Consider the following 72,089-nt stretch of genomic DNA (forward strand, 5'->3'; position numbering starts at 1 on the left):
TCTTTGAGTTCTGCTTTTGTGGAGCCTTTCTTCCCTTGCGGTTTGGACAATCTTTGGTGAAATGTCCAATCTCACCGCACACAAAGCAAGACAATTTTGTTGTGTTCATCTTCTTCTTCTTGAAGGTGGTAGTTTTGTTTAACTTATTATCTTTCCCTTTGTTCTTATTGTGGAATTGCTTTTGCACCATATTGGCGATAGTCTGTCTCTCGCCTCCTTTTAGACTCACATCCTTATTCTGAGCTTTCTCTTTAATATCAAGAGACGTGATCAAACTTTCAATAGTAATCTCTTGTCTCTTGTGCTTTAGAACAGTGGCAAAGTTTCTCCACGAAGGAGGTAACTTGGCAACGATGCCTCCAGCCATAAACTTGTGGTGTATATTGATCTTGAGGAGTTCGAGTTCCTTCACGATGCACTGAACCTCATGAGTCTGCTCGACTCCAAAGCAATTTTCAACCATCTTGTAGTTATGATACCACTCCATGATATATAGTTCACTTCCTGCATCTGATGCATCGAATTTAGCATTCAGTATATCCCACAACTCCTTCGCGCTTTGTATGTGCATCTACACATCACACAGATGGTCACCAAGAACGCTAAGAATGCATCATACAAAGAGTGTATTGGCATCCATGAACACCTTTTCCTGCTCAGCAGTAAGGATTCCTTCTGGCTTGCCATTAGCCACCCAGTAGATATTCACAGTTATCAGCCACAGAGTGACCTTGACTTGCCATCTCTTAAAGTGCACACAAGAAAACTTGTATGGAATCAGTGCGTCGACAAATCCAACCATTGATAAACCTAAGTGCCTACAATAAGGTTTTTGGATTGTTGGAACATAAAGAACATTTAGGTTTAATTTAATCTACAAATAATTAATGAGCAGAAACTGATAAATTGATATGATCATATCATCAGAGTATAATCTAGATATTGTGTACAAAAGCACAACATATGACTAGATCTACTATACTCAAAATTAGGAATCGCAAGAATAACATGGTTTTTACTTATTGGTCTTGCATTGTGGAGGTTACTGAAGATACTGGTTGCACCGTGTTGACGGCACAATCGATCCTGCTAATGACGCGCCGAATTTGTTGACGATGACAGCGGGCAATACCCAAGCGACTGGGAAGACGAGCCGTGGTGAAGAACTTGAGAAATCGCGCGGAGTACTTCCCAAAAACCTTATTCGCCCTCTTCCGGTGCAAGATCTCAAGAGCGAGGGTTTTGAAGACCTGCTCTCCCGGTTGCCGATGCACGTCGACGTCGGGATGGAGTAGCCTATAGTAGCAGCGCAACAAAGAGAAAAAGAGACAAAACCATAACTCTTATATCGACTCACATAATGAGAGCATTCCCAATTTTTATGCTACTCTCAATTAGTAGTCTATATTGTACGTATACCTAATGAGGTAGGGGTCATTGCATATATATAGGGGGAAACCCTCCACACCCACCTCTATTAGCAATATAGTACTAATAGAGAGTGGATCTCATCATGGGTCTCCTCTCAATAATATGGACCTTTAAAATTTATTGAGAATTATTTTATGACCAACCCTAACAATTGTAACAATAGTTTTTCTCTTTTATTAAAAAATAATTGCCTATCTTCCATTATTTGCAGCTGTGTTTTGTTGTCATCGATGCTCAGCAACCCCGTCAGCTTGCATCAGCAGGCTTGTGTTTCTTTGGCAGCACGCGTCCATTTAGATGTACCATGCCTTGTCGACATGGTAGCTTTGAGTCCTACAATGGACTTAGTTCGATGAATGTTTACAGTAGGACATAAATCTTTTTAGTCTTAATGTGATGTTGTTTTGTTACATTAGCATTAAAAGAATGTCACTTCAAATTATTGTATCAATTGTACCAAATGAAATGTGAAAGCACCAATACTGTTGGGTCAATTAAAATCGGTGATCTAAACTGGCTTTAATTATGTAAAACTATCTTTTTAAACCTGGTGTAGAGAACATTGGCAAATGTATTAATCACATCAAACTATATGTTGGAATACCATTATAAGTCAGGAAAGGTTTTCTATCGAAAAAAACATGTCTGTCAGGGAAAAGTTATATGTTAGCAAAGTTTGAACTAACACCTATTGATGCACAAATAATATGCCCGCCCACAACTCAATCTTGTGGTGTAGTGATTGCAGCACATGTATTGTAAGATAATATTCATTTGAGAACAGAGCGAGTATTTAAGAAAAAGCTAGTGGATTCGTTTAGCATGTTTGCTGATGAAAATAAAGTCCGTTTTGATCCCACAATTTTGTTGGGAGTCTATGATAGTCTCTAAGTTTCCAAGCTGTTTAAAACATGTCCTTCAACTTATCAAACAAGCTAAGTCGTAGCTGAATTGGATCTACCATCTGTTAAGCTTAATTGATAGGATTGTAATCTATTAGAATCAGGAGATTGATTATACATCATTGTGTAGACACAAAGCAATCAATCATATCTGTAACAACCATATTTGTAACAAATCTATTACCGATCGGATATTGTTCTTGTCCGGCAACATACTACTATATATGAACCTGGCCGCCCAAGTTCATAGTGTGCCGATCCAATTCCCAAATCACCTCTTATTATTTTACATGGTACCAGAGCCATTGCTCTTCTCAAGAGATGACACCACATTCTGCTGCCACAAATTCATCTACAGTCACCTCCCTGCAACCAAACACCATCGGCTCCTCAATGTCAATCACTCCTCCTGCTCCGGCATTTAATCACTTGATCAATGTCAAGTTGACTGGCTCCAATTACCCTATATGGAAGGCACATATCATGTTGTATTTGCACGACCACCAGCTTCTCGGCTTCATCGATGGAACTGTGCATAAACCGACAAAAATAGTCACGCAGGTTGTTACTGATGGAGAGATGTCCCTGGTGCCAAATCCGGAGTAACAGGATTGTCTTTACAAAAACCAGATGGTTATTAGTGTGTTGCTCTCATCCCTCTCCAAAGAAGTTCTTGCTCAACTCCAATTCCTTACATCGGCACATGAGGTCTGGACCACACTGGAGCAGATATTCTCCACTCGCTCCAAAGCTCTTGTCATGCAGATTTAGGTACAGATGGCTACTCTTCGAAAGGATATGTCAGTGGCGGCATACTACAACAAGATGAAGATGCACGCCGACACCCTCGCTGCAATTGGTCATCCAATGCAGGATGAGGAAATCGTCACATACATGCTCACCTGGCTTGATGATGATTGTGACTACCTGGTGATGTTCATGACCACAAGACCGGAGCCTATCTCTCTCGTTGACTTCTATGCCTACCTCATCAGCTTCGAGATGTGCAAAGAGCACAACAATGCAATGCTCCAGATGGGTGATGCTTTAGCAAACTTCACGGCACACCAAGGAGGTAGCCGTGGCACTGCCAACAAGCCAAGCCGTGGCCGTGGTTGTGGCCATAGGAATCATCAATGCAGCAACCACAATGACAACACCAGCAGCACTAGGGATAAGAAGGATGTTTGTGAGTTGTGTGAAAAGCCTAGCACGTCATTGCTAGATGATGGCATCGCTTCAACCATGCATTCCTAGGGGAGGATTCACGTGTTCAAGCAATGGCGACATTGACAAAACATTCCTATGGTGTAGACCCCAATTGGTGCACTAATACCAGGGCTACTGACCACATCGCTGGCGGGCTAGAAAAACTCACATTCCATGAGCGCTACACTGGCAAGGAGCAAGTTCACACTGCAAATGTGTTAGGTTTGTCCAATTCTCATTGTGGTCATGCCATTCTTGCTTCTTCATCAAAGAGTATAAGCCTTAAGAATGTTCTTCATGTTCCCAGTGCTACTAAAAACCTTGTTTCTGTCCGTCAACTAGCTTCTGACAACAATGGTTTTTTTAATTCCACCCAAATTTCTTTCTTGTGAAGGATCTTGCAACGAAAAATTTTATTCTTCGAGGCCAATGTGAGAAGGGTCTCTATCTAATTCCATCATCATAAAAAAAAGTCTTTTCAAGTATCAAATTATCTTCTAAAAATTGGCAATATCGCCTCGATCATCCTTCATTATCAGTTGTCCAGCATGTTCTGAAGTCCAATAAGTTAGATTGTCATGCTAGTCATTCAAACAATTCGGTTTGTAATGCCTGTCAATGAGGCAAGAGTCATCATCAGCTACCTTTCCCAAAGTCTTTAGTGTCTCCTCTGCACCTTTGGAACTTGTTTTTTCAGGTGTATGGGGTCCTGCCCATAGATTATTAGCAGGATATAAATACTATATGAGTTTAATAGATGATTTCAGCAAGTTCACATGGGTGTATCTCCTCAAGAACAAATCTGATGTTTTTCATGTCTTTGTGAGATTTCAAAAGCATGTTGAAAGGATGCTAGATAGGAAAATCTTGTGCATGCAAACTGACTAGGGTGATGAGTATCACAAGCTCAATCCTTTCTTTAAAAGTGAGAATTGAACACCATGTTTCCTATCCCTACACTCATTGGCAGAACGGTTCTGCAGAAAGGAAACATAGACACATTGTAGATATGGGATTAACCTTGCTATCTCAAGCATCCATACCTCTGAGTTTCTAGGATGAGGCCTTTCTGATGGCTTGTTACCTTATAAACTGTCTCCCAAGTAGAGTCATCAATCAATTAACCCCTCTAGAAAATTTGTTGGGAGTTAAACCTGACTACAATATGCTCCACACCTTTTGTTGTGCATGTTGGACTCACCTTCGTCCCTATAAATAAAAAAAAAACTGCAATTTAGATCACAACAGTGTGTATTCTTGGGATATAGTGACATGCACAAGGGGTGCAAATGTCTACATATACCTACCTCTCGAGTCTACATATCTAGAGATGTAGTCTTTGAAGAACACCTTTTTCTTTTTTCCTATCACAAAACTTCACAATCCCATTCTGCCACTCTCACTAAATCCATGATCCTACTTCTTACACTTGTCCTTACTCAGCATGAACCTCGTGAGAATTGTGACAAATCTTCAACATGAACCTCATGAGAGTTGTGACAAATCTTCTGTTTCTGTGTCTACTAATGCATTGCTTTAGATGCATTGCAGCCAGGGGAGCAGCAACCAAGTACAAGCTTGCAACAGGCATCTTCAGGAGACACAACTGCTATTGTCAGACTTCCACAGTCATTGTTGTCATCGGTTTCATTAGGTGACATGGCTCTTGTAGTCAGGCAAACATTGCCAGCCTCATTTGGGGATTCAGCCATTGTTGTCGGACATACACATCCATTGTCAACTGATGGAGATGCCTTGCAAGCTCAATCTCAGCAACATCACATGAGGACTTGACTCAGAGATAATATAAGGCAACCGAAGTAGCTGACTGATAGGACCATCTTCTACTCAGCAAACATGTGTGCTTCACTCTGTACATCTGAGCCAGCTGATCATAGTGCAACACTACAAATACCTAAGTGGAAAGAAGTGATGGATCAGGAGTATTTGGCTTTGCTCAGAAACAAAACATGGCATCTTGTTCGTCCAAAGTGAGGTGTCAATGTTATTTATTCCAAGTGGGTTTACAAGGTTAATAGGAAGCCAGATGGGACCATTGATCGATATGAAGCCAAATTGGTAGCCAAAGGATTTAAGCAGCATTATGGTTTGGATTATGAAGACACATTTAGCCCAGTGGTAAAACCAGATACTATTCGTATGATTCTTTCTATTGTTGTGTCAAAAGGATGGACTTTGAGGCGGCTTGATGTGCAAAATGCTTTCTTACATGGCATTTTATAAGAAGAAATTTATATGCAACAACCACTAGGATATGTGAGGTCTGATTGTCCCGTTCATCTCTATAAACTGGACAATGCACTTTATGGGCTAAAAAAAGCTCCAAGAGCATGGTACTCTCGGCTCAGTTCAAAGCTACAAGAGATTGTATTCAAGTTCTCAGTTACACACTTCACTGTTTGTATATCAACACAATCGTGTTACCATGTACATGCTAGTTTATGTGGAGGACATCATTGTAGCAAGCTCATCTGAGAAAGCCACAAACTGGTTACTAGATCAGCTACAGAAGGAATTTGCTATCAAGTGTCTTGGAGAATTAAACTACTTCCTTGGCATCGAATTACAGAAGGCTCAGGATGGGATTTTGCGAGAGCAACATAAGTACATCCATGATCTACTGCAAAAACTAAACATGGGAGACTGCAAGCCAGCGAAAACACCTACGATGGTTTTAGAAAAATTATCTAAGTTTGAGGGTAATCCTCTTTCTCCAAGTGAAGCCACCAAATATCGAAGTATTGTTGGGGCCTTGCAATATCTCACTCTAACAAGGTCTGTCATTGCCTTCTCTGTGAACAAGGTATGTCGGTTCTTGCATCTTCCAACATCATATCATATGACGGCTGTCAAAAGGATACTAAGGTATCTGAAGTATACTATGCATGTGGTACTTGAGTTCAAGCATTCTTCATCTATCTTAGTCAATGCCTTCTCAGATGCGGATTGGGTTAGTTGTGTTGATGACAGACACTCTACTGGTGGGTTCATTATATACTTCGGCTCAAATATTGTGTCATGGAGCTCAAGAAATCAAGGCATAATATCAAGGTCAAGTACTGAATCTAAATACAAGGCATTGGTCAATGCAACTGCAGAAATGGTATGGATCCAGTCCTTACTCAGAGAGCTGGGTATTTATCAAAGTCGGTCACCGGTTCTTTGGTGTGATAATTTGGGAGCCACCTATTTATTTACCAATCCAATCTTTCATGCTGGTACAAAGCATACTGAAATCGACTTTCACTTTGTACATGAGCGTATTGCACAGAAGGCACTGGATATCAGGTTCATTTCCTCCAAAGATAAAGTTGCAGACATCCTGACGAAGCCTCTCCTTACTACAACATTCAATCGATTTCAGCACAATCTCAATCTGGCATCACCCGGTTTAGATTGAGGGAGGGTGTTAAGATTAATTGATAGGATTGTAATCTATTAGAATCAGGAGATTGATTATACATGGTTGCGTAGATGCAAAGCAATCAATCATATCTGTAACAAATTTGTTGCCGATCAGATACTGTTCTCGTTCGGTAACAAACTAAATATGAACCTGGCTGCCCGAGTTTGTGGTGTGCCAATCCAATTCCCAAATCACCTCTTGTTGTTTTACAGCATCAACAAGCTTTCTATGTAATCTGCCACATCAGTTTGCAGCTCTGGCATCTTGATCCCTGTCAAAGCTCTAACAACAGCCTACAATACCCTCGCCCAAGTGAAACTTATAAGTGTACGCGTTGCAGTCAATCATGTACCACAGGTTTCCCACAATGAGTGATCCGATCAATATGTGGACGATGCAAGTTTTATTTAGGGGGGACAATATGCAGAGAACCTACCCACACAACCCTGAACTTTGGATGGAACACCTAGCTTCTTGCATATTGAATTTGTCATTTTGAAAAAGGTAGAAGCCAGAAATTCCTGATTCAGGTTGTTCCGTCCAACAATAGGTGATAGGCAATTGGAATTTGTAACTACTGTTTTCCTCAACCGCCTAGGTTCAAACACCCTCAATTTCACCTACTGGATCCAGAGAACAGCTCGAGCATCAGGGTCAAAGAGATAGGTCTTGACAATTTATCAAAATCCCTGCCAGTCTTCAACCAAGAGGTCTAAAACCTTCTGTACAATCCTAGTTTACCGCCATCCTAGGATCTTCTCACATTGCTATCTCCCACTGTTTGATCAAAACTACAAACCAGTGCAATATGGATCTAATGCTACTAACGGGCCTCATGTTTTGACAATACCATTGGTTTATTAGCTATGTCCACACCCAAAATTAACTTTTCCACAACATTCCACATGCGCACTCAACGAAACATTATGCTAAAGGAATGAAAGCAAAATATCTATGTGCTTTGATAAAAAAAAAAAACTCCATCCAAAAACTCGGAACAAAAATGAGAAAAGATTAAAGTGCTCATAGCATTGCAGTTTCTCTGTTTGCACAAAGTTGCCTCATAGAGTTAAGAAAACGCATTGAGACAACTTAAATAAGGTAAAAGAGTACCACATCAATTTACGAGTTCACATGTTCCTCTGCATTTAGTTAAAAAATTGTTTTGGGGGTTATCAAAGTTTATGTGGAACTCAATTTCTAGAAATAGAATAAACTGATACAACATGCCTCATTTATCTATCATGATACAAGTAGCCCAAATAGAATTCCAGCAAATACCGAAGCTCCAAACCACTTATTTGACACAAACCTGCAACCGTTTGAATTCAACAAAAAAAGTTTGAGCACTTGAAAGTAGTAGCATGATATCAATCAAGAAACATATCACATGAACAATGAAGATTAAATGCAAGGACACGTACTTCCTGTTGCAATCTGAACGGTTAGATAAGTCGACAATTGAGATCTGCCATGCCAACTGTGCAGCTGCAGTTGTCAGAAAAAGATAGTAGGGCCATGCTGCCCAACAAGATTGAGGTTAGTCAATATAAAGTAAAATAATACTTTTGTTGAAGAAAACATAAAATTGTGCTGCTGAGTACCAACCAATGTCAGCATTGTAGCCACTGAGTGCTAAGCTGCCAATGCAAGCAGCAGCAAAGGCACTAATCCAGTACTTGGTCATATCTCCAAATCTTAAGGCCGTGGACTTGACTCCTACTTTGAGGTCATCTTCTTTATCCAGAGATGTATTCACAAAAGCAATTACAAAAATATGGTCTCACTGAGGACAAATATGAATCAAAAATATAAATATATAAGTACCTGATGTGCATAGATAGTGCCATATACCAGTGTCCAACAGATACTAGCAGTGTACAATGGAAGGATAATCGCATAATCTAAGCTTTCTTTGATAGCAGCCCATCCTAGCAAAGCTCCCAAATTGATGGTCAATCCAAGATAGGCTTGAGGCTGTTATTATTGAATTGAAAAGAAAGTAAGTGATACTGTACACAATAATATACTATTTCATCCTTGTTTGTGTTTAATACATACCCAACATGTGAACCTCCTAATCAAGGGATAAGTGAATACCAGAGGAAGTGAACAGGCTCCAAGAATACAGCTATAGAAATAAAATAAGACAAAATCATAGGCGAATATCGCTATACTAATATTGACAAAGAAAAAATTAATGCACACACAATGCAAGCTGTGCTCCAGATTTCATCAAAGTGCAATATTTGGAAAGAACTAAGACACACATATTAGGATTGTAAAGATTTTGCTTTATATTCCTAAGGAAATAAAACTTGGAAGTTCAAGATATATTGAACATATTAGAATCGCATAGATGTTTCGTTTGTCCCTTGCAAAAAAGGGAGAAGTATCACTCCTCTGTAAATAGCACACTAATACATGGGTGGTTCGTCCTGACCCTCTCATGATGGCAAATTGGTTTTCATGGGATATTTGCTAATAATATATTTTACCCCTACAAAGTGAGATATATCAAATTAGCTGGGAGAAGAATGATAAGAAGATTACATTGTTACGAGCTTGTGGAAATTGGGTGAGGAATAGGGTTCCCCAAGGTTGTCAACGGGTATAGGCAACCACGACGTGCAGGGAAGTGCATAGGAGGCACACATGAGAGAGAGAGAGATGGATGGATTGATTGATTACTTTCTTGATTTGGTAATGGTGAAGTTAGTCCCCTTATGTAGGATATGTCCCCTATCAAGAACCGACAGTGATAATCAAGTATCACTACCAATTCTAATCATACATCAGCAGTAATACTTACACTGTCGGTTTTTAATTACAACCGGCACTAAATCTGTGGCCGGACACGATATTTTTCTCCGGTCTAATTTTGGCTCAGTTAAAGTCTGTGGGCTTCAAATATTATACTTCAAGGACGGCTCCCTATCTCAATCTCTCTTGGCACTCTCGCTCATTCCCACCTCCTCTCTCTCTCACGCATCTCTCCCTCCCCTTCCTCCTCCCCCACCAGCCTCCTCCTCACCCTCACCCCTCCCCCACCGGCCGGCCTCGCCTCCCGTATGTAGCTCCGCCTCCTCATGGTTTGGGCGTCCGGATTTGGGAACGGATCAGCGCAGATCTAGAGGCCCATGAGGAGGCCACGGTGGAGGGGTAGCGGGAGTGATGCAGTGCTGCTGTGGTGGAAGAGGAGGAGGACGCACTGGCTCCGAAGGGGGAAGGCGGAGATGCGTAGGCGGTGGGGAGCAAGTGCTTGGTGGCTAGCGACTGCAACAGCATGGTGGGGGTTGGCATGAGCTTCTTCGGTGCGACAGCAGCTATGATGGCGTTTGAGGCCTCGGCTCACGCGGCTGCATGTGAGCGCGATGGCAGTGTGTTGCCGAGCTGCTGCAGGCAAGCGCGTGCGGGCAAGTGCGATGGTGGCATGCAGCCGAGCGGTTGAGGGCAAGCACGTGCGAGCGAGCGCGACTGCGGGTGTGCGACCGAGAGCTGTGGGCTAGCGCGGCGGTTGCTATGCCATCGGCGGCAGCGAAGCTCACACGGCGGGGACGGTTGAGCGGCCGCGCGTGGTGAGTCCAACTCGAGCCAGAGCTGGCTCGTTTCATTTTTTTCGGAGGACGCATCACTTCCCTGTTGAGAACCCGGCAGTGATAGCGCTTAGACTATTACTGTCACTTACCCACTACCGGTTCTAAAATCGGCAATGAAGTGAGCTGCCAGCTGGCAGTGATGTACTATTCTATAGTAGTGATAGCAAGAGATGTGGTAAGCATAAGACACATACAAAATTGTAGAAATCAGTTATTTGATAGCTATAAAGTACGAGCATCATTTGTACTGCAAAAAATTAAAAAAAATATCACACAAAGTATAAAAACAAAAATCACCTTCTTATCAATGTGTCGATCCAGAAGATCATTCACCGTGCAACCAGCACCCCTGAAGATGACAGCTCCATATGCAAGTAGTGCTAGTATTTTCAGGTCAGGGAGCTGGCCTTGCTTTGCTGCTATTTTGATTGACCTGTGAAGCAAATGTTTCAGCATCATCTTAACACAATGGTGCTTTCTCTCTCTCTTCTCTCTCGGTCGCTCGCTCTGTTCGCACGCGCTGTGACCAAGTACTGAACGTTGGGATTTTGGGATTTTTGTGGTGGTTCATTGTATTACAAGACTATACATCTTAAATTATTGGATCTTATATGGCATGTCTTGAATAATTGTTGGATGTTACACAAGTTCAACCATTGGTTATTTGCTATGAAGTTAGAACTATTTACTAACAAATTCAAGCTTTTTTATTCAAAATTTTAAAAAAATTACTCAAAGTTTAAATCTTTTAATAACAAATTCATTATTTATTCAAAGCTCTTACGGACATGCCTCCTCCCATATTGAGCCAAGCACACTTGGTTCCTTATTGTCACTCTCGACAATAAATAGTGTTTTTTCATCTGTAATTTACAATGTACTACTTAATAGCTTAGGTTTTTTACTCTTAATTAATAACAACTTTCAACTCAGTAGCCTAGAAGTCTTAACTCATTATTTTTTAACTTATTAGAACTCATTACAACCAAATCGGATATAGTTTTAACTCGATATTTTCAACTTACAACTCATTAGCCTTAGGCATTTCTAACTTACAGCTCAATGGCCTAGGGCATTTAAATCACATTCAAAATGTTTACTCAAATTTAAAGCATTTCATTTGAAGTTTTAATTAAACTTTTCGTTATTCTAAGCCCTGTGTTTTAAGCTTCTTACGACCAAATTCAAGATTATGATTTGAAATAAGCTTTTATTGTCAAAAGGAGGAAGAAAAAGAGAGATGCACAAGTAAGAGAGAGTTTTGCATTCTTTTGTGCTAAAGTGTTCACAAATTGAGGGAGAGCTTGTACTCATTTTGCACAGTTGCATTTATTTGTGAACTATTTTGAAAACCGGTGCTTTTTATGAGTTTTGAATTTTTATGGTTGCATTGATTTTTTACCCATCTATTTGGGGGCCATATAATTTCTCGGTCATGTTGAGCCGTTGCCCATTTCTTTGGAAACCGAGAAGTTCTTCTTTGCTTTTCTCCGGTTTTTCTTGTTTTCTCTTTTAAGTGACCTTTTGTTTGCTTTCTTGGCTTTTGGTCACTTGGGTGAATTTCTTTTCTTTTATTATAAAATCAGTATCTTTGTGTTTTAGTGTTATCAATGTACTCATTAAGGGGGAGATTGAGAACGCAAGGGAGAATCATGTTGTTGATGATGAGTGATTGATGGAATTGTTGATTTTGAGCTTTCAGTTATATATAGCATGTTTTAATTGTGTTTGATTATGTTTATGGCTAACCGAAGTGAAAATGGAGGATAGCAGAGAGATATGTTTCTTGACTCATGATGTGTAGGTGTATGGATATGACATGGTGGTCAATGACAAGGCGGTGAAGGGCAAGTGGAGGCTTGGTGCCAATGGACCATGCGAAGACAGGTGGAGCCATGGGCTATCCGTATCGCTCACATGGAGGGCGCAAGAAAACATGGTGGGAAGAAAAGGTGATGAAGATGGTGTTGACTAAGACAAGGCGGAAAGGCAATGGCAAGTCAAGAGACAGCCCGATGGGGGAGCGCAAAGACTTGAAGGCATCAAATATCATGGCGGAGGTCAGACACACGTCGACATCGAGAAGTCATGCTTGGATGAGCATGCAAGGCGGTTTTTTTGGTTTTTTCCTCAAAACTAGAGGTAGAGTCAGAGGATGTGTGGCATCATCATAAAACTTGAGTGGAGACGAACCAGAGTCATTAAGGCACCAGGTCCATCCGATGGACAACAGAAGAGTTGGACCATTTTGCCCTTCAAGGATAATATCTATGTATTAGTCTTTAGGGGTATTTTGGGAACTGTCTATTTGCCTATATATATGGGAGAGGGCTAGTGCAAACAGACCTTTCTAGGACGTATTTTTATTTGGATATTTCTTAGGCTTGGTTAGAGTTTCAAAAAGAGAAGTTATGGTTCATAGCTTTAAATTTAATCTCAACAAAAGTGGGAGGATGAAGGGCGGCTTCTAAGCCATGTATCTATAAATCTTGCTATGTTCTTATTTTTATTCATCAATTGTTTAGCAAATTTATGATGTTGTTGATCTCCATCCTTTTAATCTCTTGTTCTTGAAGATTTTGTTGATTTTTCACTCTTCACTTTTGGCAGCAATTTCAAGTGATTTTGTTGGAGCAAAAGGTTGCTAGGACATGTGTGAGAACATCTAGAGTGATTCCAAAACGTTTTCCTCACACAAGCACCTTTTAGTTATTTTTCTCTAAAATTTCCTCTTTGTGTGAGTTCGGTCAAATCCACATAATCGAGCGTGAATTCTTGATCTCTTTGAGGAGATCTTTTGAATAAAGATTCACCATGTACGTGAGAAAGTTTGGCTAAAATTTCACTGGATTTGGACCACGTTTTGTTGGTTTTCCAATTTAGATTTTAAGTTATGAGCTGCTGTTTTTCAGTTTCGCTCTCAGTTCGGAACTTGTGGTTCTTATCCTGAACATCCATAAACAGTGTTTTCAACAATCAGATCTTTTTCAAACTTTCCTGTAGATCGGTGCAGTAGTCGAGTATTATTCATCTGGTCAAAATTACTGTTTATCAGTACTGATCAGAATTATTGTTCATCTTTTCAGGGTTATTGGTACTGGTTGGAGTTGCTGTTTATCCGAACTGGTCAATATACTGTTCATCAGTACTGATCGAAGAATTGTTCATTAGTACTGGTCGGAGTACCGTTTATCAGTACTGATCAAAATACTATTCATCAGTACTAGTCGGAGTACTGTTCATCAGTACCGATCCAAGAACTTTCGCTATTCGTTGTGAGCGCACTTTCGGGTTGTTTCCGCTATGTATGATATTGCGCTTAAGTTATGATTCGATCTTGATGTGCATTAAGTTTGAATTGGATATAAGCCTTATTCTTATCAAAAAAAAATTAAGACTTCTATTCATCCTCTCTCTGGTCGTCATTCCAGTCTTTCAGCAACCGGCAGTCATCTCACTGTAAGTTCAATAGAAAATCCAAATTATTACGAAATAAATTTTCATATACTTGAGAGAAACTTCCGGTTTAGCATTTATTCAGGTTCTATGCATCCTCGTTTCATTACGTGTGAATGCATGCCTCATGATGCATTATTTTGAGGTGTTCTAACCATCATCTTTGCGCTATCTAGATGCGGAAATTGTGTGGTGTCAAGAGGAGCCCATGAACATGGGTGCATAGTTCCATCAAAAAAACATGGGTGCATATAGCTACATCTCTCCTCGGCTGCAAACTGCTATGAAGGCTCTTGGGCAGGGCTTGTTCGACGACATCGAGTACGTGGGCAGGGCTCCTTCAGCTTCTGCAGCCACAGGATTCCCGTCAGTTCATGCGCAGGGAACAGTTGGAGCTGGTGAAGAAAGCGTTGCAGCCAGAGCCGATCAAGTCCCCATGGTGTTCTTCCTTTAGGCGTTTATATTGTCGCAAAATCGCTAAGGATTGTAAACATGCCCGCTTGAATACACAATTAGTGGTTGTCTATTTCTTGTTTCAGTTTTGCTTCCTAAACTCTGTTCTATGTTGGTGTAAGACTTGGATGTACAAATTATATTCCGTTACTTTGTAATAGAAATGGGGTTTCCCAGCGTTCGATAAAAACAAGAATACACAATTTGTTTGGCATGGCCTGTGTACTCGTATTTGGGGGCATTTATTCTTTCAACTTTGTAAATAATTCACATCATGGATAAGGTTTCTTCCTGTTGGAGAGGTATGACAAATCTGTAATTCAACATGAGCAACATTATTTGCAAATTTGTTCCTTTAGTAGAGAAACCTTAATTCATTGCATGTTGTAGGATTGTGTTTGCTCCGTCCGGTGAAGTGGTGTGAAAGTGTTATTAAAGATGTCATGATAGCAACATTTTGTATGTATGATGGGCAATTTGATTCAGTCATATATCAGCTGGTACCGCGCCATGTGGTGGGAAAGTGCGAACTTTAAATTTTGAATCCTTGGATTGTGTTCTTACGGTTTGGATCAGATGGATCCCATCCCAGCTTGCCTATTTTGCAAAAGAAAAAGAAAATCCTCCAATGAAGAAGGTGGTGCGGGATGGCACCCAATACTGCCTTGTTCAGGGTTTCGGCAGGCCCCTTTTCCGCAAAGGGAGGATAACAAGCTCTCATCCAAATTCCGCTTTGATCCACGCCATCAAAAGGGGGTCGGTTCAACATCTCCTGATCATTTCTAGTCGCGGTTTGTAAATTTGGTGAAAAATATTTGTAGATTATACTTGCAACTTGAAGTGATTTTTAGGTGTATTTGCAACTTTGTTCCTAGAATAAACAGTCTCAAGTACACCAATCTTAGTGCATGTTTGGTTCTTTTGCCCGCTCGTCTCGCCCGGCAAGGCTAGCCTTGCCAACACCAGAGAGCAGATTTAGCTCTCTCACACTGGCAAGGTGAGCACCGGTATCGAGACAGCTGGCAAAGCATCAAAACGTGTGATTTCTTGCTTCCCCAAGCAAAACAAGCCACATCAAAGCTACCAAACGTGCCCATACTCTTCTTAACATCTCTTGCTGCAGGGTAGGCCTTATCCGAGTGTGCACAAGGAAAACATATCGCATAGGGAAAAAATGCTAAATATTCTGAGATGGGTGAGGCTTGGGTGTGCACAAGGAATAACATATGATATGGTTTGGCTTCCAATTGAGCCAAGTTGGGCTACTTCTAGGTCCAACCGCAAGAAATGCGTCAGATGAGAACTGGGAACCTGATTGTATCTAGGGATTCCCGTCATGAGCGAAAATCCTATCGTGAAGGGATTTTTATTTCCTTCAACACTCCAACGATTTTCTTTCACGATTTTCGTCACGAAAGAATTCTCAAAGTCATTCCTAAGATCATTCTCTTCAGGACGGAATTTTCTCTCCTTTCTCTTCACGATTCCCATTAAAGAAAAACCGTTGAAGATAAGAGAAAATAAAGGGAATGAGAACAAAGAAGAGAATCGAGAAAGGAACAAAATAAAGGACATATGGACATATGGTTAGAGATGGCCTAAAGAACGTATACCAATTTGCAGCTCTATTCAGCTCCTATATCTCCTACTTTGTTGTCATGTGAGGTTTATTTATTTATTTATTTTTCTACCACAATATATATATATATACTTACTATTTTCATTTCCAATCTAACTTTCACCTAGGGGCTAGGCATCCTGGGCTTCTGGCACCCGGGGGTCGCCACGACATGTCAAGGCACCAAGATCACTATAAACAAGAGATGTTTTGGCAAGAACATAACATATTTTGACACACCTCCAAAACAAAGAGAAGTTCAATAGAATCACACTGGCAGATGTTGACACAACTCAAGGATCCTCTTGCATAACATATTTTGCTAAACCTCCGAATCATGAAAAGGGCGGTACCGTCTGGTTCAATCACCAACATGTACATTGAAATTGATAGCGCTAGAAGTCTGATAGCAAATATTGCTGGCCCAACCTTAAGCAGCTAGGTGCTGTTGCCCACCTGAGGCCTCAGGTTAGTTCACAACTAAATATATATTGTACAACTATGCACAAAATAAAATGGCCATTGGATAATCCTTCGAAACAAAGGGACCTCTTGAAGCATGACAAAAGATTGTGATCATAGATCTACTCCAGCAGTGCTCACCATTTCTTCCTGGATCAGGCTCGGCAACAGAGGGGGCACATAAGGCTCAAAAAGCGTGACACTGGGGTTTGGATCAAACTGCAGTATATTGGCAGCACGCTCGAATTCCTCCCGGAGTATTTTGATGGTGAACTTGTCGACAACACGACCAAGATCATGGGAGGTCTCAAAAGGATCCTCAATGCATATGAGATGCCTGTCATTTCCAACCCGTCTCGTCCAGTCTTTCCTCTCCTTGCTGAAAGAAGTGTCAAAAAGGATGAGAAGAAACAACTTTAGCTACTTTTTTGTTTCACTACACAATAAACAAAAATGGAAGCTGTTTTGGTTGCATGGTCAACAGTTTATAATTCAATAGTTGTGACTTGGGTAAATAGATACTACTATACTGAACTGGCTGCATAGCATATTCCGTTGCACACAATTCTGGGTGTCACGATATTCAAATAGGAACCAGGAAACAAAAGTTCAGCACATCAAGAGAACTTTCTGGGAAAGAAATGACGGTTTAAAATGCTATACAGCATACCTAATGATCCTTCCAGTACGAATCGATATGACATCTCTTGTGTAATCATGCTCATACGCCCAGTAATGGAAAAAGGCCCAAAGCAGCCTTGAGACGGTATCTTTGTTGTGAGCGCCATAGTTATTAAGCTTGTCCACTTGGTCAAAGTAAGCACAGTTATTTTCATCCACAGTGACATAGTAGGTTGTCTCCATTTCCTGATATCAGTCAATTAGTTGACAAACAAAAATAATACAAAGGAATAGAGATGGCAAACAGAAAAATTTTACAATAGATTATTTCTTTGCCACAGGGAAAAGGTGAACAAAAGCACATATATATTCTTCTTGACTGTAGCCATATGGGATAATATCATTCTTCTACAGCACTGTAGCTTTGGTTCACCTTTATAAATTGGGTACAACCAACAATATAAATGATGTAAAGACCACAAATCAGAACCTTTGGCAATCAATTAATGCAAAAGAATAATAATACAGCAAAGTTTGCTTTTTAAACAAATCATTTCTGAGCATTTCTAATGAAGGGTACTCACCAAGTACAATTTAGTTATCCAACATACAAAAATGACAGCACCAAAAGATCTATGGCATATAGCATTAATATGGCACGAGAACAACATCAAGCATATACAGCATACTAGCATCTCTGCCAACACATGCAGAAAATGGTGTCGATACAGCAAATATGTAATCTTCCTAGAAATCCCAAAAAAGAAAAATAGCTGTACATAGTGATTGATAGAATCCATCTTTTACATACCAAAAGTTACATCAAAATGCTACATTTTTCAGTAAAGTCGGTCTAGGTCACTTTCAAGTGTGAAATGTAGGAGATGCAAATCTTTTAAACTAATTGTGTTGCAACAATATGCAGTGGGAACCTTAAAGTGCGAAGAATTCTTAACAGATGTAAAAGGTAGACACATATAAGTATGTAGCAGATGTAATATACAAGAAATGCACTACAACTCAGATACCTGTAGACATGGGAGTATTCTTCGCAGCTGTAGGAGGTGGATGCACATTATTACATATCTGAATGTCAAGAGAATAATGAAATTCAGACTGTGATCATGAAAAGATGAGCATAATACATTTTTAATAATGTCAAACGGATAACTTACGCATAACTAGAAAGTGTTCCTTGGTAAGTTTCATTTACTCGGCGAGATTTAGCCCAATGCTTCACAATGAATGCCAACTGCCGTAACCTTCTATCTATTTGTGCATAATCTTTCAAAAGTTTTGTGTTAACAACTGCTAAAAGATTATTGACACATATATCACAGGAAAGCCCTGTTTCTGGATCCATAAGCTTCACTATTGGGACTCTTGCTCGAGTTAATGCCTACAAAATTTCATTAATTTGAGTCAGAAACTTAGTACACAAGTTCAAATTCCAAACCATATCAGAGTGATTCTAAACGATAGTGTTTTGATATAAAAGTTGATACAGTAACAGGGACTTTTCATGAGATTGTTGTATGCAATAGTACATCATAAAGGCCAAACCCTTGATACAAACTTAATCAGAAACTTTGGAAAGATACATGTTACATCAGCACATTGTTTAGAATTTAGAATATATATCATGATATTATTCAACTCAAAAGATATCTGATATGTCGTAACACAACATGAAAGGAGACTCGAGATCACCTGAATATTCTGGAGATTACCAGCTTCGAGAATGTCTGCTAATTTCAATATAATATCGACCTTGCTCATTTCCTTGTCATCAATAGAGAGACAAAGGTCAATATCACTATTTGAGAAACCAAAGGAATTTGCACATGATCCATAGAGGTATAGTCTTGAATTAGGCCATTCCTTGTTTATTAGTCTGCTGAGAGCTGTTAACAACTGCTTCTGCTTTGCAATTTCCTCCTCTGAAGGCACTAATGATTCAAAAATTAACAAGAAACTAGGTGTAAATTGATCTATGTCATAGCGACATGGCCTGTGTCTCCTCTGAATTCTTATACGTTGGCTTGATACATGATGCCCTCTAGAAAAGTCTGACCTGAAGTCCTGCAAGATGAAAGAGGGAGGCTAAATCTAACATAACTGTAAGGTTGTTCTAGAAATTGTAAAAACAGTTGCTAAAGTATAAGTGGCAACTAGCAGCTGGCAGGGTTCTTGATAATGCAACTGGCCAGACAGCTAAAAGCAATTTAGGCCACAATTGAAGCTAGTACTGCAAAAGTACGACAGCTGTTCCATTGTTTTACGTATGGTTTACACAAGATTACTCACTTGTAGGTGAATTGTGATGGAGCTAACTTGATCTAGCTACCAACTTATAGGTGTAAATCAATTCCACCTGAGTGTAAAAAGGCAGAACTTGGATTAACCTGGCTGGGCTCGGCTCAGGCTCAAACTTTTCGATTTGAGCAAGAGCACATAAGATTGATTGCTTTGTGTACATGCATTTATATGATCAAGCTTAGCATCTTGTAAACATGCATGTATATTCGTATCTGATCAGCTCAATTAGGCTCGGGAACATGTTCCAATAGACTCAAACTTGACCTGAGTAATCATGAAACAGCGTAAGAATGTGTAGTGCGAAAAGGCAAGTGGAAGACAAAGAGTCCACATCATCAAAATGCACAGTAAGATCTTAGTGTTCAACCTCAGTGACTTTCAGTTGGGATTTTGCTGACTCATACTCTGACTGCATTCAATGTACAAAATATTGATCATGTTTTGAGTTATGATTTCTCCTGAATGAAGAATTCTTAATTCAGAATATAAAAGAAATACAGTTTTAGACTATTCCTCAAAGAAGTTGAGGGTTGAACCTAGGAAGATAGGCTGGTGCAAAGTAGATATGTTGTGAATATTAACTTGTGAATAGAGTAGATCCATAATAGCTTTATACTCTCTCTGGTTGCATGCAAATGTAGGTTGTTTTAGCCTCCTCAACTATTCTTTAAATATAAATCATTCTCGAACTTCTATGTATTTTTTTCTCTTTTGTTCCCGTTTTGCTCTTGTTTAATAAATGCTACCACTCTCACAAATGAATGACTTATCTTTTTCAATGCAGAATAAATAAAGGGCAACAAGGTCATTTAATCTACTTTCTTAATCCATGTGCACAAGTTTAAAGCGACTTACATTTGCAATCGGAGGGAGTAATTAGTTTTCATTCAATTGCATCACATTCATCCAGCAGGCCTAACAAGATGCCACTACAATTGAAGGTAAGTGTAAAATGTGTGCACTAGTATTGCTAGGCAGCACTACTGTTAGTTGTAACAGCATTTTCACTATCCACATCCAACCATGGGTAACATAAGCATGACACATGGTAGTGGGTCTACTTCAATTTATGTTAACACATTTTACTGCTTCAACCTGCCTCTCCATCTTCTCTAACATCCTTTTAAATCCATGTGCTGATGTGCACAAACCAGCATACAACTTATAGTTAAGGTACCTAAGGTTTTAGAAAGCAATAGCCAGTACTCAATTGGCAAACCCATCTTCAAGTGTTTATATACAAGCAGCCTAAGGTTTTAGAAAGCAATAACCAGTACTCAATTGGCAAACCCACCTTCAAGCGTTTATATACAAGCAGCCTTGCATATATTTGGATTATTTCAAGGCATGTAAATTTTTTTATGGATTTGAGGTGCCAATTAACTTGTTCTGAAAATATGTTGTCATCTCACTGGAGAACGAAGAGGTGGTTCTCATATGTTCATTAAGACAGCATATTTTTATGATCTTATAGTACTGTCTATAAGCAAGATTGAAACATTACTGGAGTATGTGAACCACAAACAGGCTAAACTGGCAGTCATGGTGTTCTTTCTCAGATTTACAGATCAATTTGGTATTTCTTTGTGATACTGTTTAGAACTGATATCAAATGCATTCATGTACTATGAGAAGTTGAGAACCACAACTCATAAAAAAATAAACAAGATTTCCTTCAGTTGTGTGACCTGAGATGGAATTTACTAGGGATCAGAGCACACAACGACAAACCAATCTGATGCACTCGAGAGTAATAATTAACAGCTACATCAGATGGATATGGGGGAAATCAACTGAATTAGGCATTAAATGCAAAAAAACAACTAGATGCACTTAATCATAAATAAGCTTCATATCGTATTGCCAAAAAATCCAATTTACCTTGCTCCTTAGGCCACTTTTTTGCAATACCACTCCCTTGGCCTCACCATTGTCATTAATCACCAGACTTTCCGTCAACTGCTCAATCATAACATCCTCCTCCCTGCCATCATTGTCTTCTTCCTCATCCTCCCTGGCAAATCTAACCTCGCTCTTCTGATGCGATACTTCAAACTTCCTTGCCTCCGCTACCACCTCTCCACCCATTCCATGCTCCAAACCTACTTCCCCAATTATAGCATCGTCCAAACTATTCACTCTATCCTCCCTAACATACACAGGAACTGAACTACTGGCAGGTACTGTTACATGGTGCAATTCTTTCACTGGTTTCTTACCAAATATATCACGCACATTCACATTTGGCAGCTTCCGTGGAACATGGCCCTTTTCGTCCCTATACCCTTGCCACCGTTGCTCCCTTTGTGGTGTGTTCGCTACACGTGGGTCTTGCTGCCCCTGACCTCTGTGAAGTATCCCGCCCCCTGTGATCTGAGGCGTGTGCTGATCTCCACGTAGTGTCCTGCCACCTGGGCTAGGAAGCGTATGCGGCTCTCCAAGAGGCATCCGACCAAACGGTCTGTTGCCATTCATATCAGGCGGTGTCCTTGATAAAAAGTGATCATGCCGCTGCTCCCTATACATCATTCCTGCAGCAGCATCACGGCCACTGGTTATTGGCATATGCTGCTCTCCAAGCGGATTTCTGCCAGGAATGCCGAACACTTCCTGAGCGGCTTCAGTGGTCCGAGGCTCTTTATTCAACGTCCTACTGAAACCCCTTGGACGATGCTGGTTCTGCTCCCTATTCGGCATCCCCCCAAACGCATTCGGCGTCTCACGGCCTGAGGCGGCCTGGTGCGAAACCTTGCCGAAACCCGGAGGCGGCGCCCCTGGCCGGGGCCTCTCTGGCCTGACCGCATCCGCGGCTTCAAACCCACCGCCGCGTAGCGCCGCGTAGGGATCCACGGACGGCGCGAATCGGGGATCGGGGAACCGGAGCTGCTGCTGCTGCGGCGGCTGCTGGGCCGAGGGGGAGGGCCACGCGAAGCCGCCCCCCTGCATCTGCGGCGGGGTGGGGAAGAGCGGCCCCACAGCGGCGACGGCGGGGTCGACGAAGAAGTCCTGCGGCCCCGGTGCGCCGGGGGGCGGGGCGGGGGTTTGCGCGCGCGGGTGGGGAGGAGGGTTTTGGAGGAGACGGAGGAGGAGGCCGCCGTCGAGCGACGCCGGCGAGGGGTGGTTGGCGGCGGATGAGGAGACTGACGGGTGGGACCCTCTGCCCCCGCCGCCGGACGAGGCCATCGGGTGAAGGCGAGGGGTTGGTTGGTGCGTCGCGAAACCTTGCGGGCTTAGTTTTTCTATCGTCACTTTCGTCGGCACTTTTCTGTTTTTGTGCTCACGCTTTCGCAGTCCTGATCGGAACGGAACAGGCTTTTTTCTGCCGTGCGCATGGTGTTCCCACCGCACATGTACCTCTTCGTCTTCCACCCTCCCATGGCCGCTCGCCACCAAGATCCGGGGGAGAGCTTTCCAAAAAAGATCCGGGGGAGAGTGGAATGATGACTGGAAGGTGACCATAGTGGTAGTGAAGCGTTGAGTGTTTTTTATTTTGAGACTGAGCTATACAGTTTGAGAAAAATTCTTCTTTTAAGATAGTACTACATATTTCTTTATATATCCGTGCTCATATAGCACTGATCTTTTTCTTTCTAATGTACTATTTAAGGTTTGGATTCAAGTGTAAAACAGGTTCATTAAAATGGGACTATAGAGGGATGAAACTAGTGGAGGTATAGTTATAGGCGGCAGTAAAGGCACTACTTGTGTAGCCACAGATGACGGATATGGGGTTTGGGTTTTGTAATAAAACTGATGACAATGAGCCACTACGGATATGAGGAGGACATGATAATTGCGGTAGAGTGGATAGAGGAATGACCGGACCCCGCATCAGCTATGATGTCGTTGGCATGATATGGTTGCACCAGGAAAGACAATGACAAGACACGAGGTGGAGACGACGAGTATTTTTTATATAGAGTGGAGGGTAATTTGCAGTGTTCAATAGGATCCATACTCAAGAGAGAAAACACACTAATCGATTTGCCATTTATTTGTTGGACCATGAATTAGACGTTGTTGTGGATATATATTCAAACAAATAATGTGGGGGCTCCGAAGCGAGAAGCTTTGAAGGCTAGAGAGGACCGCTCATGTCACAAAACGATAATAATTGGGTGTCTAGCATATGAAATCGAATGTTCTATTACAACTAAGGATGAGGGTATTTATAACCCATTTCTTAACTACTCCGTAGATATTGACTTGAATATATCCTGATATGGAAGTATATTCTAAGGGTACAATGATCATTTGTCCATAAGCCAAGTAGCATCGTACTATGCCGAGTGGGCTCCAAATGATTGGGAATCTCGTTTGGTGTTTCCAATGGGGTGGCGTAGGGGGGCTTCGGTAGGCCATTTGAGTAGACTCGCTTTCAGGCTATACATGAAAGTCCTTCGGGTGAAGCACTTCTTTAAGTGGCTTTTGTCCCTTGCTCGATACGAAGTCTTGCTATAGTTTATTGTGTTAAGGTCATCTCCAACAAAGATAGCATCTGTACTTTTTTTCTTTGCTACAGTAAAATGCTGTATCTTTTCGCGCCGCATCCCTCTCCAATAGAGGCAGTATCGAGAAACAGTGATACGGGAGGTAGCTGCCTAGCGGCATTTTTGCAGTACGATATGGCTGTCTCTGTTACTGTTCACAGCGTATGCACGTGGGTCCGAGAGGATGAGGAGAGTAATGGAAAGTATGAAATAAAGTAGCTGTTGAAGATATAAGAAATAAGGGATGTTGTAATAGTGTTAGGAGGTACTATAATAATATTATAAGGAATAGATTTTTAGAGTTTCTATTAGAGATGATCTAAACACGTTCGCACCGCTTGATAATTAATTCCTTCCGCCAACACTAAGTCTGCCTTCACAACGCTAGATAGTTCCTGTTGCTATTACAAAGTATGCCTTCGCAATGAGGGATAGTTCCTTCGGTTAGTATGAAGTCTGCCTTCACATCGCTTGGTGGCTCCCTTCATTCCTCATGTAGCAATGTCGTTTTAATCGCCAGACTTCATGTTTTGTAGAGATTTCATGGACCTTGGACGCACGGGGGACAACGTATTATTCTCCCAACAGACATAGTGTCAAAAAAAAATTCATTTATTTGTCAATTGTGAAAAGCCACTGTAGCACTAGGTGTTTTAGCATTTAGAGGATAGCCAAAATCTCTAGTTTTAATTTTTGTTATAAATTAATATCAAAGTAAAACCAATGTGTATATATGTATATGCATATGCATGTATGTATAAATGTGTATCTGTATATATATAAGTATATATATAAGTATATATAAGTATATATATACATAAGTATATATGTGAGTATATATATGTATATATTTATTTTCGAGCTAAGTAACTCAAACTCACCTCAAATTCAGAATTTCAAACTGAAACCTTGCATTTACATTGAGCATGTGCATTTGGTTTTCTTGGTATTTGTTCTTTATGTGTTGATTTGAATTTGAATCTAATGCAAATTCAAATCAAATCTAAAATCTAAGTTTAGCTCTAATTCTTAAATCAAATCTCTAATATAAATTCCTTAATTCAAATCAAACTCTAAATCAAATTACATATTCAAATTTCAGAACAATTCTTAATCTATTTACTAAATCCTAAATCTAACTTGGGCCAAATTCCTTTTTCTCTTTTGGCTCATCTCTCTCTCTCTCTCTCTCTCTCTCTCTCTCTCTCTCTCTCTCTCTCTCTAAATATATATATATATGCTACACCGAGTCGGCCTGCCGAGGCCCATCTTGCCTCCAGTCTCTCCACACTATGCGCCTAGGCCCACATAAGCCCAATTGCATGCCAACGCAAGCTGGCCTAGCACCTCATCTCATTTCCCTTTCCCCCTCACCGATATGTAGGTCCCACGCCCATGCCACCGTCTTCAACCTCCCACCGCCTCTAAAAAAAGAATTAGCTCCCCATCCTCTGAGCCAGTTTTGTTATTGACCCTCACATGCACCTATCCGCCCATGAATCACCTCGGTCCCCCCTCCTCATAGTGTTGTGCGTGCCTGCTCTGTCTGATATAGTGCCTACCTTCTCGGTTCTCAAGATCCAAACCAAGCTGCACATGTGACACCACCGCACCCTCTAAACCCTAGTTCCCCCTCTTCCCCTATAAATGGACCCACCTTCCTATTCTTCTCCTCTCCCCATTTTCCCATTTGGTCACCGCGCCCCACCACCTTTCCTCCTCCTCTGTCTTTCTCACCAATCTTCGCTCGCTGTGTAATTCGTCGCCACCGGCAAGCAAACACTCTCCCTCTATGCTCAGTGCGACTCTATATTCCCCTCTCCAACCTATGAACCTCCTCTTGTAGCTCGAAGCGCATTGGAGGTGGAGCAGTGTCAGAACCCAATAAAACCATTCACATCGATCCTCTTCTTCCTCATTGCCACACCTTCTCGACTCCTACTGACCTAGCTAAAGTAAGCACTGCAGCCATCCCCTTGGCCTTTTTCAAGCACCATCGAGTCCCTCTGAGCCCACACGAAAAAAGCACTGTGACATGCCACCCACCGCCCTTGTTCTCCAACGCTAGCCGAGCTAACCGACCGACAACCCTTAATGGTGCGTGCAGTAACTCCCCAGTAAGCCCATAGGAAAGGCTCTCCCACATGTTTTCATCTCTTCACTGATTGCTATCTGACCTCCAGTGAGCTCATGCCACCGCTCTGTCCATCTTCCGATCACAAGGACCCTAGTATCCACACGATCACAAGCTCAGGAGCTACTCATCTATCCAATTCATTTTTGTTTTCATGGAGGAATCGTGTTGTTCTTGAGTTCTTTAGATGTTCTTGAGTTTTTGGAGTAAAATATAGTTTTGGGAGAATATGAGCTTTGAAGTCGTGTTGCTAGGTTGATGAGTGAGTTTCAGACTCCTTGAACTATCCCTAGCATGTTTTCCTTAGGGTTGTAGAGACTCACAAATCAAATCGACCCTAAAATCCCCTTAAAAACGACTGTTCTAGACAGCCCAGATACTCCAGGTTCAACAGGAGAAAGCCCACTGAATTGTATTAAAAAATCGTTAGGGATTAGGGTGCAAGTTGGGTCTAGAATCTTTTGGATAAGGCATATACATGTTTATGTAGCATAGATCTGTCATACAAGTTGAATCCGAGTCCACCCGGATACACCAGCCTCCTGATATTTTTCTGACTTCGTTTAGATCGCTTAGTGTGACATTAATTCATGTGTCTTGCACATCTAACATGTTTTTATGCATATTGTGGCATGCATTGTTGCACTTCAATCATATTCATCATTGCATGTGTTCTTCTCTAGTGAGCAGAGAACCGGCGTGTGACCCGGTGGTGATTGAAGACGACGTCCATCTCCCCGAATTTTGCGAGTGTTGTGCGGGTATCATAAGGCAAACTCCAGTGTAGCAAGGCAAGCATCTAAGCATACTTATCCCAAAACTTTGGATCTCGTATGGTATAAATTGATAAATATTCCTTATGTATGTATACATGAGTTTGAGTCGATGTCGGAATACTGTGAGTATGACCTATGTAGATGCATGATCTTTTCCTTCAATTGTTGTTGATACATATCCTTGTAGCCCGGGCATAATCATATTAATGTCCAACTTAAAATGTGATACGAGTTGCTTAGTATTGCATAGGTTTACGGTAGAAATCGAGCGGTGAAATGTTTCATCGTTCGCGAGCATAGGCTTAATAATTACTTACACAATGATATTGATGATGAGTTGATGAGTGGTAAGCATGAGATGAGATGTGAGCAGTGTTAGGGGTATCATCTGCCCTGGAGGAGGTTCCTGCGGTAGTTCGAAGAAGGAGCCTGGATACTGTAGATCGCTTTGCATCGGTTAAGCATCGATCGTTGGTCGTCGTTGGCTTAAGCACTTACCATACTCATCACATGTCGATCTAATGGTAAGACGGGCCGAATACCTTTGTACCAGTGATCATTTGAGCCTAAACATCGACGGTGTGAGTGGGCGGGTTTGGAAGAGGTATCTAGTTTGCTCCGGGAGTAGTTCTAGATACCTCCACACCGAGCGATGCATGTATCAAATGGTTGGGGCTTATTGGGAAAGGTTGTCATGAGTACCTCTTGTGCGCACTTTAGCGTGTGGCACAAGCCGAATGGTCCTCGTGTCGTGTGGGTAAAAGAGTATCCCCTGCAGGGTGTAAAACATTTCAAAATGCTGCGCTCTCAGTCATAAACATGACTTCTGTCCATGCGCACCATCGTAGAGTTTTGTTGTAGATTGTGGTTGGTTATGTTAGTTATGGTGGAGATAGGTCGTGTTACATTTATGTTCGTTATGGTTCTAGTTACAATTATGTACAATTGATCTTTGCAGGGTATAGTGGTATTGTTGTAAATTAAGTTTAGGTGTTCACATATGTATGTGCCAAATCGTTTTTGCATGTAAATTTTACTAAACCATGTGGTCATTTTCTTGCTAATATCCAAATGTATGATCCTTAGAGTCAAGCTAATTATAAGTTACTCATTATGAATTAAGTCTTGCGAGTACCTTCGTACTCAACTGCTCTACAGGTTTTGCAGGTGAGGGAGAGTTGGTCTTTGGCTAGTTCACGCCTGCCGAGGGTGGTGGTGGATATGAGTAGTGCATCTTACTCTGTTGGCATGCTTTTATGATGGAGCCTAATGGTATGTGGCTCCATCCTGCTTTTATTGTATAGTTTTAGTCTTCCGCTATGTAGTTTCTTTTGCAGGTTAGTAGTTGAGTAGGTTTTAGTCTTCTCATAACTCTCTTTTACTGTAAATTGTAATAACTTGGTAAAACCTTAAGAATTTGTAGTGTAATTTAATTATTTGCTTTTTCTTAAGCTGTGTTGTAATGCTATATGTTGTAAAGGCACGTGTTCCGGTCCTAGAAGTAAACATGTGCTGGGACTACCGGAATAACATTCTGGTTAATCATCGAGGTTTTGATTGTGAATAATGATCCTCCTGGAGTTTAACTAGAATACTGTTTGGACGGTCCCCCACACTCAGGTTCTAAAATCAAGTTTTCAATTTTTATAGTACTGAATACATATGCTAGGTTTACAAATACACCGATATACTATCTATTTTAATAAATACGCTAACATATATTATCAATTTTTTTATTTTTATTCCTATTGACGAAACCACCACATCAGTGGCCGTATGACCAGCCGGCTCCATAGCCATTGGTCTTGGAACATCGCCAGCTTGAACCACCATATCCAGTGCCGTCTCCACTACTATTGATTTCTTTCCTGTTATGACCCGGTGCACAGACTGGATGTTCTCATCAGCCGTGCTGCTTTCCACCTCATCTAAACCCAATACTTTGTCGCTTTGGCCAACAGAGTGCCCAGCGGAAAAGATCAAATCTCCATGGTTCGGAGTGGTACTATGTATCATTATGGTGGCCGGCAAGCCAGAGGGGACACTGCAGGAGAGTTGCTCCCAATGAATATGAACAACTACTAATGATACAGATATGGATGTTAAAATCTAATTTAGATTCAGTGTCTAATTCGATAAAAAAAAATTTAGACATACAAAATACAACTCATAATCTGACATGGGTGTCGGAATCCGATTCGAATTTAGGATTTTCAATTTAAAAAATGAAGACGGATGTCCAAATAACACTGACAGCCACCCCTCCAAATTGGTTGTTCGCATTTCCTCTTGCATATTATATGCATTACCTGCCGGTTCATAAAACATAGACATACCCTGGTTTTCTACGTTAGACATATTTTTGCGTTTCTTCGTTTCCATATCTTCCATGTCTTTGTCTTGGTCAGAGCCGTTCTTCAGGTTTTGGTCACTGTGATCATCATGGACTATTTGCTATGTTTCCAAGAATATTTAGTTTTCCCTATCTTTTGTTTGGCCAATATAATGAATCCTATGGATTAACACCTTTTGTATTGGTAGATATTATGTTGTAATATTAATTGATGTATGATTATAATACTATTCTATTATAATCTATATGTATTAGATATTGATGTAGAGACTCATACATAAGACACGATTATAAATTGGGGTTTGATAGCCACCGTACTGGTAGTAGCACACAGTATGACAATGATAGGGCATACATGGCCCAACCTCGGAGTAAGGTTGCAATCGAATCGGGTTTAATTAGACACTAGGAAGAGAGGCGCGCTACGCTGCGCCCGTTATAATACTTAATCAGAGCTTTGCCTTCAGGTTTGAAAACGTGGGTACAATCGTCAGAACGGGTGAATGTTAGGTCTCGAAGAACAATTATTGGCAACGTGCATCAATCGTAATGCATTGTACACGCATGAGCGGCCATTGTAGATAGAGTAGAACAGTTCAGTCATAGTCTAAGTATACCAAGCCTGATAGTCTAGCATAAGTAGCTAAGGCATGTTCAAAGGTTAACCATATCAAGCTTGATGTTTTAGCGCAAGCATTGAAGCAACGCCGTTTTGTTTTATCATGGCGTTGCACAACGTAAAATATTTACAGCATGATGTTTGTCGGTACAATATTTCGGTGCAGATATTAGTGCGGTGATACATATTACTGGCATGTCCTAAAATACATAGTAGGTCCTATGGCAATGTAGGCTAGGGTGCAAACAACCGCAAAAGGTGTGGCTTAGTAATAGATGGAGATGCCTTCTTATAGTGTGCTGCGCTGAGAGGATTGAACGGGTAGCATTTGCAGCTGTGTTGTCTACATTTTATAGGAGGACATATTCAAAATTGCAAAAGGAGGTCTTCATCACTAAGTTAGCTGACCTGTGCATATGAGAAGATGAAGATATGTATATTATCACTGCCTTGCCATGAAATGTGTAGTATGCAAAAATATTGATGCTATGTTTTGGTTGTTCATTAGAGATTACCTAGGTTTCCTCTGGTAAGTCATCGAGGATGAGCTTCCTTACTGTTGAACGTTTGGTTATAGTACGCTCATCACTAAAAGTTTTTCATTAAGATGTTTTTTTTCAGTGTATGAGTACCTGTGCTAGTATGTGATCATAGTTGTATGAACTGGATTTGTACCTGCTTGAGTCGGCATTTTTTCCTTGTTCATTGGCTTGAGGAGATCGAGGTCGTTTGTGAGTAGCAATAGCAGGGTGATCTGTCTGTTTGCAAAGAGAGAAGTAGAGGTGAATAGAATTGAAGAATAAAAAGGATTGGGTTGCCTTGTTTTTGTTGAAGAAGGTTTGCATCTGGGTCAATAGGGGAAATCATTTACCTCTAGGTTAGGCGGTGTTTGCATCGGAGGCGGGGTTAATGATGATGATGTCTCCTGTATCAGAGAGTTCAATGGTTGTGGTACATCAGTGACTATTGTGCAATTGGAAATGATATGTTTGAGAAAAGAAGGGGGAACAAACTTTAGGCGGCGTTATTTCGGTTGCCTTTTGGGAAGATGAACCTCCAGCCTGTCCTTGAGCATTAGTTAATATTGAGGGAGCAGTGGGTTGTTCCTGCAGGGTTGCTACAGGAATAGTTCTGTTGTTAATATGGTGAATGGAATGCAAAATATTGGTCAATAATCAGGAAATAGAGATGGTGATAGTGTGGGATTACATGGAAGTATTGGTAGAGGCTGAGTGATTAGGAGATTGCCAACATTGACAATGCCGTCAACTTGATAAGAGAGGTTTGGCCTTTGAAGGGCTCCAGGAGAAACACTAATGCGTAATCTGAATTCCCTTCCATAGAGTCTTGTTATTTGTGGTGGAACGAAGCCCTCTACGCCTCCACTTGATGCAATTAGGGCGTCGACTGGCATTCCTATTATTTCTTCACCGACGGGACCAAAGAAGACCAATTCAATAGATGGTGGGTTGGGGTCATTGATTGGCATTGCTGGATCAGTGGCGATAACAGCAAGGCGATATCTGTGATGAACATCATGGAACAGGAAGGATCAAATTGTAATGTATCAATCTATATAGATATATCATAGATATAATCTTGTAGATGACAATAAATTTTAGGAATGAGAACCTGGGTTCCCCATCTGTGCTGGGACATTTTATGCATGTGCATTTATATCTATTGCCATGAGCTTGGATTGTTTTGTTGCATCTTTGACAGGCCAAATACCACCAGGATTGGTTGCGCAATAAATTCTTCATTTTAATAGTTGCAATGTATCTGTTGCACTGGGGAAAGCAAAGAGGAAATAATATTCAGAGCCATGGTAAATGTATATTGAATGCATTAGTAATATAATGGCTTACATAGATAGTATGTGGGTTTGTCAACATTGCCAAATCTGTAACAGTGGTTTCAATTGGCCCAATCTGCGATGGTGCTGGACCATGCCAGATTGGCTGTCGTAGCCCATGTGGATAGCTAGACACGTAGAGGATTAATGGACAAAAAGATCAGGCATGAAGGAATTTCATATTTTATATGGAGTGAATTTATTAAACCTGTCATGGAGGGCAGCGGCTTCTGGCAGGTCAGGGTTTAAATACCATCTGCATATTGTGGACCCTTGAAGTGATAATTTTCCTAGATATTATACATGAAGAGCATTAAAAGAGGCACATTGGATATGCATATTGGAACATATCTGCATACAGGAAGGATATACTTACCTTCATGCCATGCACATGTTACAACGACAAAGAGAAAAACCAGAGTTTTGGTTTTAGCTATTTCCATATACTGCTCATCATTGAAGTCATAGGCATGCTGGTTCCACAAAGCGACGCGAATAGTTTCTCTACAGGATATAATTAGTAAAAAGATGAGGTAATGAAGGGAATCAACGGTTAATTTTGTACTTGGTTTCTACTGCTAATATAGGTAGTTACAATAAGTAAATGCTGTAATATTTAGTGAGTAGGTACCTCCCGTCTGATATGTAAATGTTTCTGAGTGGTTTAACGCCATTCTTCGTATTTTGTTGCATGATACGTGTGCACCCTTCAAAAATCCCAATAGCATCTATGTTGCATAATGTGTTAATAGCAGTAGGTAATGAAGTAGAATAAATTTAGACTTTGCAAAGTAAGCGAAAGCATGGAATGGCAGAATAAAGATTCAGAATGTTGTATATGAGGCAATGTCTCATTTATCAATACCTGATGAAAATTCTTGCACACCCACTCTTTCACGAAGTTCAGCGAACGATGCTATTTTACATGCATACATTGGAAATGTGTCCGGCACAGGATTCACTTCGACCACTCTTGTATATTTTGTGAACCGCATCATGTATTCATGATCAACAGGTCGGTACATTGTACGGGCAGGACGTACTTGAAAATATTGGATATAGTAAACGGAATTTTCTTTTAGAATTGGCTTAAATTGTTGAACCCAATTTTCGGGGATCTGGCCTTCCATGGCAGTTCCCTGGACATCATCAGATAACATAGGTGAACTGGGGGGAGAATGAGAAAAATGTATCAGGACAAAATTTATGAACCTGTTCATCAAGAAGTATGAGATCAAGCCTTAGGACTTTAGCCGGTTGAGCTTTGTCGGCATACTCAGAGAATCGGAGTACCCTTGTTCTGACTTGCCAATTATGTGAGTCGGATGTCACGTCTTTGAGAAGCGAGTATTGCATCCTGCACATATAAAACAGGGTGTCAATTAAAGTAGCACAATATGATACGAAGCATTAAAAGATAGGAGTGTAGGAGTGGCATGATAGTTGGAGAGAAACGAAGGTAACGCTGACAATAGAAGCTAATGCAAATGGGAAAGTCGAAAGGTTGTATAGGTTTTGGAATGAAAGCAGTGAAAAGAATAAGGAACCCAAAGGATGAACTAAAGTATTGAAAGGGCACAAAATTTAGAACCCAAAGTATAGCACAGAAGGAAGCAAAGGAATGTAAAATGAATGATGAAATGAACATAGAATGTAAGTGTAACATTACACAGGGTCAATCAATGGAGCACAATATGATAAGTGATGCATTAAAAGGTATGGGTGGGCTCATACTTAGAGAGAAACAAAGGTGATGTTGGCATTAGAAGGCAATATGAATGGGAAAGTCGAAAGGATGTATAGTTCTTAGAATAAAAGCAGTAAAAAGAATAAGGTAACGAGAGTAAACAAACTAACTTGCATGTATAGGGCCGAAGATTCGATCTTCCTTAATATCATCGAGATATTCATGAAGTTTCATATGGAATACACGAACTACCATGTCTGATCTATCACATGGTTTCTGGCCAGGTTCAAAACGAATAGCCTCTATAATCTCAGGCCACTTTGGGTTGCAAGTGAATGTGGTGAATTTATTGGGCGGCCCATACACGCGACAAATAGCCATGCAATCTTGATAATTCTGTTGCATATACCTTTTACTACCAATAAAGCTAGAAGGCAACATCTTTTTAATCCCAACATCTTTTCCTGTGGAAGCACCGTGGCATATGGCATCTGATATTCCTTGATATGTTTCAGATCGTAAGAGGTGTTGATTAAAGAAATGAAAGGAAAGGCGGCTTGCTTCAACACATGAATAAGCGTTGACACCAAATTATTGGGAAAGCCGACCACAGCAAGTGGCTGGATTAGGCTCATGCCTGCGATAATGCATGTAGTAACAATAGAACTCCATCATAGAAACGTCCTCACGGGATCCTACAGTACCTAAATCAGCTTCCTTCAACTTGATAGCAGTATGAAAACCTTTGTCGCCGTACGGAAACAATAGGGGATACTGCAAAGACATGAGTACTGGATGGATTGGGGAAATCTGCTTGAATTGTGAGGGCTGAGCTTCGACGACAACGTCGAAAGTAGAAGTATTAGCAGAAGAACCATCAATTAGTAATCCTGCTAATTCAGAAGAAGTTGGAAGGGAATATCTATCATCATGTGTTTTTACAGAACCGATAAGTTTCATAGCAACATCAGGTGCATTTGGAGACATGAGTCTATCTCTTGCCATTCGAAATTTCTTGACGAATGGATTGACCCTATTCAACATATCAATAAGGTCAGAAACAATTTCAGGATTGGGTTTATCAGCCTCTTCTGCAGGGAACATGTTCAATCTATTTTGTAATTCATTAAGAGTGTCATAGATGTACAGTTGTGCGTATTCAGGACGCTTGCCAATAGGGGGGATCAACGAACCAATACGATGATGAACAACACCATTAATACGGAAGACATAAGGACCATCACCAGTATTAATAGATCTATCAACATCAACTCCAAGAGAAGTGAAGGCAAACAAAGAATTATATTGTTGGATCATTCGCATAAAACTGTTCGATCGAGAACCAGCATCAAAGCGAATCAGGTCCTGCAACGGTGGTGGAAAAGGCCTATGCATAGGTAATGATATTCTCCCAACACGACAGCAATTCTTGTAAACTGTACGATGCTGACTGACCGAGCTTTGACTCTCAATCCTCTCTTGGTACCAGAAAATCGCAGAACACCTATCGCAGGCATAATCGGGCCCACCATAATAAGAACGATCCTTATATGTAGCTATATGACAACAAAAGCGAGACATACCAAAAATGCAAGCAAATATGTAAACAACAAATATGAGGAACAAATAGAAGGCGGCAGGAACAGAACTATATGAAGGAACAAAAGTATACCTTTCAATATATCAATGTATTCCTGAGGAAATGAAAATATGTGATCCATACGTGGGCCCTGTGGAATAAGGCCTACAATGCATCGAATTTAAACGGGAAACTGCGAATAAATGCATATGCAAGGATAGAATAGGCATGCACATAGGGCACAGACCTTGCCTTATGATAACCCTTGCCTTGTTGAACCGTATTCTCTTGGCACGGTTTGCGTTGGATTCGGAACGGGAAACAATAGGCTAGAAATGTTGGCCTATAGTTTAGGGTGGCAAAGAATAAGAAGTGGTAAGAAGCAATAAGACCAAGAAAAAGGAGGCAGCATAAAAAGGAGGGAAAAGATTGGTAAAGAAAAATGGTACGATGAGGCAGCATAGAAGCACCAAAAGCACCTAAAAATGAAAGAAGAAAAGGAAGCAAAAAAGGTATTACAGGCCTAGCAGATGTACCCGGGCGTTGGGAAGCAGCAGATGTCGACGAAAAATCAAGGCCTTCACGAACAGCCCTACTTCTCTTAGGAGGCATGCCTCAAAATAGCAGAGCCATAACAACGCCATAGGAACAAAAGGGAATGGATAAATGAAGGAATGCAATAACAAATAAGCAGACAGTAGCGCATAATACATAATAGAGAAAAACCAGGATACCAAGAAGACAAAAAACCCATACTGCAAGAAACCACGAAGCACAGAAAGCAGGCATAATGAATAGAAAGTGAAGGAAGAAAAACAGCAAGAAAATATGAAAAGAAGGCAAATAATTATTTACTTCAGAACACCATAGGCATACCACAATAGCAGCCACTAATTAAAAATGTAATTTAGTGATTAAATGAAGCCACAGGAGGCAAAATAGCACATAACAAAATGGCAAATCCAATGGTTAAACAAAGGCACAACAGGTAGGTTAATATGTAGTAAGGCATGTACTAACGTAATGCGTAATTCAATGTGTAAACAAAGGCAATTTAATGAGGAAACAAAGTTGCAGGAGACGAAGTAGCATATAACAGAAGGCATCGGAAGCAAAATAAGACATAACAGGATCAGTAATTCAATATTTAATCAAACGCATAGGTAACATATTAGCGCACAATAAGCGATGGATGGAAAAAATTGGGTATTCTACAAATGGAAGACTAAATTTAGTGGCTAAGGAAAGCGACAGTGGGCGAAGCAGAATATTATAAGGGACAAATAAAACAAAGTTGCAGAAGACAAAGCAATACATAATAGAAGGTGCCAGAGACAAAATAATACATATCAGGATAGGTAACCCAAAGATTAACCAAATGCAGAGGAACTACATTAATCCCAATAGGATCGTTAATCCCATGATTAAGCAAAGGCACAATAGGTGCACTAATATATAATGATACGGAAAAGCGACAGTGGGCGAAGCGGAATATTATAAGGGACAAATAAAACAAAGCTGCAGAAGACAAAGCAATACATAATAGAAGTTGCCAGAGACAAAATAATACATACCAGGATAGGTAACCCAAAGATTAACCAAATGCAGAGGAACTACATTAATCCCAATAGGATTGTTAATCCCATGATTAAGCAAAGGCACAGTAGGCGCACTAATATATAATGATACATGAACTAATAAAATATATAGAATCCAATGGGGGAATAAAGGCACAACACCTAAAGGAACACATAATAAAATTAATAACCCAACGATGAACCAAAGGTACAGGAAGGCAATATAATATAAGCAGCTCAATAGCTAATTGGAAATAGAAAAGTTCGATTCTAGAACATGACGGATTGATAGCACATATAAGAACCTACGAAGGATTGGTAACACATATAAGCACCTGTTCCCTGGAGAGAGTACGCAGCCAGGCAGTGAAGAGGACTGAACGGGTGACAACGTAGTCACAGGAGGTGAGGCTTGGAACAGAAGGTACCGGAAGCAAAGTAAGACATAACAGGATCAGTAATTCAATGTTTAACCAAACGCACAGGTAATATATTAGTGCACAATAAGCGATGGATGGAAAAAATTGGTTATTCTACAAATGGAAGACCAAATTTAGTGGCTAAGGAAAGCGATAGTGGGCGAAGCAGAATATTATAAGGGACAAATAAAACAAAGCTGCAGAAGACAAAAACAATACATAATAGGAGGTGCCAGAGACAAAATAATACATATCAGGATAGGTAATCCAAAGATTAACCAAATGCAGAGGAACCACATTAATCCCAATAGGATCGTTAATCCCATGATTAAAAAAAGGCACAGTAGGCGTACTAATATATAATGATATATGAACTAATAAATATATATACAATCCAACGCGGGAATAAAGGCAGAACACCTATAGAAACACATAATAAAATTAATAACCCAATAAAGACACAACACCTAAAGGAACACATAATAAAATTAATAACCCAACGATGAACCAAAGGTACAGGAAGGCAATATAATATGAGCAGGTCAATAGCTAATCGGAAACAGAAAAGTTCGATTCTAGAATACGAAAGATTGATAGCATATATAAGAACCTACGAAGGATTGGTAACACAGATAAGCACCTGTTCTCTGGAGGGAGTACACAGCCAGGCAGTGAAGAGGACTGAACGGGTGACAACGCAGTTACAGGAGGTGAGGCTTGGAACCTTGCACAGAGGAATAAATAATGCAACATCAGGAACGGAACCAAATGAATGGAAAAGAACGCGTAAAAGCATAGAATCAAAGGTAAACACAAAGGTTATCAAAGAAGAAAGGGAAAGAACCGAGTGAAGTGAGGAGGCAGCGGAGAAGGGAAAGAAAGGGGAAAAACTTATGATGCAGCCGAGGAAAGAAGACGACACAGGCGAGGATGTCTGCTGTGTTTAATGCGACTGACTGCCGTCTCGCGCAACGCGCACGCTAAAGCCTTCACCGGCGGACGTTTCCTGGAGCACCGGACACGTGGAGGGAGGGACGGGGCTCGGGTCCTCTAGTCCAGCGACGCCTGTCCGATAACGGCGTTGCCGCGCGGCGAGGCACGAGTCAGACATTTCTCGGAGCACCGGCGAGGCACGAGGCAGATGTTTCTCAGAGCACCGAACACGCGGAGGGAGGTACGGGTATCGATAACGGCGTTGCCACGCGGCGAGGCACGAGGAGCCGACGTACACGAGCGGGAGCGCCGTACGCGTTGAGGGAGACCGGAGCGCCGAACGCGTGGAGGCTGATACGGGGCCCGGGTCCTGCAGCGACGTCCGTTCGAGCCGTTCGAGCACAGCGTTGCAGTCCGATCAGCGCGGGGAGACACGCGTAGCGGGGAGGCAGCTGAGGCTCCGATTCGATGTACACGGCTGAGGTTCTCCGATTCGATGTACACGAGGCGGAGCGTCGGACGCATGGAAGGAGCAGCGAGGCTCGATTCTGCCGGCGACGTCCGTCCGATCAGCGCGGGGAGACACGCGTAGCGGAGAGGCAGCTGAGGCTCCGATGGCCTCCGAATCCTTCCGTGTTAAAAGGTACATATAACTAATTACATATTTTATTTCTTTTTCGCGGATTTGAAGTTGCACACAGATATTGTGTAAAATCCCATAAATAGTAAATAGTGCACAATGATCTTATCGAGTAATCAAAATAGACATATTATTTGCTTGATTGAATTCGAATGGAAAATACAGGTAGAAACAACATTTTCAAATATGTTGGTTTTTAGAAGGTCCAATAATAATTCAAAACTTTGTGATCGATACCTCCCAAACGCAGTTGTTTTTAAATTACACGAAAAATATCCGAGTCTGATGCCAAAATTGACAAATCCGAGACAGTCTGTCAAAATATCCGAAGATTGAACGCAACTTGGGACTTGGGAGGTCTGGGCAACAAAGCACTACGGGCGACTAGGCATGGTGATGAAAATCATTAATGACATTGGTAGCAACTAGCAACGGCGATGGGTAGCCATATTTTGGGGCAAAGAAATATGAATATTTCTTGATAACCACAAAATTATAAAAAAAAATAGAAGTACTCTTTCTGATCATAAATATATGTCGTTTAGGAAAAGTTGTGTTCAAACTTTTAAAACTTATAGACTAATAAATATTTTCAAAATATTTAGTTTGGAAACCTCAAAATCATATGTGTAGATTTGCCTTTAAAATGCTTTTATAATATTACAAATTCAATGTATTTATAAATATATTCTTATAAAAATTAGTGGCCAAAATTTTACATTAGAGATCGTGTCTTATCTAAAATGATATGTAGTTATGACCGAAGAGAGTAAGTTTTTCTTCCAGAGAAATAATTTGAAGTTGGTCCAGTGAACAGTGATCGATCTCGCCGACCCAAATCCTAAGTCGAATAACTAATTGGTTAAAGCCTAGTGACAGCCCAAAATCTGTACACAAGCCGGCAACCGCAATGCCGCATCCTGCTCCACGTGTGCCGCGTGACACTCCCTTTGTTCTGTTTCGCCACCGCCACCACACCGTCGTGGTGATCACCACGAGGTTCTCCTCCCTACTCATGATCTTCTTCCTAGGAAAATTCGTCTCCTCGGCGGCAGGCTCACATTTTTCTTAAGGTTCCACGCTGCAGACAGTAGTGAAGGGAGAAGGGCAAGGAAACCCTCCCCCTGGTGCCTGAGAAGCCTCCCTCTCCCGTGATTGATGCTGCGGACTAGCGGACATCTCCTCCCACCAACCTGGATCCATTTCATGTTGCCTCTTTTGCCTGCTATACCGCTTATTACCTACGCAAGAGGATAATACATTTGCTTGTATTTTTTTCTCCAACAACATGTGCTTGCATTTTTAACATAGCTTGATAGATGGACTAGGTTTTGATGAGATTTTTAGGATAAAATTTGTGGAGGTTCGTGCAACGTGGGTTATGAATATTCAATTATGGACTAGCTTCCACAGTGGATTTCATTTGGTCCTGGAATTGCGAGGAATTTAGTGGTGCAGTATGGTTCTTGCTGTTACAGTTGTTACAGATGTGCATTGGCAAATTTATGGTATTCTCGAAACTGCATCTACCATTGTTTATGTTTTTTGTGGGGTGACCTACTTCCTTGTTTGCTTCTATTCTATGAACCATTATTGAACAATTGGTCATAAGCTCTGGTGCTATGAAGGCACCTAATTAGCATAAAAACACATCCTTTTATCTTTCTTTCTTTTTATCTATTTGGTGGGTTCACAGTTCATCAATAAGTTTCTCAATCTGTAACATGGAAAAATCAATAATATGCATCTGTACTTATAATTGCTAGGAAAAAGAATCAATTCAAACGGTGCCTTATTTGAAAGAACCCTTCTTCTGTGAAATACATATCTCATGTCTAATTCTTACCTCATATTTACAACTGAGCTGCACTAGCTAAATTAGTGCTAGCATAGTAATAACTCATGTTGTATCTTGGCAGCCAGCCACATCGCTTCAATCAATTCAATGTTGTCAAATGTATCCTAATGTTATCCTCTTTTGTTGCCTAATTAACAATTTGCTTGATGTCAGGGCCCATATGCGGATGGACCGGTCCAACCCAATGGCCACGGTAGCAACCGAGGAGACGACTGTTGCCACCGTGCCGACCTGGGGTGTGTGGCCAGCCAAACCTTAGTTGGTCGCCACACACCATCCCCTCCTCCAAGCCAGCCCCGTTGGCGAGTAACCTTAAAATAAGATGATAAATCATTAGGGAAGCTTGGATTGTTTATGCAGGAGGGAATCAATATAAAAGATCTCATTCTTTAGTTTACTTAGGTGCCAAGTAACTTGCCTCTCTACCTAATGAGAGGAGCTATTCCCTAGAGATCAATTAAGAAAGAAAAGGTTTCCCTCATCTCTCTCTCTGCGCTTGCCCTGTAGCCACCACCCCTCCCTCTCACGCGCGACACCACTACCACGCCACTGGCCACCACTGGCCGGCCTCGCCTCTCCACCTTCAAGACTCCCCTCCCCTCTAACCACTATTCTCTACTCCCTATACCCCAGAGATCCCCAACACATAACATCCTGGTATCAGAGATGGGTTCCATTGCTTCTTCGGCCACCATGATTGGAGCTGCCATTATGTCCAACATTCGAACTCGCAACTGTGCGCGCACATGGATGACAACTGATGTCATCATCTTCTTTGACCATCACATCTACTTGCCGATATCATCCCCTGTTCTCACAAACATCATCAACACCATGTATGAGTCAGGCCAGGAGGTCATGCGAAAATTTTGTGTAGGGATTATTCACATGCCTCACTTGGGAGGGCACCAACGTATGTTTCCAGCTTCTGTCATCCTTCTACAAGAGCTGCCACGTTTGACGATTGACTCCAACAACGTCATCTTCACCAACTAGGCTATGGGTTCTTGATGGTGGGCAAGGGTATCCTTCTTCGTCTGCCCCACACACCGCTCCCCTCCTTTGGCGCCAAGGGACAACAATCACTCCAGTGTGGTTTTCAAACTGCTACGACTTTAGGGAACACAAACTGACAGCACGTAACTCTTTTCTCTTCACCTTGAATGTGTACTTGCTACCATGCCTGTCTTTTCATTCATGATTCTATGACAAACCACCAGAGGAGACTGCCTTCACCATGGACATCGGGATCTAACGCCACTTCATCCTAGTGCCAGACACACTGTGGGTGAACCGACATGTGACGGGACCAACTAGATGCCTCTTCACCATGCAAGGCTACATTGGTGACATCTCCTACCAGTTCTAGCATTAATTAGACCATACTTGGTGCAGCTTCATCAGTAATATCATCCTCAGCGAGCTTCACACCTTGACCTGGCATCGAGGCCCTGCCACAGAGCATCATGAGGAGGTGTATGGAGGAACTACAACATGTGGGTTCCAGCTCAAGGCAAGCTAGAGTTTGAGGACGAGGAGATGTCTGGGTCCATACATGGATGGGTCGGCCAATGGGCCAACCCAACCTAGTGGCCGCGACAGCGACCAAGGAGGTTGTTGCTGCTACCATGCTAACCTAGGGCGTGTGGCTCACCAAACCCTATCTAGTTGCCGTACACCCTGACCTCTTTGAACCCAGCCCCATTGGCGAGTTATCTTTAGAATACGAAGATAGATCATGTAGGACTGAATCAATTTATAAGATACCATCCTTTAAGTTTACTAAGGTGGCAAGTAACTTGCCTCTCTATATAATGAGAGGAGTTGTACCCTAGAGATCAATCAAGAAAGAAGAGGTTTTCATCCTCTCTCTCTCTACGCCTGCTAGGTAGCCGCCACCCCTCCCTCTTGCGCATGCTGCCACCACCACAGACCGGCCTTGATGCTCCACCTTCAAGTCTCCCCTCCCTTCACACCATTATTCCCTACGCCCTACACCCCATAGAGCCCGAGCATGTAACACTTGACTTCTCAAAGTAGGATCTAAATAAGAAGGTATGCTTGCCCTATGTTTAGTCAAGTTGAAAGAATGCACATACTGCAATTGATTGAAAAAAAAGTTATTGGACATAAATGTCCTAAAACCTATAGAAGAAAATCATATTACCCTAAAATATATTATGGAGGTGCTGATATCTACCATAATTAATTTACTATAGAAAATATTCCCTTGTTTTTACTTCCATAGTTCATTAGCTATTTTTTTAGCTTTTATACTTCATAGATGCTAAAGTGCTCATGCAGTAGCAATGCTACATTATTGTTTGCAGACCCAATTATTTATAAATCAAAATTTCCAATTTGCTAACCAGAATTGCATATACGAATTAGTGATAAATGAGTTAAATAGTTTGTATTTTGTATTTTCTCATATTAATTTGCTAACTATATTTATGGTTGGATTGGACCAAGTCTGATGAAGTCAAAGACTGTGGTATAACAACAGGGAAATGCAATCATTATGATCAAGAATCATGTTTGGATTGTGGTGTGGTACCCTTGTTTGTTTTGCAATTTTTGTAAGACCAACCTTGCATAGTGAAATAGGTTTTAGTGCTCAACCCACCAATATCACATTATTTCTTTATATTGTATTCATGTATTGCATTCTTATTTTGTAACAATCACATTAATTAATTTTGGTGTATGTTCTTTGATAGAGCAATGAACTCCAAGGAGAGAGTTAGGAGATTTGTGACGATGGAAGAAGAGGACCATGAATTGTTTGTTTCTTGTAATCTTGCCTGCTTTGCTTTTATCTCTTGACGAGGAAAATGTCAGTCACTTAGTCTATACATCAAATTTGGTTGGTAGTAAATTCTGACAAGAATAACAAAAGCCTTGAGAATTGAGATGGACATGAAACTCAGTCTGCATCTGCATCTTCTATTCTTTTACCTCTTCAAGTGAGATAGGAGAAAGTAGCGGAGAAAAGGCCCAGGAAAATGACATTGTTGAGGTATTGGAGAGCTTCTTGGAGTTTAGGAAGGAGCAAATTAAGGAGTTTTTGAATGAACTCAGTGCCAAAAGATGTGATGATGAGTTTACAATTAGTAGATGCATTGCTGTTTTGCAATCAATAAAGAACTAACATGTGATAAAAAAAGTAAAGGCACTACAAATCTTCTAAGATGGGAATAATAGAGAGATTTTCCTCTTGAAAAGCCAAACATCCGCCTTATATGGTTCAGAAAAAAATAGCCCCATAAGCATGTGCAAAGAAGCTAACACCTCATATGTTATTGGCTACAGAGTAATGGATGTTCTTTGCATGTTCTTTTGGTGGAATGTTGGAAACAAATCTAGCTACTATTGTTTCAGCGTGAATGCTAAATTGTTCATCAGCTCATGTCTAGTTTGCTTGTTGGACAACAAATTCTTTTTCCTGTTATATATGTAAGCTTGCTGGTCCTATATAGGTAAATTAATCTGCTCCATTACTCAACTTTAGTTAACCTAGTTCATGCTGGTTCTGTCTCTGCAGCGCTTGCATTTACTATATATGTCATAAATGTTGTACTAGCAAAATAAATCAGCAAAGATTTTGAATCTAGCGTGCACAATGCACACCAAGAAATACTATTTATTTAGCGTGAATGCTAAATTGTTCATCACTTCATATCTACTTTGCTTGTTGAGAAATACTGTTTATGTTGTGTTGAATATCTTGTCCCAATTACTTATTTCTTGACTTCTAGGCAATTTTGACGGCAATTTTTCTACATGATCATGTTTAGACATGGAAAGCGACCGGATAGTAGTTTTAGCCCCATATCATTACACTTTTTAGCCCTGAAATGCATGAGACCAGGTCTTATGGATTATTTTTTCATGCATGGACTTGGATATGAGCAGTTGGATTTTTTAGGCAACAAGAGTGATCATTAGGAGTGGCATATCGTTATATGTGCCATATGGATGATATGCTGTCTTATCCTAATGAACATGCTTCACTATAAGTGGAATGGTGAGAACTATGCAAGCAATGCCTTTTATGACAATGACATTACTTATCGTGGCAAGGCTTCTCCTGAGGTAAGAACTTTCTTTAGCTGCTTCTTAAGCAAGCCTATGATAGAATTCCGACCCTAAAAGTTCATATGATTTAGTACAAAGCTTAAAGTAAATCCTAAAAGTTCATAGAGCAAACCTCCCTTTTCAAAGAGGCCCTTAGTATTAGCTTATCTATTTTTTTGAATTTTTTAAATGTAATGTTCAAGCATTTGGTGCAGTATAATTTTAAAATCTTTGAGCTAGATGATGATATGCATGACGTTGGAAATTGTGAAATCTCTATTGTGGGCGCCCTTAGGAAGTTGCCTATTAGATGATTGTCACGGCACCGTTAGAACCTCTATTGTGGACTTAGGCAAGCGGCCATGATGAAAAGAGGGACATAGAGCAACATGATATTTGCAGCTTTTAGTGACTTTTAGGAGGGTATTTGCATTTTTTCTCATAGATATAATCATAATATAGCAATGGAATATCTCAGTTTTATGCACATATATTTATTCTAGAATGACATCTATTATAGATGTTGGTATTCTCCTTTCTCCTCTGATTGTGTATATCATCATTTACCCGAACCTGATGCGCAAATCACACAACAAAATACATGTTATGTGCCACCTACAACATGGACCCACATGACATAACACAGGCGGGCCGGGCCCACTCGCGTGACGCAGAGGACCGGGACGGGGGTCGGTTCGATTCGGTTCGGCCGAGTCCATCCTTCATTTCCATTCGGACATTCCCGAATACGCACTCGACGCGACCCCAAGACCGGAATCGCCCGATCCCCACCTCATCCTCGCCGCTGCCGTCGCCGGAGGAGAAGCCGAATTTCCAGCCCGCCCTTCGCCCCACGCCACCGCGATGGGGAGCGCGGACCTGGTTCTAAAGCCGGCGTGTGAGAGCTGCGGCTCCACGTCGGAGCTCTACGGCACGGGGTGCAAGCACACCACGGTCTGCAAGAACTGTGGCAAGTCCATGGCGCGCTCCCGCGCCCGATGCCTCGTCTGCTCCACCCCCATCACCAGGCTCATCCGGGTATGAATCCGTTCTTCCGTCCCCCGCGCGCGTGTGGCTGACCGGCGCTCGTTGTCGTTGGTGCTGGAGCTCCTTGCGCACCTGATCTAGTGTTCGTTTGCGCCGTTTGGTTGCGACGGTATCTGGGTGTTTTTTGGTGCAGTGTGTGCCTGTTAAGGGTTGAGAGTGGGGGAATTGAAATGCGCGACGGTTCGATCTAGGTTTTGATGCCCCCATGAACTGAACTATGTTTTTCAATTCAATATTTTAGCGACCCAGCTTTCATTGCCTTTGTAAAATGATCAGAACTGAAAGGAAGCGGAGAGGCCGGTCTTGCCATCATGGCATTGAGTTGTTACTGGGTTATCTCTGTTTCCAGGACGTTGATGGGATCAGAAATTACCACATTGACTTTGTAAATATGAGATGCTTGCTGGTTTGATTTATGGTTTGGTGGGGTATCATGGAACGAAAATTGTTCTCAGTTCAAATTAATTATACAGTGTGTTTGGGCAAATACTAATCAAGTGCAATGCCAGGAGTCAATTATGGCTAATAGTTTTAGTGCCTCTGATCTTCTAGCACTTAAATCGTTTACATACTGTACAAGTTACATTTCTAATCTGCTTTGCTGAAGTCATTTGTCAGCAAAAAAGTGCACTAGGAAAAGTAACATCCCTTGAAGAGTGCCTGTCAAGGAAATGATATATGTTCTAATTTCTATGGGAGTTGCTGCTGACAGAATAAATGATCTATAATGTTTAAGTTTGCATAGTGGTTACAGAAGCTTCAGAATGTAAACCATTTAAAGAAAAATTGCATTAGCTATTCATGTAAACTTAAAAACTGGGTTTGGTATAATACAATTTCTAGTTCAATTTTGGTGGAAGAATGATGCCTGACATGACACCAACATTGGTGTTGACAATCCAACTAGACTGATGTGGCTTTGCTTTGTGTCAGCAAGTTTGGAATCTGTCAGCCTCCTTTACGTATCATGTGCAGACATTCCCTAAGGACATTGTCACTGCAGGTTAGGTTAGAAGTTAGAACTCATTCTAGTTTCACAACTTGAGGCTAGTTCTTCACTTGGAATTAGTTAATGCTGTGGTTTACCACTTGCAAATTATATAGTCAGATTGTTTTCTGTTATGATAAACACCCACCGGGAGGATAGCCTGGCGGCGTCGGCTGCTAGGAGAGAAAGATTAGATTATAGATGATAGAGACTTAGAATATTGGGGGAGACTTGGATTAATTCTTCTCTTGCTTGGTTACAATGATTTGCAGCTGCCCCTTTATATAGAGAGGGGAAATTACAATCCTAAATCAATTCCAACTCCTAACTTTTCTCCTACCAAACTTATCTCTAAGTAGTCCTAATTCAATCCGACTCCTAACTTATCTCCTACCAAACTTATCTCTAAACAAATCGCCTCGAAGCCTAACATGCCAAACTTATCTCTTAATTAAATCCAACTCTTACTAAACTTATCTCCTAGCTTGATCTCCTTCCATGGTGCTCCTTGGGCCCATACGAGCGCCCGACTGACCGCCATGACATTTTCCTTTTGTCTACCGCAGAAACTGTGTGTTCTGGGCATTACTTGGATTCGCTATTTGATTCATTTGTTCATTTCTCAGTGTGAATCTTTCTTTGGCAGGAATACAATGTACGAGCTAATGCTATCACAGATAAGACCTACTCTATTGGAAGATTTGTCACTGGTTTACCTCCTTTCTCGAAGAAGAAGAGTGCGGAGAACAAATGGTCTCTTCATAAGGAGGGCCTACAAGGACGGCAGATTCCTGAGAATATGCGGGTATGTATTTATGAATTTTTTATTCAAAATATTAACTGAAATGTTTCGAGCACAAAAGAGTAATGCATTTTGAGTCTTGTAGTTTCTTGTGAATCATTTTAATCATCAGATGTACTAATGTAACATTACACTCACCAATTCTCTGTTAGGGGATTATCAACCATCACTATTTACTTCACTAGACATGTGTTCTCTATTTGCATAAAATAGATAAGCCCTTCATCTGTTTTTTGTTAGCTTTATAAGTTTCCATCATTATTGTCTCGCTTGCATCATGCTTGAAGGCGAGTTGCTTGTGCACAGCTAGGATGCCTGGGCAGCTGACTTAAACTCCATATTCTGCAACATTTTCATTGTGGAAGAGTAACAGATAAGGAAAGGCGCAAAGACCCACTGAGCCCCAATGGACATCCTTCCCAATCTGATCCATATCCTCCATTATACATCCCCTAGGCTTCGATCCTCACCCCACCTCTTCTATATCCCAAGCCTCAGCCACTGCCGTGGTAAGCTCGTCGCATCGCAGCTTGCTGAACATGGAGCTGGAAATAAGCAATGGTGATTGATTTCTGCGTCTGCGTACCACTGACTGGATGCCTAGTTGATGATTAGGTGTCACCTAGGTGATATGCCATGCCCTGATGTATTTTATGTCTCATATCAGTGATCGAACTATTGGTGTTTCAATGAGATTATTCTCTTACTGTTGTTTTTGGAGTTGAGAGCAGAAAATGCCACTCCAATGACCAAGATGTTAACAAGCATATTCTGTGTTCATATTTTGTAACATGCGGCTAATGCAAAAGCTTTTATCTTGAAGGACAATGTTGATATTGGTGTTTGGAAATAGATTGGCTACTACGAATGATTGGTTTTGCCCTTCTGGGTTGCCTGTTTGTACTTAGTCTTGAATCTTGCACCAACATAATTTGATGAACAACTTCACTCCTGCCACCTTACCCAGCCTTTCATTCTGTTAACTTTGTTATTTTGGTGATTAAGTTCTTAAACTAGCTCGCATTTTGAACAGCCACTTTGTTTGCCGTTGCTATTAAGTTTGTGCAGGTGGCTCTGTTAACTATATGCATGTCTTTTTGGAACTCCCAGGAAAAATACAACAAGAAACCATGGATTTTGGAAGATGAAACAGGCCAATATCAGTATCAAGGTCAAATGGAGGGATCACAGTCAGCTACAGCTACATATTATCTGTTAATGATGCAGGGCAAGGAATTTAATGCACATCCTGCTGGTTCCTGGTATGGTAATTAATTTGTTTCGCATTTTGTTGTGCATTTGCGCTTGCTGTTGTGTTAGCTTGAGTCGGCTTTCATGTACCTCTGGCTGCTAAGTAAAGTACTATTTTGACTTAAGTCCCATTGATGCAACTTTGACCATTTGATTTTATTGACATATACTTGTCTAGTACAAAAATACAATGTTATGAAAGAATTTTCTAAACAAGATAGTCACAGTGATGGTCAAAGTTATAATGATTTAACAAGACAATACATTCTAGGATGGTAATTTTTGTGACCAGAGGCCAGAGGGGGTAATATACAATGTTAGCAGCAGGAAAATGGTTTTACAATGGTGCTTATTATTACAAAAACTTGATTGACATGATCACATGATTACCAATGTTTAATGTAGTACTTATATTGTGCTTGAGTGTTTAGGCTAGATAGTTTTTTTCTTGATGAATTAATATTCCACTTACTGCTTGGTTTATCTTTTTCAGGTATAATTTCAGTAAGATTGCACAGTATAAACAACTGACATTGGAAGAGGCTGAAGAAAAGATGAATAAGAGGAAGACCAATGCCACTGGTTATGAACGTTGGATGATGAAAGCAGCTGCAAATGGGCCAGCTGCCTTTGGTTCAGACGTGATGAAACTTGAGGCTGCAAATGGTGGGGAAAAAGAAAGTGCTCGTCCCAAGAAAGGAAAAAATAATGAGGAAGGTAATAATTCTGATAAGGGTGAGGAGGATGAAGAAGAGGAAGCTGCACGCAAAAATAAGCTTGGACTCACAAAAAAGGGCATGGATGATGATGAGGAAGGTGGAAAAGATCTGGACTTTGATTTGGATGATGAAATTGAGAAAGGTCAGCTTCTCAGTTTTGCTTGGACTGGACTACTTTTGCAGTTGCAGTTGACCTCCACATCTCTATTTCATAGTCTTATCATCACTTAATTCTGTGATGTTTCAACCCTTATTTGATCAACTTGCACTGCCACTTTAATATTCTTTCTTTGGTTTCAGAGCTATAACCATTAAATTGAGCTATTACATGATAGTTGATACATTTCTACAAGTATTATTCCTAGGACATATTTCATGATTTCCCTTGTGAACACTATATCTTTGGAGTAAACTTCAGATACTCGGGTTTTCTGGATATAGTTTCATAGAACCATGCTTCTTGGCTTGTGGCACATCTATGGTCATATTGTTTTAAAAAGCCCATCTAACCAAATCCTATTTGAGTTGACATGCAGTTCCCACTTGCAGTGCCACTCTGTCACAATCACTGTCATAATGTGGCAATAAAGTGGTGCTGCATGTGGGACCGGCATGTTATCTCGTTATGAGTTTGGTTACGGTGGTGTTGTGAAACTGTTTGACTATAAACCTGAGGTTATATGCCACAAGACAAGAAAAACCTCTTTTTAAATAAATTACTCTTTCAAAATCAAGAAGCATATGCTTGTTGTAGTTTTTACACATGACCATTAATCTTGCTAATTAAACATATACCATACTTTAATTAGGTGACCTCAAATGAGGGTACCACATTTTGTTAGTAGCCTATTGAGTCTTAGCAACTACGCTTAATGTCAGATCGCCGCATTGAAATTCATTTGATCTGTTGAAGGAGAGCTATTCCAAAGTGTTTACACTGCTAAGAAAATATTAATACTGCCTATATTTCCTTAGCATATTTTCTACTCCCAAATTGGCATCTTAGTGGGGAATTTCCTGTATCAGGTGATGACTGGGAGCATGAAGAAACATTCACTGACGATGATGAGGCTGTGGATATCGACCCAGAGGAACGGGCAGATTTAGCTCCTGAAATTCCTGCCCCACCTGAAATTAAGCAGGTAGATATACACTGTTGCTGAAATATTTTGGAGTATAAATTTGTATCTCGTCTTTGATTTATCTCTCTTATCAGTACTGAAAATTGATAGTGTGAATATGAATTTATATGAAACTGTGCACAAGATATCAAGATGATTCTCAAATGGCGGCAAAAAAGTAACCATGTTATTCCTCTTAATCATGTATTGTTAGTATTCTTATAATTATGTCCCTACAAATGTTCCATCCTCTTGTCAGGCTCTTCTTTTTGCGCACATTGCAAATTAGAAGAATTTGTCAATACATATCCATGGGAACAATGCTAGTTTAGCCCGTATATGATTTTATCCAAGTTGTTTATGTCGCTTAGCATGCATCATAATGCATGCCAGGTCCAACAATAGCAATCTATGTTTGACTGCATATTGGAATTTTAGAACAAAACACTTAGTAAGCATGAAGTGATTAGTGGGATGCTTTATCCGAAGTCACTACTTTATCCCCATACCTATAAACAATGGATCTCAATTCGGGAGGAAGAAATTTTAGAGACTCAGTCGTGGTAAGTTTCTGTGCACAGTGCTTCTTGGTATGTTTCCTGTCATTTTGTGCAATGTTAAGTACTGGATACCTATTCATCTTGTTTCTGTATTAGAGTAGATGAGTATTGCATGCTAGCCTGAGTTATGAGAAGTCACCTCTGGCAAAAATACTGCTAGAGGTCTAGAGCAAGAACACCTATATATATGAATGTTTTTGTATGAAGCTGTTCGAAGCAAATAGGTTACTCTTTTTTTTTCTTCTGTCCTTGTGGGTTATTACTTGGTACTTCTTTTCTTTGTTCATAGTGATCTGTGTTCAGTCACAAATGGTGATAGTTCTGATTATGATACATATAGGATGATGAAGAGAATGAAGAAGAAGGTGGTCTGAGCAAGTCTGGCAAGGAATTAAAGAAGCTGCTTGGGCGCACTGCTGGACTAAATGAGTCAGATGCTGATGAGGATGAAGAAGAAGATGATGTACTGATTCATTCTCTTGGAAGTTTAAAATTCTATTTTTACTATGTGTTAGGAGGGTATACTTTTTATCAGTGTTACCTGGACACGGACACGGGTGTTGGAATCCGTCTCAGACTCGGGTGTTCGATTCGGCAAAGAAAATTTGGATACGTGAAATACAACTCGGAATTCGACACGGGTGTCGGAATCCAACTCGAATTCGGGGTGTCCGATTCGGCAAATAAATTTGGACACGGGTGTGTCCAGGTAACACTGCCTTTTATATGTATAGATCTATATAAGAAGAATTCAAGTTTGTCTTTTCTTCATCCAGCAGGAAGATGAGTCATCTCCAGTGCTTGCTCCAAAACAGAAGGATCAACTTAAAGATGAACCTGTAGATAACAGCCCGGCTAAACCAACACCATCAGGACATGCTCGCAGCACACCTCCTGCATCCAAATCCAAGCAAAAGAGAAAATCAGGTGCTGATGATGCAAAAACTTCTGGCAGTGCATTTTCAAAGAAAGCAAAGGTAGAATCGGTGAGTCATATGTGTTCACTTTAATTGTGAAAATGATTAAGTGAGGAACTTTATAATTTTTATACACAAGTATGCTCTACCTTTTCTTTATATTAGTAATAATTATTGTTTGTATAGGATACGAAAGCATCAGTTGTGAAAGAAGAGGCACCATCTTTGACAAAACCTACATCAAAGGCCTCCGCTTCATCAAAAAGTGGGTCAAACGTGTCACCTGTCACAGAGGATGAAATCAGGAGTGTTCTTCTTGCGGTGGCGCCAGTCACCACACAAGATTTGGTATCCAGATTTAAGTCTAGACTTCGAGGTCCAGAGGTACGCATCTTCAGCATCATTGTTTTGTGTAGTTGCGGTCTGCTCTTTACCACTTTTCAAGCTGAGATGCCGACCACAATAGTTAGTGAACAACAGCATTGTTCAACCACTTGGCATTATGTATTCCATGATTCTTTTCTTTTATCGTAAACCTATAACAGTTTTTGAATGGTTAAGTTATGGCTAACATCATGCATGAAACAACCTTGATTTCTCGAACCTCATTAGCGAGCGTGTTACTTTGATGTAAAAATTTCGTAGGAGGAAGCATATATGCAGTCCGTTACTCTGTTTCTATGATACACTCAGCTGTCAAATGTGAAGCTCTTATAATCTGTTCTGATGTCCATTCATCTTGCATTGCAGGACAAGAATGCTTTTGCTGAAATTTTGAAGAAAATTTCCAAGATACAGAAGACTAATGGCCACAATTATGTCGTCCTTAGAGAGGACAAGAAGTGAAGGGCCAAACTTAGGCGTTGACTTTCCCTATTGCAACCGTTTTGTTATAAATTATGCAATGAGATAGATCGCATACGGGACATGATTTTTACATGAGAAGACCTTACGGGAAAAAACAGTATATGAGGAGTTAAGTATAAATGTAGAGGAATTATAATGAGCCGTCTACTCTTCACAGCGGTTTACAAGATGTACGAGTGTATATATATACCTGATGTGTAGAATAGTTACCTGATGTGTAGAATAGTTTTTTTACATCTTGGCTCAGCCTAGCCTACCAAGCTATGTCAGTCGCAGCTTGCGTCCACGCCATCCGCGCGTGCCCCACGTCATGTGGTTGCGCCAAGCTCATGTGGGCCTTGTGCGCATGTGCCGGCGCTAGCAGCGTGCTACCTGCCTAGTGCACGTGCCTTGTGCCATGTGCGTCCTTATATGTCGCTTGTCGTGTGTTAGTGGTGCTCAGTGGTTTTCGTTTAGTATTGTTCAATAGCTTTTTATAGTAGTTGCAGTTTAATAAATTTACAGTAATTTTTATGATTCAAATGTTTTAAAATATTAGTAATTTTGTTTATTAATTCTCGCTTAGTAGTGTTCAATAGTTTTTTATATGACAGTAGTTTTAAGTCACTGAAAAACTATTCAGTAGTGTTAGCCGTCGTTGCTATTCAGTAATATTAGTAGTTTCAATTTATAGTAAATTATTTAGTAGTATGGTAGAAGTGTTAGTAGTTATTAGTATTTTTTAAGTAGTGTCAGTAATTATCAGTTGTGTTAGTAGTATAAATAGTTTATTTAGTAGTGTTAGTAGTTTTTATCAGTAGTTGTCATAGCTTTTCAGTAGCTGTTGTGGGTGGTGGAGGGTCGAGGGCGTAGCGGTTAGGGGCGGGGCATTGCAGTTGAGGAGGCGGTGGCCAGGGGTGGGGCATAGCGGTTGGGGTCGAGGTGGCCGGGGGCGGCAGCGACACATGGCGGGCGGGCGGGTAGGGGCGCGCGGCGCGGGGAACACATGGCAGGTGAGGGGCAGGGATGCTCGGGTTCGTGTGATGGGGTCAGTGGTGGGTTCGGTTGGGTGAGGTTCAGTCAGGTTGGGGTGGAGGGGGTCCGGTTTGGTGGGTTAGGTCTTAGGTGTAGAATAGCACTACTATATACACACATGATGAGTCTATTATGCGTCTAGGTGTACTATAGTTTATTGTTACGTCAATCTTTAATTACAACTCAAACAACTGTCAGTTATAATCCGCTAAGTCGATCAGGTACAATCATGCATCTAGAAGTATATAATTGCAACACGAGAAGTTAACGAGTTACGTTTTAAATTGTGCTACGATTACAATCATATTCCTTAGATTGTACATCATTAGATAAGAAATTCGTTAGAAGTTACGTTCATCCACAACGCAATTGCTATTTAATATTTTTATTTATATTTGGTTGTAACTATGTGTCTTGCGATATATATATATATATATATATATATATATATATATATATATATATATACTGTATGTAAATTCTACAGGTATGCTCACTGTAGTTCATGTCTGCGCACACCTCATAAGTTGTAACTTACAGTGTTTCGGGTTGTAATTCACAGTGTTTTAGGTTGCAACTCATAGTGTTTCGGATTGTAACTGGGGGATGTGCGCAGAATAGCCTCGCCGTATATAGGAAAACTAGTCTATACTCTCGGGAGTACATACTCCCTACTATGGTATACCACATAAATAAACAGGATATACTCCTTTGTCATTATGAGTATACTTATATACTTATTCTAAGATATTCCAATGTGAACTACATGAAAAAATGGAAAAGAAGTCCATCAATTTTATTATATTTTGATAATACCTTTGTATTTGTACATAAAGTGTAATACACTCAAAAAATATATACAAACCACCTAAAAAACTATACATATCACTTTAATGATTTTATATACTCACATACTCCATGTACATACCATTTATCATATGAGATACTCCTTATGTAATGAGATATATATGTGGGAGTACATACTACCGGGAGTACCATATATATATATATATAATATAACTTGGGTCAAATATGCAAATATCCAGAACTCGGGTCAAATATGGAAATATCCAGAACTTGGGCCAAATAGGTGTCCATAGTGAGGCCCACTTCAAATTCGGATCACATCAACAAACTTCACATTGAGACGAATTTCATCTCGTAGCAAATGAAGGACCATCAATAAACTTCCTTTAATAATAAATATCGTTGGCGTTAAAAGACTCTAGGACTTCAACTGTAACATCAAATAAACTTGAGTAAAGCTCAAATTTAGTATTAGAAATTAGTTTTGTCATCATATCAGTAGAATTATCATGAATGCTTATTTTACATACTATAATGTCATCTTGAGTAATGACACCTCAAATATAATGACATCTCATCAATGTGCTTTGTTCTTTCATAAAATATTTGATCCTTTATAAGACAAATAGCATTCTGAATTACAAAAAATAGTAAAAGAATTATCTCTACAAAGCTTAGAGTACAAACCTCTTAACTAAATAGCTTCTTTGTATGCTCAAGAAATAGCTATATATTCAGTTTCAATAGTTGATAAAGTAACGATAAAGACTAGTTTTTGACAATGATGCGAATGGACCTCTTCAGGGTCGGCATACGATTACGATTGGGACCAGTGGGAGTAGCGTGCGCTTTGTCGTGGCATGGAGAGAACACTTTGCTTTTCCCCTTCCCCTCTCATGCTCTCTCTCATATAAGAAATGAAGCATGCTAAAAATTCAAGACGAAGCAGCAATAAGGCATCCCAAGCTCCTCTCCACCACATCTGCTTCGGTTCCAGGGCTGGCGATTCTGGGAGCTCCTAGCCATAGTCATGGGATGGGGTTGTTTGAGAAGACTACATCGACCATGGAGTTCGAGGCGGAACCGTGAAGGACGCATCGGCCATGGAGTCAACGACGGCAATGGTGGAGGCCACCACCCCTTCAGTGGGGCTCGGTGTCTGTGTTGGTCAGATCTGGTTGTCTTCAAGCACGCCACCGGAGTCGGTGGATGGATCTATGTGGTGGATGCCCTGATCGACCTCCATTAATGCCGGGGCACCTAGTCATGCCCTTACCCCGTGCTACGCACATCTCCCCTCGGATGTCAAGGTGAGGATGGGGACAGGTTTGTCATCTCCAGGAGCTGTAGTGACACCCACCATAACGAGCCTTGCATCCTCACGCTCATTGATTTCATTCCCCTTCTCTACATCATTGGTATGTGCTGATGTGCACACAATTAGGGATTAAAATAGGTTCTCGAGTGAGGCGGTGGTAGATTTTGGGGCGATTTCATCGGTGGAAGGAGTAGTGCCAATGGGAGGAGGCTGGTGACATTGTTTTCTCTTCATTTGTTCAATACAAATTTGGGGTGGGGTTGGGCATCATCTGATTTTTCCACCGATCCGCTCGAAGTGTGTCGACTGGAGTTAGGATTTGGGGGCGTGATCTCCACCATGTGCATCGCCACCAATCTCCACCATGTGCAACACCACCAACCTTCACCATGTTCTCTTATATGCTCTATCAATTTGATTTTGCATTTTGTACCAATGTGCCTATATATTGCTTTATATTTGCTAAGAAAAATAAATAATTTTTTTATGTTTATTTGCAGTTCTACCAAACTGTCCATACATTGATACAAATTTACCAAGCGAAATATATCAAATTGCTTTTCCATTTTATTGTAGCTATCCTAATTGTGCTTTTCGTAAACAATTATCATAATCAGAATGCTTAAAACCATTAGAGAGCATAAATGACTCAAATCTCTTGTATCACTGTCTAGAGCATTGCTTCAAGCCATAAAGAGATTTCTTCAATCTGAAGATAAGGTTTTCTTTTCCAGGAACAACAAAACCTTTAGATTGATCCATATAACTATCTTCATCTCGCCAGGTAGGGGGGGTTGCATCCCTGAATCTGCCTCATTTTTTGCAGGAAAAATGGCGGGCGGACATCGTCTTCAGCGCACTGGCTCGAACTCGAGCGAAGAAATGAAAAACGTGGCCCAGGAGGCCCCAGCTCCTACTGATCCTCAGCAGTGTCAGCAGTCGGCCTGTACGATGCCTCACTACATCGGGGACAACGGCGCTGGGCCCAGAAGGGCCACCGCCGCCGCAGGCGGGCCGCCATACCCACAGCTCCCCATGTAAGAATGCAATTTTAACATCTTATTGCTCAAGTTCATAATGATGCATAGCAACAATACTAAGTAAAGTACGAATAGAAATATGCTTCACAATAGAGAAAAAGACATCATTATAATCAATACCTGCAATCTGACTATAACCTTTAGCAATCAACCTTGCTTTATACCTTATTGATTCATTAGGAGAAATACCCTCCTTTCTTTTAAAAATCCACTAGCAAAGACTAGCAACGAACAAACTTCTTCTCTTTTGGCAATTTGACTAAACGCCAAGTACCATTCTTTTCAAGTGACTCCATCTCATCTTACATAGCAGTCATCCAATTATTGCAATCAACAGAAGTAATAGCCTCGTTATAATTAGAAGGTTCTACATTACATTCAACCTCTTCTGCAAAACTCAAAGCATAAGAACAATATTACACTCTTCAATTAACCTTTTGAGTGGATTAATGTGCCTCCTAGGCCTATCATCTATAATAGAACATTTTGTAGGTTGTACAACGGGAGAAGAAGATGGAAAATAGATGAACCATGATCAATAAATAAATTTTTAGGAATATGTGCATCTTGGACAGTAGCATCTGGTGTATGTTCTGCATCAATGAAATGCCCCACTTGCATAAAAGAACCTTGCTGACTCTGAACATGAGCATTAGACATATCAGATTTATGAAAGGCAATATTTCTACTAATCACAACATTTTGTGTTTCAGGATTCCATAATTCATATAATTTAACACCAGATTTATAACAAAAAATACACTTAACCGCTCTTGGCTCCAATTTACCATTATCAACATAAGCATAAGCAGGATAACTGAAAACTCTCAATTCTGAATAATTAACTGGGAAACCAGAACATACCTCAATTGGAGTTTCCTTATCAACACTACTACAGAACACCACATATGTGCGGTCCATCAGTGCTGGTTCAACAGTAATCGATACTGTTGATGTATCAATACCGGTTCTTAAACTCCCACACGCGACCAACCATTGAGGAGTTAAGAACCAACTCTATCAGTGGCAGTTCTATATACTAACCGGCACTAATGGGTCGTTATAATATAAAGCTCACCTTCTCCCCCAAGTGCGACCATAGCCGCTACGAGCCCACCAGAACAGTGCTGATCGCCATTTTTGCCATCTCTACCATCTCTACAGTTGGAGGATTCAAAATTTGGAGGAGTAAAGTGCTCTAAGGTTGATAAGATGATCTATATTTCTTTTTAGATAGATTTACTTGGTAGATTGCTCTATGATTGATGGTTGATGCTTGTTCTACGGTTATGGATTTAGAGATGCAATTGAGATCTAATTTAGGAAAAATTTGCAACTATGTCATTGTTAGATGTATAGAGATGATCTACATTTGATTCTTAGTTGAATTTAGTTGCTATATTCTTCTAGATTTGAATTTAGATGGCTGTTCCTTGGTGTTGAATTTTGGAATGAGTAAGAGCTCCAATATGATATAAACTAGAGAAAGATTGATATTTTATCATTGTAGATCATTTAAGGAGTAGATTAATAGTCACATGTAAATAGATGTGGGTGCATACATTAAAATCTATGGACAATTGCAATTTTTTCACTACTTGAACCGTTATTACCATTAAAAAATTGCAAAAAAACCACTAGAACTGTCATTCGAGTGGCATCCTTGCAAAGAATAAAAAATCAGGGAGGTATTTACAAATGCCACTAAAATCTAGCTCCAATTTTCTAGTATGTAGTTTGTGTATATTTTTAAATTCTTAAATTTACATAATAATCTAGTTGTTTTTCTCTATTCATTAATCAACGTAGTCAATTTAACACAATTGATAGAATATTATGTTGTAGGGATGGCACATCCACCTATGGGTCGCAATCGGACACGACAGCCTTTGGAAGGTAGGTCCCCGACCCAGCCCAAGTACCAGAAGGAGATGGGCCCTCAAATAGGGACCAATCAAAATGCGAGGTAATTTAACGAATTTGTTCTAGATTTTGAAATGTTTAATGATTATAAGTTGAATGTGTTTAATTATAATGATTTACAAATAGACCAGTCATGGATGTACAAGGATCGAGGGCCAGAGTTCTTTGCTGGCGTTGAGGATTTTCTGAGGGCTGCTGTAGTGTACAAGAAGCCAACAAGGAAGCGTGTCGATCACTATATATGCTGTCCGTGTGTCGACTGCAAGAACGAGAAACAATTTTTAAACATAGAGCAGATCCATGCGCACTTGATTCGCAGGGGTTCCAATGCTGGCTATACCCGTTGGACTGAGCATGGTGAACTCGAAGATGTTGTGCATGAAGGGCAATCGACAGTCGAAGAAGACATAAGCAATGATATGACGGCTAACGAAGACTTTGATATGTCGGCATTTGAAGATACTTTTGTTGAGAACGATGGAGGGGACACTTTTGTTGGCAACAATGAAGATGGCTTTGAGAAAATGTTGTGCAATGTGGAGGGGGACTTCACTAGTGAATGAAAACATCAAAAATTCCAACGCATGGTAGAGGACTCTAAAACACCAGTTTACCCAAACTGTAAAGATGAGCATAATAAGTTGCATGTGGTGCTGACATTGATGCAAATGAAGGCTAGCAATGATTAGGCTGATAAGGGCTTCAATGAATTGTTAGAATTCTTGAGTGAATTGCTTCCAAGGGGGAACATATTGCCCAAAAATACATACCATGCCAAGCAGGTTGTCCCCCCATTGAGATTGGAAGTAGAGAAAATACATGCATGTGGAAATGACTGCATGTTGTTTCACGGCGAGGATGCAGACTTGGAAGCATGTCGCGTTTGCAATGCACCACAGTACAAGCTCAATGTTGATGATATCGAGAGCGATGGCGTGGGGGTGAAGAGAAAGAAGAAAAGACCCCACGTTAAGGTGGTTTGGTATTTCCCTATAATCCCCCGATTGAAGCGATTGTTTGCTAACAGAGCAAATGCCGAGTTGATGCGATTGCACGCCGAACAACGCAAGAAAGATAGAATGCTTAGACACCCTACTGATGTCATGCAATAGAGGAGATTCGATTCAAAATACAAGGAATTCAAAGATGAAATGAGGAATATAAGGTTCGGGTTGAGTACGGATGGGATGAATCCTTTCGGCAACATGAGAAGTACTCATAGCACTTGGCCCGTGACTCTCTGTATTTATAACCTTCCACCTTGGATGTGCATGAAGCGGAAGTACCTTATGATGCCTTTGCTGATTAGTGGGCAGAATCAACCAGGCAACAATATCGATGTGTACCTCAAACCATTGGTTGAAGATCTTCTTGTATTATGGAAAGATGGCATACGGGTATGGATGAGTACAGACATGAGAATTTCACCCAGTGCACAATGTTGTTCGTAACAATCTCATATTGGCCCGCTCTTGGTAACCTATCAGGGCAGACTGTAAAAGGATATAAGCGATGACTGACGAATAGTCAGAAAATGATCTTCATAGGTTACCGTAGGTTCCTTCGTTCAGATCACCCATACCGCAAGAATAGAAGGGCTTCTGATGGGACAGTGGAGCATCGTGAAGCTCCAAAGATTAGCACTACAAAACAGGTATTGAAGATGGTAAATACATTTAGAGTTGTACTTGGAAAGGGACTAGGCAGTACAAAAATCCCGGCTGGGCAACATGCTCCTATGTGGAAAAAAGATATCAATATTTTGGTTGCTACCTTATTAGAAGTATCTTATGGTCCGACATACAATCGATGTTATGTATGTAGAGAAGAATGTGTTTGGTAGCTTGATTGGTACCTTATTAGACATATCCGGCAAAATAAAAGATACACTTAATGCACAGCTGGACCTGGAAGAAATGAACCTCGAGAAGGACCTACATTACATAAAATTAGACTACGGTAAAAAGAAACTTCCCATAGCTTGCTACACTATGAGCAAGGAAGAGAAGATCTGCCTGTGTGGTTGCTTGCGTGATGTCAAAGTTTCAACTGGTTACTCCTCCAATATTAGGAGCTTAGTAAACATGAAAGATAAGAAGTTAGATGGCATGAAGTCTCATGATTATCATGTGATGATGATGCAGATGCTTCCAGTTGCAATTAGAGGTATTCTGCCGGATATGGTCTGAGACCCAATTATAAAGCTGTGTTCATTCTTCAACGTAATTTCATAGAAGGTCATTGATCCGAACAAACTAGCAAAGCTGCAAGAAGACGTGGTCCATACTATATGTCAGATTGAGACTATTTTCCCTCTAATATTTTTTGATATAATACCCCATCTAATTGTTCACATTTTTGGTGAAATAAAGAGCCTTGGCCCCATGTTTCTGCATCAGATGTATCCTTTCGAAAGGTTCATGGGGGTTCTGAAGAAATATGTTCGTAACCAAGGTCGCCCGAAAGGTTGCATTGCCCAATGGTGAAGTATGGAGGAGGTCATTGAGTTTTGCATTGACTACATGAAACTGAACGTGATTGGTATATCTATATCTCACTATGAGGGGAGGCTAAAGGGGAAATGGACGATAGGTCATACTTCAATCCATATCAAAGATCGTGTTTCGTTCACAAAAGCACAATTTGCATTTCTGCAATAATCACTTATAGTGAGCCCGTATGTTAATATGCACGTGAGCATTCTACGCTCCACAAATCCAACGAAGTCAAATGATTGGATCGCAAGAGAGCACAAAGATAATTTCGGTAATTGGTTTTGTCAACACATGATGGGTAAGGATATCGATGATGCTCTGTTGGAACTACTGGCTAATGGCTCGTTAACTACGATTCACACATTCCAAGCATACGGGATCAATGGCTATACATTTTATACGAGAGTACAAGACAACAAGAGCACTAATCAAAATAGCGGTGTCCGTATTGATGCCTATGAGCGCGCTGGCAATAGGAAGATGTACTATGAATTCATAGAGGAGATTTAAGAGCTTGAATATGGTGAGTTGATTGTCCCTCTGTTTCAGTGCCAATGGGTCAGACTCCTAGTGGGAGTTAAGATCGACAAATATGGTATGACTACTGTGGATCTCAAACTCATCGGATACAGAGAACAACCATTCGTGCTTGCCAAGGATGTTGCACAAGTCTTCTATGTAAAGGACCCGGACCCAGCTAACAAGGAGGAGTGTCACGTGGTTCTTCAAGGAAAAAGAAAGATTGTTGGTGTTGAGGATGTTGTCGACGAAGAAGACTGCGACAACTTTGATGACCTGCCTCCTTTTGGAGAGAATGTCGAACTTTCTCTCATTGAGGACACTGAGGAAGCTACCTACATACGCTATGACCATAACGAAGCATTAATCATTTAATGAAAGCATCTTTCATGTATTTGGCGACCATAACGAGGAGTAACTTTTTGAAAGTTCAGATCAGAGTGTTAATCCAGGCGATCAGACTTATGTGACACCGCACTTTTCTCGTGTTGGAAATCTATATTATGAAGTTTGTGTATGTTTGAATTGGTTAAAATTCAAACTGGATTAAAAGGAGAAAATTAAATGAAGAACTAAAAATCAGAAAGTTAACCAAGATTAACGTAATTGGTTTCACATGTTTTTTATATGGATATTTCATAATTTCATTACGGAATTAACAAATTATAGACTTATTAATGAATTAAAGATAATTTAGTACACATTTCATGCATGCAACTATGTTAATCATGTAGCGACAGTAATACAAACTCAACAAATTTGGTTTCATATTTTTCTCAACTATAATAATTGGATTCAATGTCTTAGCTTATTCCTTATGTAGAATGGAGGTATAAAGATGCAGGATGGAGGGCATCGACCATGTGGGATTCATCGACCCACATCATGTAAACCCGACAATGATGCAATCCGATCCAAAAGGAACTGAGGACTATGCATTGAAGTGTATTCTGGATCTAAAATTGAAGAAATACTTACTTTTGCCATACCACTTTGGGTACATGTTTCCCTCCATGAGTGTTCTACTCTTTTTGAGCAATACATCGTTAGAAATGAGGACCAACTAACATATGGTGACCTATGTGCAGTTATCACTGGATCCTCCTTGTCATCCAGCCAGACATTAGCAAGATCTTTGTCTTCAACTCACAAAATAATCCAAAAGAAACCTACCAACCCGTCATTGACTTGCTACGAAGGTAAAACCCGACCATTTTGTTAGTGCTCTGGTAATATTTGATTTGATTGAATCTAAGTCTACTTATGGTAATAATCACACACATGCAGAGTGTACCTATGATACATAAAGAAGAGTTTTAGACACCGACCATTCACAAAAGAATGGATTATCCGACATGACTTTTCTTGTAGGAAGCAGGGCTCGGGCAATAATTTATGTGGTTTTTATGTAATGGAATTCATGCATGGATTCAACGGAGGCGCGTCATACCAGGTGGTCAACGCTGAGATATGCACCATACATCTTGATGACTAATTTTTAGGTCCGACACGTGTTCATAAGGATTGATTTCTTCAATTCTTGAAATTGCAGCTCCTCGTGCTGTCTAGAGATCGACTCATGGCCATTGAAACCAATGCACTTCAAGAACAACTTGTCGGGTTTATCAATGACCAAGTCATCAATCCAACCAGCGAGTTCCATGAATTTGGCTCCTCTCTCTCATCACCTTCATCCAACAAGAAAAAGCAGATTTCAGAACCTTCGATTAGCAAGAAACCTTAAACTCTTTTTCATTGTTGTAATGAAATCTCACATGTATGCGTTGTATATATACTGTGACGAGACTTGATGTTTTAAAAATAAATTTTTTATGTGCTTGTGTATATTTGCTATGATAAAACTTGATGTCTCGTAAATTAAATTTATATGTGCGTGTCTATAAATATACCGTATATTGTTGCCGGTAATGGTCAAAATTTGAAAATGCCACGGTTTTAGTGGCAACCACCACATTTTGAAAAGGGCGGGAAATACCTATCAGTGCCGGTTGGTAAAAACAAACCGGCACCAGTGCCAGTTTGTAATACCAACCGACACTGATATGTGTACTATCAGTGCTGATTCGATCCAAGAATCGGCACTGATAGTGATTTTCAGTGCCGGTTCCAAGAATCGGCACGCTTATGCAAACTAGAATTAGACAACATACAACGGGCCTTCGAGATGATAGTTCTGTTCATAAGCTTAGCTACATCATTTTTATTGTGGGGTATGAGGAACGGTGTAGTGTCTCACAATGCCTTTAAACTTACACTATGAATTAAATTCATCAAAACATAATTTCATCTCATTATCAGTGCGAAGCTTCTTTACTTTATTTTCAGTTTGTTTTGCAACCATAACCTTCCACTCTTTAAACGCCAAAAATACTTCAAATTTATGCTTCAAGAAATAAGGCCAAACTCTCCTTGAGTAATCATCAATAATAGTCAACATGTAATGAGAACCACCTATTGAAGGCTTACATGATGGTCCTCATAAATAAAAATGCACATAATCAAGAATATCTTATTTTGTATGAATTGAAGTATTGAACTTCATCCTCTTATGCTTTCCAAAGACAATGGTCACAAAATTTTAGCTTGCCGATGCTATGTCCGTCAAGAAGTCCTCTCTTGCTCAATTATGTCAAACCAAGTTCACTCATATGCCCAAGACGTATATGCCAAAGTTTAGTGACATCAAAATCCGACAATGTATTTGAATTTATAGTTGTATCACATGTAATTGTAGCGCCTTGTAGATGATATAAATTGATAGATCTTAAATCGCTTTTCATTGAAATTAGGTAACTTTTTTCACCTTCAAAACACCATCTCTACCAGACCATTATACAATTTATTATCAAGAGTACTGAAATAAATAAGATTCATTTTCATACCTGGAACGTGCCTTACATCTGTCAATGTTCTAACAATGCCATCATGCATCTTTATCGTACTAGATCCAATTCCGACAATTGGACGTGGTCTATCATCACCCATCTTATTAGAACCAACACCTTCAACATAATTATAAGTGGTAAACCAATCTCTATGGATGCATATATGAAAAGAGACAGCAAAACAATAATCAATTTGTCACCACTACTTGCACATCCAACAAAAACAACAAGAGTCTCACCATCAAAACTACCATTGGCAATAGCAACAGAACTTTACCTTCTTCATTAGATTTACCTTTCCTTTTTCCTAGTTCTTCAGCCTGTAATATTCAGATATGTCATGATTGTCTTTCTTGCAATACCTATAGAATTTTTCCTTGCCTCTGGACTTCGACTAGGCCTTTTAATCATTTGAACTTTTATCTCTGTAGCCATTGTTTGATTTCTTTTTCTTTGTCCTGTCATGCACAATCAAACCTTCTCCATTGGAACTTGAGCTTTCAGTAGACACTATTTTTTTCATCTTTTCCTTGGCATGCAAGGCCTCATAAACTTCTTCTAGGGTTAGAGTATCATGATTGTATAATATGGTATCTCTGAAGTTTTTTTTTTAAAAAAACTAGGCAATGAGCACAAAAGAATGAGACTTAAGTCCTCATCATCATATTTTACCTCCATAGATTGTACGTCAACAACGTTCTTCTTGAAGACCGAAAGATGATTCAACACCAAACCACTCTTTTGCAACTTATGCATGAACAACTTCATCTTTAGATGCATCTTGCTTGTTAGATCCTTGGACATGCAAATCGATTCAAGATTTGGCCATACGGTAGCAACAATTTTCTCCTACAAAATATTATTAGATAAATAAAGATGAATTTAGAATAAAGCCTTACGATCTTTTCTCTTTTCTTCATCACACTAAGACCTTTGATCCTTTTTACTGAAGCTATCAAGCACATCGTCCATATCAGCATGTGCTAAAACTACCCGATCTTGACTTGCCACAAAGAATATCTTCTTTCTTGATCTAGCAGCGAAATATCATACTTCAAATAAGCTATGTCAAAAAATCCTTGGGTGCACGAAGCAAAATCATCCCAAAAAGAAAAAAAAGCACAAAGTTCCTGGTACTCTAGCTAGGTGCGTGTAATAAAAACTGGCTAAAAATCAATCCATGTGTAGAACAACCGGGTGTGCACAACAATTTTCTACGTGCTGACGTCAACGCTTACATCAACGCCATGCGGCACGTGAGGCCAGCGGCGGCACGTGAGGCCGAGCGACGGCTGGAGGCGTGCGGGGCCAAGCGGTCCAGTGGCGGTAGAGGATGGCCACATGAGACAAAGTGCAACAAACGACGACGGTGTTGAACAATGATGAAAACCGATCTAATTTTTTCTCTCTCATCTCTTATTTCTCGCTCTAATACCACTTGGTACAAATTATGCGATGAGATTGATCGAACATGAGATATAATTTTTACGTGAAAAATCCTTACAGAAAAAAACCATGAGCATCAATCGGAGATCTTCATTATATGAGGAGTTAAATACATACGCAGGGTGTCACGCCTTGAAAAATTAGTCACGTAATTAAGTGTTCTCAATCATCATCGCATGTGTTGTACGCATTTTTCTATCGAAATGAGTAAAACATATTCCAAAAGTACATGGACATATTTTAAAGCTCGTTAGAAAGACCCTAAGTGCCTTGGAGTTAGTGAGGTATGCAAAGAGGGGAGACTTAGAAAGATTTCAACAAGAAACTCTACTCGTGGTTTGACCACCAGGTGTGTAGCCACGTGGACTTACCACGGTCTGATCGAGAGCATTGGTGGTTTAACCGCCAGAGCGCAGAGTGAATCAACCACTCTCTCTTACTCTCTCTCACACTCACTTCCTCACTGTCTTCTCCACTCCACCTTAGAGAGAGAAGGAGAGCTCCACCTTGATGTCCACAACGATCAAAGATCGACGGCTGGAACCTTCCTAGGCTTCTGGAGGATTTCCCCGAGCTCCTCTCCTCTTCTCCCTCACCGGAGGCACGATCATCCAACCTTAAACCTGCACGCCACCTTGGAGCCCGATCTCTAAATTGGAGCTTCCCGGAGTGGATTGATCCGCTAGGTGGCTGCCACACACTATAGCGAGGCATCCCCTATCGTTTTCCTGTTGTTTCTAAGCTCGATTCGACCCTCATGTCGTTTAGACCCAAGTTCAACCTAGCCTAGATCCATTCCATAGGGTACCTTGAGTTTAGCTCAGTGAATGTTATCCAATTCACTTTAGAAGCACTCCACTAGTCCTATAGAGAATTTTGGTACCCTTCGTTGTCGAAGGTTTCATCAGAGTCCTCACTGACAACACCACAAAGGCGCTACCGGTAAGGTCTGGCGGTCTGACCACCAATAAGGCTGGTCTGACCGCCAGTTAGGGCCAGAGAATTTGAGTTGAAAACCCTATACAGGGGTCAGACCGCCACTAGGGCCGGTCTGACCGCCAGCAACAACATCGGTCTGACCGTTAGAGGCTAAAACCTTCTACACGCTGACATTCTGACCACAAGTTCTATGTCGACCTAACTGCCAACCTTTGAAAGCTAGATGGACTTATGTTAGCTTATCCAGGGTTTCAAACTTCTAAACCCTAATCTTTCAGTAATCTTTTGCAAATATCTTTGTACCTCGGAGCTCTACTATTACTTGAGCACGCATCTTATGCATACTTTTCTATTGTTGTTTATTTATGCATTGCATCCACGATTCTTTTAGAGTGCATCGAGCCGCCAATCCAAGCGAGCGAAGGCGATGCCAAACCACACAAGTTCTGTGAGTTCTGTGCCAGTAGCATTAGGCAAATACCATAGTAGCAAGGCAAGCATCTAAGCATATTGTACCCTCCTGTTCAAATTGAATAGAGTCTGAAATTGATAAATTATGCCTTATGTATGTTTGCATGTATTAAATCAAGTGTCGGGCTAATTCGGGTAAAACCTATGTTGGTTACATGATCTCTACCTTGAGTTGTTGATTATCCATATCTTTTTAGTTTGGTTAACAATGTTGTTGTCAAGTTACAAGATTGATTTAATATGCTTAGCAATGCATAGATCATCGATAGAAGATGAGCAATGGTTTGATTATTGCTCACAAGCTTAGGGCTTAATTAGTGTTCACAAAATATAACGATAATGTTGAGTTGGTTGAGTAGTGAGGATGAGGCAAGATGTGGGCGATGTTAGGAGTGTTTCTCCTGCCCTGATGTAGAGTTCCTCGGGTAGGTCAGGAGAGGAACCCGGACGCTGTAGACTGCTTGCATCATTTAAGCACCGATCGTTGTTGTAGTTGGTTTTAGCACTTTTTGTGCTTACTACATGTCGCATATGGGAACGATAAGTGGGTTACCTTTGTAGCTGTGGATTTTTTGGCGTGCGAGTCGATGGTGTCGGGCATGAGAGGCCGGTTGGGGTATTCAGTTTGCTTCAGGAGCAGTTCTGGATGACCCTCACACCTATCAGTCCATGTTCAAACAGTCGAGGCTTATTGGAAAAGGTTAACATGAGTACCCCCTTGTATGGACCTATGTGGTCATGCAAGCCGTATGGTCCTCAAGTCATGTAGGTAAAGTTGTACCCCTTGCAGGGCGTAAAAATATTTTAAAATGCCGCGCTCTCGGTTATAAGTATGCTTCTATCCATTTGTAGCAGTCGTAGAGTCACGAATGTGTGTGGTGGTTTGTATATGGTATGTTGGGAGTTGGTACAATTTACAGTTATGTTCAAGTTGTTACATGTTTGGAGAGGTTGTCGGTTAAGTTTAGATGCTCACAAATATGTGTCTAGGATGCGGTCACCTATGTTCTACTTAATTATGTGGTCTTTTCTTGCTAATAGCTCAATGCATAATCCTTGGAGTCATGCTATTTATATGTGCCCTATATGGATTAAGTCTTGCGAGTACCTTCGTACTCACACTACTTTTTTAGATTCTATTGGTGAGGAAGATGCAGTGTTTGGCTACTTCACGCCCATCGATATCGGTGGCGGGAATGAGTAGTGCATCTTGCTTGTTGGCGTGGCGTTTGAGGCGGTGCCTAAGGGCATATGGCGTTGTCCTCCTTTTGTTGTTGATATGTTTAATCTTCCGCTGCTTAGTTTAGCTCTTTTGTGTAAATTGTTGTAAATGATTGCATGCTTAAGGACTTGTAATATAGTGTTAATTACCTGCTCATTCTGAAGCTTTATTGTGATGTATATGTTGAAAAGACATGCGTTTCGATCTTAGGCACAAAGCACGTGCAAAGACTGCCGGGGTGGTATTCTGATTTATCGTTGAAGTCGTGATTGTGTAAAGGATCATCTTACTGATTAATTAGAATACTATCTGGGAGGTTTCTCACACAGGGGAATTACAATGAGTAGTCTACTCTTCCCGTGTGGCTTAGGAGATGTATATATATGGTGAAAAAAGGAGAGTGAAGTCAAATATGGAAAGATCTAAAACATTGGCCAAACAGGCATCCCTATCGAGGACTACTTTGAATTCGGATCACATATCAACACGTTTTCTATGCTATGTCCTCTGGAGATAAAGATGTTTGTAATATACATTAGAGAAATGTCCTCTAACCTCCAATATGTAGATTTGTTTTCACTGCAGCAAGTGATAATTGCTGCTATATAGCCTCCTACAAATGAGATGATGCTAGAGTTATTGCATTGCAATTTGTTTGTAAGAGTTCTTTTTATGCTTGATCTTTGCAAAACTTCTTGAATCTTAGCTGGTGTTTGGTTAGAAACTGTGGCAACAAATGGTTTCAAAATAGGAAAATATCTATTTCCCCTACCAACTTTTGCCTTGATTCAATTTTCGTCCATCATGTCGGAGACATAATAGAATTTGTCCCTTGATTCAGAACTGGTGCAAACTACGAGCTAGGGCGAGTTTTTTGGGTGCTCTTAGGTGATGTGGTAGCCACCATCAATTTTTACCATGTTGTAGTCATTTCATAACTAAAAGGTCTACTACTACATCTTTTAATAAGATCATCTGGTCCACAAATGTAGGATTGAATATGCGCAAAATACCCAATTACATGGGGTGGGTGAATGATTGCAGAAACCAAATTCAAAGATTAACTCACCCAAATTAAAACTCGATTTATATTCAGTGTTCCACTCGAAACAGATGTTACAAGCTCTAGTAAAAACGATGTACAGAAAGATCTGCTGGCCGGATTGCTCTCAAATTTGGTTAGAAGAAACTAGATTCAAATACAAAACTAACCGACCAAAAATCGAGTATATCGAATATATGGATCAAAAGTTATTCCTGGTCAAAATAGACTGTGTCAACCAATATCAAGTAAATCAAAACTTAGTCGAGTTGACAAAAAGCTACTCGAGAACAAACCAAATCCACTCGAAATTTTCTCAAATCAAACACTAGATATTCTAGAAAGGTTTTGGATGGAGTAAACCAAGATAAAACTTCAAAGAAACATAAAATTAATTGAAAATCAAAACCGAGCATGTAGAATATAGAATAGAGAGAAAATTCCGAATCAGCAACTCATCAACTTACAAAACTTGATTTTTATTGCATAGATGAGTTAAAAGATGCCTCTCCAAAACATCCAACAAGGATTTTCATGAAATCCCAAAACAGCTCTCTCTCGAGTTTCTCTAACTCTCTGCTGCGTTGTGCTGCCCTATTCTGCGGTTGCCTACCCAATACAACATACCTCTCTATTTATAGGGTAGCCACACGCACAAATGTGACCGAATCAAACTACAACTCCCTGTCGTATTCAATTTGGTCTCTACCCTCCTCTAATCACAAGAGGAGAAACAACTTCTGTTAATTAAGCTAATTATTCAACAACTCTTACGTAATCATGCATGCACATCTCCCATGCATACATGCATATACGTAACCAACTTAGAGTCCGTCTCCGACACTAACTCTTGTCTCAAGTCCAGCCGCCACACGACTCCCTCGTCCTGCTCTGACTTGAACATGAATTAGTTTTCAAGTCCTCTCACGATCAGATCGCCTCCTACGTCCATCGCGAAGCCTTGTCTTCATATGCATTATTTTCTGAGCTAGAACGCCTTGCATGACATCCTCGATCACCACGACCTCAGTTCCTCCTGAACCTAGTCGCCGAACCTAAGTTCCTCCCTGAACTTAGTTCGTCGATCCATCATCGATCACGTTCTTCTTCGAGCAACACCTGCACATGAATCAAACAACAATCGAGTACGAGCACAAGTCCTTCCCGACTTGACTCAAGATCAGTTCACGTAACACCATGCAAACTCCAAACAAACCAACATGCTAACATAAGCATACCCAACTAATGATAGCGCATCAAACCAACTATGCTATCAAAGCATATCTTAGCAACTCATGAACATCAACCAAATGTCATTGCGCTAAATCACTTTGCTTTGCCAATTTCATCAATCAAACCAATTTTTCATCACATGATCTCACAATCTCCCCCTTGATGAAAACATTGGCACCCCTCATGTGAGCATTGACAACCTTTTAACAGACATGATTTGATTTTAAAATCAAATACAAAGTGAAATAAAAAGATCAACAAAAATCCTTCGAAAGAAAAAAAGTTTTCGAAGAAAGAAAAATCTCGCAACTCTCTCCAAAAATGAGCAACTTTCTCTCCCCCTTTGGCAATGATTTCATCAAAAATTCAAAAGAGAGAATCAAGTCTTGTTATTTCAATCATTTCAATGAGCATTAGAAATTATCCACATATATAACAAATACTCGACCAAGACACACTATCAAGAATACTTGCACCAACCCGTCTACACATGTAAAAATATAGTGTGAGCATAACTTATCAAGTATAATTAATGATTTATTTGCAAGGCATGATCTCCCAATCTCAATCACTCGAATCCTCAATTTATATGCTATCAAACAAATGAATATCAAAAGTATGTCATTGTTTTGATTAAAAAAACATATAACAAGATGCCAATTTTGATGTCAAGAACTTCTCATATTCTTTTGCAAGGAATTATATGCACCATCAGCCTTATTCTATCCAACCATGCCAAGCCTATGTCAAAAAGACAATCAGAAGCTTAAAACAATGATTATGGTCATACACAACTTCTTCCAAGTTCATATCAAAGTACAATGATAAGCAGTCTCGAAAAGAAGAAGTGTGACAGTGCATACTTCTTTGATCTTTTGTCTATCAACTATTATTCAGCACTTTTTCACTTTTTTAATTCTTTCAGATATAGCATTTTTATCAAAGATC

General features: G+C 40.4%; 4 protein-coding genes across 6 annotated transcripts; 1 reads left to right on the forward strand and 3 right to left on the reverse strand.

The window, feature by feature from the left end:
* Nucleotides 1-8,211: 8,211 nt before the first annotated feature.
* LOC133903196 (4-hydroxybenzoate polyprenyltransferase, mitochondrial-like) lies at nucleotides 8,212-10,936 on the reverse strand. Its single transcript, XM_062344518.1, has 6 exons — nucleotides 10,902-10,936; nucleotides 9,031-9,100; nucleotides 8,798-8,946; nucleotides 8,578-8,714; nucleotides 8,394-8,490; nucleotides 8,212-8,281 (listed from the first exon to the last, which is right to left on the reverse strand). The coding sequence occupies exons 1-6, from the start codon at nucleotides 10,934-10,936 to the stop codon at nucleotides 8,212-8,214; spliced, it is 558 nt and encodes a 185-aa protein (XP_062200502.1).
* Nucleotides 10,937-16,378: 5,442 nt separating this feature from the next.
* LOC133903308 (UTP:RNA uridylyltransferase 1-like) lies at nucleotides 16,379-22,917 on the reverse strand. Its single transcript, XM_062344613.1, has 6 exons — nucleotides 21,379-22,917; nucleotides 18,889-19,260; nucleotides 18,354-18,577; nucleotides 18,207-18,264; nucleotides 17,228-17,424; nucleotides 16,379-16,936 (listed from the first exon to the last, which is right to left on the reverse strand). Exons 1-6 carry the CDS (start codon nucleotides 22,678-22,680, stop codon nucleotides 16,672-16,674), a joined length of 2,418 nt encoding a protein of 805 aa, XP_062200597.1. The 5' UTR covers nucleotides 22,681-22,917; the 3' UTR covers nucleotides 16,379-16,671.
* A 6,989-nt stretch (nucleotides 22,918-29,906) lies between these two features.
* Nucleotides 29,907-36,978, reverse strand: LOC133902895 (replication protein A 70 kDa DNA-binding subunit B-like). The gene is made up of 14 exons (XM_062344217.1): nucleotides 36,903-36,978; nucleotides 32,937-33,081; nucleotides 32,590-32,863; nucleotides 32,356-32,452; nucleotides 32,101-32,228; nucleotides 31,933-32,014; nucleotides 31,738-31,852; nucleotides 31,502-31,659; nucleotides 31,079-31,392; nucleotides 30,883-30,986; nucleotides 30,741-30,794; nucleotides 30,545-30,627; nucleotides 30,385-30,457; nucleotides 29,907-30,277 (listed from the first exon to the last, which is right to left on the reverse strand). The coding sequence occupies exons 2-13, from the start codon at nucleotides 33,078-33,080 to the stop codon at nucleotides 30,385-30,387; spliced, it is 1,626 nt and encodes a 541-aa protein (XP_062200201.1). The 5' UTR covers nucleotide 33,081; nucleotides 36,903-36,978; the 3' UTR covers nucleotides 29,907-30,277.
* Nucleotides 36,979-45,207: 8,229 nt separating this feature from the next.
* LOC133903463 (transcription initiation factor IIF subunit alpha-like) lies at nucleotides 45,208-53,000 on the forward strand. Of its 3 annotated transcripts, none has more exons than XM_062344851.1 (9): nucleotides 45,208-45,532; nucleotides 47,176-47,334; nucleotides 48,442-48,593; nucleotides 49,076-49,443; nucleotides 50,328-50,443; nucleotides 51,323-51,445; nucleotides 51,759-51,959; nucleotides 52,086-52,283; nucleotides 52,650-53,000. In XM_062344851.1, the coding sequence occupies exons 1-9, from the start codon at nucleotides 45,359-45,361 to the stop codon at nucleotides 52,743-52,745; spliced, it is 1,587 nt and encodes a 528-aa protein (XP_062200835.1). In that variant the 5' UTR covers nucleotides 45,208-45,358; the 3' UTR covers nucleotides 52,746-53,000. The 3 variants fall into 3 exon arrangements, with proteins under 3 accessions (XP_062200835.1, XP_062200834.1, XP_062200833.1); XM_062344850.1 differs by having other exon boundaries at nucleotides 51,762-51,968; XM_062344849.1 differs by having other exon boundaries at nucleotides 45,209-45,532; nucleotides 51,759-51,968.
* The last annotated feature ends 19,089 nt before the right edge of the window (nucleotides 53,001-72,089 follow it).

The sequence above is a fragment of the Phragmites australis genome, chromosome 21 (assembly GCF_958298935.1).
Source record: "Phragmites australis chromosome 21, lpPhrAust1.1, whole genome shotgun sequence".
Taxonomy (NCBI): Eukaryota; Viridiplantae; Streptophyta; class Magnoliopsida; order Poales; family Poaceae; genus Phragmites; species Phragmites australis.

Coding starts and splice junctions, on each gene's coding strand:
- LOC133903308 (XM_062344613.1), bottom strand. CDS start 22,680: ATGGCCTCGTCCGGCGGCGGGGGCAGAGGGTCCCACCCGTCAGTCTCC. Junction 19,261..21,378: donor AAAGTGGCCTAAGGAGCAAG/GTAAATTGGATT, acceptor TTCATCTTGCAG/GACTTCAGGTCAGACTTTTC. Junction 16,937..17,227: donor CGTACTGGAAGGATCATTAG/GTATGCTGTATA, acceptor CACTTCTTTCAG/CAAGGAGAGGAAAGACTGGA.
- LOC133902895 (XM_062344217.1), bottom strand. CDS start 33,080: ATGCAATACTCGCTTCTCAAAGACGTGACATCCGACTCACATAATTGG. Junction 32,453..32,589: donor TGTGCAAGAATTTTCATCAG/GTATTGATAAAT, acceptor TATGCAACATAG/ATGCTATTGGGATTTTTGAA. Junction 31,853..31,932: donor GCCGCTGCCCTCCATGACAG/GTTTAATAAATT, acceptor CTACGTGTCTAG/CTATCCACATGGGCTACGAC.
- LOC133903463 (XM_062344849.1), top strand. CDS start 45,359: ATGGGGAGCGCGGACCTGGTTCTAAAGCCGGCGTGTGAGAGCTGCGGC. Junction 47,335..48,441: donor AGATTCCTGAGAATATGCGG/GTATGTATTTAT, acceptor TGGAACTCCCAG/GAAAAATACAACAAGAAACC. Junction 51,969..52,085: donor AGAAAGCAAAGGTAGAATCG/GTGAGTCATATG, acceptor TTGTTTGTATAG/GATACGAAAGCATCAGTTGT.
- LOC133903196 (XM_062344518.1), bottom strand. CDS start 10,936: ATGGAGCTGTCATCTTCAGGGGTGCTGGTTGCACG. Junction 8,715..8,797: donor GGCACTATCTATGCACATCA/GGTACTTATATA, acceptor GAATACATCTCT/GGATAAAGAAGATGACCTCA. Junction 8,282..8,393: donor CGTTCAGATTGCAACAGGAA/GTACGTGTCCTT, acceptor AAACGGTTGCAG/GTTTGTGTCAAATAAGTGGT.